Here is a 72,089-nt window from a genome sequence, read left to right as displayed (position 1 = left end):
AGTGCATTTTTATAGCACTGATCGCTGTATACATGACAATGGTCCCAAAATAGTGTCACAAGTGTCCGATCTGTCCGCCATAATGTCGCAGTCATGATAAAAATTGCAGAGAGCCTCCATTACTAGTAAAAAAAAATAATAATAAAAATGCCATAAAACTATCCCCTATTTTGTAGACGCTATAACCTTTGCGCAAACCAATCAATATACGCTAATTGCGATTTTTTTTATACCAAAAATATGTAGACGAATACATATCGGCCTAAACTGAGGAAAAAATTAGTTTTTTTATATATTTTTGGGGGATATTTATTAAGCAAAAAGCAAAAAAAATATTGCTTTTTTTCCCCAAAATTGTCGCACTTTTTTTGTTTATAGCGCAAAAAAATAAAAATGCAGAGGTGATCAAACCACCAAAAGAAAGTTCTATTTATGCGAAAAAAAAGAACGTCAATTTTGTTTGGGTGCAATGTCGTATGACCACGCAATTGTCAGTTAAATCGACGCAGTGCCGAATCGCAAAAAGTGCTCTGGTCAGGAAGGGGGTAAAATCTTCCAGGGCTGAAGCGGTTAATATCACTTTAAATCCATGACATTTTTTTTAACATAAAGTTTACTTAAAATTTCACAAAATAAGCATCTTATATCAATTTACAGATACATACAGACAATGAGCAGATTTGTGCTTACATAACCTTACAGGAGTAGTACATTAGCAGCAAACGTGACAATCATTTATTACATTCCTTGTATCAGATTTTCTAAAAAATACCACAAACATAATCCCTGAAAAATATATAAGGGGAGGGGAAGGGGGGGAGGGGCCCTGTTGATTGTCTTCCGTGCGGTCCTCTCCACCTTCCAGTGTGTAAGACATGTTTTAAGGACATTTGGTGGAAGCAAAACATTCCTAGAGACATTAATGAATATTCTGTAGACCTTACTCAATGGTCAGATGTTTCGCTTCTACCCACGCTGCCCATATTTTATCAAATTTTTTGGGGAAATTCCTTCCCAGGTACGTTAGTTTGTATAGCGGTAGTGCTGCATTTACTAGGGATTGCCATAGTTGTTTAGTGGGTGGTTGGGATTGATTCCATTGCAATAGCATTGCTTTGCTAGCATAGAACAAAGTGTAGAAAACAAATTGTTTCTTTCCCCAGGGGGCCTCTAGGGAATCGCAAATTCCCAGCAAAAGAGGCATCTGGCTGTATGGGACCGTCAATTTCCCAATATTGTTTATGTCGTTGAGAACAGTCGTCCAAAAAACTGCCACTCCAGGACAGGACCAGACCAGGTGAAAGAAATCTGCATCGTCTGATCCACATCTGGGGCAAATCCATGAAATTTAAATCTGGTGCTTCCAATTATGTGCCATTTATAAGAACCTCCTTAGGGAGCATGGAGGTGGAACCTCTCTTATTTAAACCTCAGAGCTTGGGTCTTGTGTTCTCCTTGCTGTTGATGTGTGTGGTGTCATCATACCCAAGATCAACAGAGCTCTTTAAGGCCCTCAGAAAGAGGGCCACCTATATCTATGGGTATGGTCAAAAGATAACCAAATTATTTCAAATCTATCATTTCACTGTAAGGAAAAAAAATCTGCAAATGTTGTAGATTTCAAATGACAGCTATTTTGTCCAGGACTGACTGACAAATTCAGCCCAAGAGTTGACTGTATGGAGCTAAAAGAAGTCCCCAAGAGCCTCAAAAGTTACAGTGATTGCAGGATCAGCAGGTGGTGTCAAAATGCATGCACTTACAATAAAAAAAAGATTGGACTAATGAATCAAAGACTGAGTTGTGTAGCCAGAGTAACAGCAGACATGTTTTTTGCAAACATGTCAAGACAGCATTTTAGAAGAATAATGTCAAATTAACTGTGAAGCTTAGGGAAAGAAATGTTATGGTTTGGGGTTGCTTTGCTGCTTCAGGGTGTGGATAGCTTGCTTTTGTGAAGTCAGTTATGAATTCTGTATAAAATGAAAGTGTGCTAGAACATGAGAACACAAGAACCAGGAATGGATCTTTTAGCATGATAATGAAGGCCCCTTGAACGCCTACAGGGAAAGAGAGCCTTGACTTCTGGAAGCATGGCATCACTGTGGGTGTGAACCTAAAATGGAAGTTAAGTAGCTCCCTTAGAATTAGCTACAAAGACCTGAGGTGACTGGATGGAGCCTGAACTCTAGGAAAAGGCTATGCTGAGGCACATCCAACTGCTCTGAGTAGATTCAGCTGTCACAAGAGTTGTCCTTCCCCAGTGTTCCTGTTTCATCATTGACACAGAACTTTTATCCAGAGGTCAGGCTCACTGTCTCCTTTCTCTTCTTATGGTGAGACTGTCCTCTCAGCTCCTACACCTGCTACCCTTCGCTTGCTGCCAGGCCTCTCTCTTCCAGGGTCATTCCCATAGTTGCCAACATTGTAAAAAAATTTATAGGGACACTTTTTTGTCTGTGGGCGGAGTCTTATTATAATTAGGGGGCGGGCATTCATTTGTAGGTGTGGCGCAACGGAAAAACGGGCGTGGTTTAAGCGTAATATTGGGCGTGGTTTAAAGGGGCGTGACTCAAAGGGTGTGTGGTTAGAGTCTGAGATAATGAGGGATGGAGGGAGAAACAAAGAAAGAGAGAGAGAGAGAAGGAAGGAAAAAAAGAGGAATGGAGGGACAGCAGGCCCAGATCCTACACCACAACAGAAATATGTGTATTCCATAAAGTTTAACAATCAGCAGATAAAGATACTCCAAACACCTGGTGTTAACGCTTCAATCATCCCGGCACCATGGTTGTTATGGTGTCAGGGTGATTGAAGTGCATTATGTCTATTATTACATTGTAATATAAAATGAAATAGTTCAACTCACCATAATGCAGAATCAGTGGGAGCCCTGAGCATGTCACTTGTCACGTCGCCTGCCACCGGATGCCATCAGGGGTCCCCAGTAGAGTCCCTCCTTACATCTCAGGTGTCCCCAGTGGAGTGCCTTCTTACATCTAAGGTGTTACTGTCCCCAGCCAGCGGAGTGCTTCCTTACATCTCAGGTGTCACTGTCCCCAGTGGAGTGCTTCCTTACATCTCAGGTATCGCTGTCCCCAGCCAGCGGAGTGCTTCTTTACATCTCAGGTGTCACTATCCCCAGCCAGCGGAGTGCTTCCTTACATCTCACGTGTCACTGTCCCCAGCGGAGTGCTTCCTTACATCACAGGTATCACTATATATATATATATATATATATATATATATATTTACACAAAGTTGTCACTGAAATTATATATTTGTCACAAGGTTTTGAAAATTTAAAAAGAAAAAGAAAAACACATTTTCCTTTTCTTTCTTAATTTTCAAAAACAAATGAGAGCTGCAAAATACTCCTCTTAGCAAATACCTTGAGGTGTTTACTTTCCAAAATGGGGTCATTTGGGGGGGGGGGGGTTTGCTATCTTGACATTTCAGCAGAGGCATATCTAGGGTATGGCAGCCATGGCAAGTGCCATGGGTGCCATGGGGGGGGGCAGCAAAAAAGCTGCCCCCACACAAAAAATAAAGTCCCACCTGTCCTCTCGCGGCCGCCTCCCACTCTAATCTAGTCCCCGGCGCCACGACCGGCCTGCTGGAGCGCGGTGCCAGCACAGCACTTCATTAGCAAGTGAGGAGGTAAGTGACAGGCGCCCCCCATGACGGCCGACGAGTTGGTCTGGCCAGAGTGACTGCCCGGGTCGTTTACGTAGCCATAGAGTAACTGGCGGAGGCGGAGCCTAATGCTCCGCCTACCCTCCTCTGCTCAGCTGCTTCACCATCGCTTTTCGGGGGTCTCCCAGGTCTGTATGACGTGCTGACGTGTGACATGGTCGGTGACAGTGAGGACTCTGAAGGGGAACAAGGAGGCTGGAGACCAGGAGAAGAGAGAGACATCACTAGAGAGAAGAAAAACAATTGGAACCCCCCCCCCCAGGCAGCAGCAGCAGGTACTAGTACAGCACTTGTCACCATGATCTTGATCATCATGTGCATGTGTACAGTGTACCAGTACCCAGCGCCAACTGCGAAGCAAGCAATCAAATATAGTGCTCAAACCATTTGGATTAAATAAATATGCTTAGCCATAGATATCATAAAGTGTAATAAAGTGATTTGTGCAAGTAGTTGTAGTGCTGTTGCACAAATCACTTTATTACACTTTATTTATGATATCTATGGCTATGCAAGTATGCGTATTTATTTAATCCATATTGAGCACTATATATGATTGACTACTTGCTTCTGCTTGGGCCTGGCACACACACAATCGCACATGATAATGACTTAGACCCCTTTCACACTGAGCCGGCCCGGGCGTCAGCGGTAAAGCGGCGCTATTTTTAGCGCCGCTTTACCGTCGTTTTAGCAGCGCTATTTGGACGCTAGCAGGACAGTTTTAACCCCCCGCTAGCGGGCGAAAAGGGGTTAAATCCACCCGCAAAATGCTGCTGCAGCGGCGCTGCCCCATTGTTTTCAATGGGCAGGAGCGGTGGAGGAGCGGTGTATTCACTGCTCCTCCACCGCTGCAAAGAAGCTGCTGGCAGGACTTTTTGTGATGCCCTGCCAGCGCAGCACCCCAGTGTGAAAGCACTCGGGCTTTCACACTGGGTTTACAGCTGAGGCTTTTTTCAGGCGCTATGCTAGCGCTATTTTTAGCGCTGTAGCGCCTGAAAAATGCCTCCAGTGTGAAAGGGGTCTTAAAGTCACCATGTGCAATTCTACATGTGTGCAAAGCAGACAGGGCCAGCGCTACCACTAGGCAAACTAGGCAGCCTAGGGCACCCGGCCGCTGGTGATCCTACTCCCTCTCTACCTCTGTACAGTGTCAGAGGAGCTGGCGCAGTATTTTTGGGTGCTGGTGAGGCCGCATTTATGGGTGCATCTTTGGGTGCTGGTAAGGCCGCATTTATGGGTGCTGATGTTACTGAATTTTTGGGTGCTGGTGAGGCCGCATTTATGGGTGGAGTCAGGGGTGGAGCCGGGGGGGTGAGACAAAATGAGGTTTCGCCTAGAGTGTCAAAAATCCTCTGTCCTTGTCGCACTGCGTCCCTCTCTGTCCTCATCACACTGTGTCCCTCTCTGTCTGTCCCCAGTGTCCCTCGATTGTGTGTTAGTGTGTTTACCAATGTATTTTATTGAGTGTGAGTGTGCCAGTGGGTTGGTATCATCAGTGATTTTTGTATCAGTGTGTGCCCGCGGGCCATTGTGTGTGTGCCAGTCAGCATGTGTATTTGAGTGTATGGTGTATGGGTCATTGTCAGTAAAAGTGTATGTCTTTGAGTTATTAATTATATGTGTGTGTATATATATATATATATATATATATATATATATATATATATATATATATATATATATATATATATATATATGTGTATGTATATGTGTGTTCTTCTTTAAATTGACTAAAGAAAAAATTGGATAGCCCGGCGACAAAATTGGAGAGCACCAGGCCTGACAGCCCACTTCTATCAATCTTCAGGTGTATCACAAAGCCATGAAACCTTTCTTGATGAAGAAGAAGGAAAGTGGAGCTGAAGGACGGAAGAGACAAAAGTTGGAGGCAGAGGAAGCCAAGAAGTCAAGCATGTTCTTCATGACCTTCTTTGAAAAGCCTGGAACAAGTTGTTTGACACCTTCCATGGAGTCCCCTGCACCTGCTACAAGTTTATTAAAATCTGAAGGGATGATCAAGTACAAATGCATCACAAGCCGAGGAGGAAGTCAAGTCAGATAAATCTGAGTATGAAGAGATTAGAAGTGAGGAGGCCAGAGAGAACTTGAACATGATAGGAGGGGAAGACGATGGTGGCGGTGATGCTCTGTTTATTGATGAGATTGAACCCGGCGATGCTGAACCTGGTGAATTGGATGGTGTTGAAGAGCCTAAAACTGTCTTACCAGAAGTTATTGAACAGCATGACATTGGACTTCTGAAGTTCGACAAGGAATGTGGAAAAGCAATTCCGCCTGGCGCATTGAGAACAAAAATAATAAAGCTGGGTTCAAAGTATTTCCAGAACAGTGAGGGGCCTTTCCTACCAACAAATAACCGCTCAATGAACAAAACTTAGTTAAAGAGGAAATTGGGACATCGTTGTGGTGAGGAAGTGTCTCGCTCTTGGCTAGTCTATTCCCCTTTTAAAAAGTCTGCATTTTGTATCTGTTTTCTTCTCTATTCCCGGTCGGACCATCAATCCTCATTGGAGCAGGAAAGTGGATTCCTCCAATGGAAAGCACCTGAAAAGATTAGTGTTCATGTAAATGCTAAGAATCATCGGGAGTGCTTTACACAGTAAAAAGAAATGGAAAGTAATTTAGCTGAAAACAGAGGAGTTATTGACGTGGAACTTCAGTCACAGATTGAGAAGGAAAAGCAGAAGTGGTGTGATACCTTGAGGAGAATCCTTCATTGCATAAAATTCCTTGCGACTCCTTGCGAACCTGGCTTTACGAGGACATAGGGAGTCACTTCAGCTGCATCATGACTCCAATGTGGGAAATTTCCTTGGCCTACTGAAACTACTGGCCATCTTTGACCCTGTCATGAAAGCACACCTCAGTCATGTGGAAAATCATCCTGGACCTACGTCTTATCTTTCACCAGGTGTTCAGAATGAATTCATTCACATGATGGCATCTACTGTTCGCCAGAATTTACTGAGAAGCATTCGTAAGGCCAAGTACTATGGTCTCATGTTTGACTCAACTCCTGATCAGGCACACCGTGAGCAGATGTCAGAAGTAGTGAGGTACATAGAAGTTGATTTTGAGAGGAAAACTGTCCGTGTTAGAGAGTCCTTCCTTGGATTTATACAGATAAGCCAGAAGGATGCTGAGAGCTTGGTTGAAGACCTCTTGAAACAGATAGAGAAGGATGGAATGGAGCTACAAGATTGTCAGTAACAGTGCTATGACAACGCTGCTGTGATGGCTGGACACAAATGTGGTGTTCATCAAAGAATAAGTGAGAAAAACAACCTGGCAGTGTTTGTGAATTGCAACAATCACTCTCTCAACTTGGTGGGTGTACATGCAGCCAAGCAGGATACAATGATGGTCACGTTTTTTGTCACCATCGAAGCTCTCTATGTGTTCTTCTCTCTCTTCAACACAGCGCTGGGAAAAACTCAAAAGCGCTGTGCCTGTGGTTCTTAAGTCAGAGTCCGAAACAAGGTGGAGTGCAAGGACAGAAGCAGTGAAGCCCATTAACAACTACTTTGTGGAGATAGTTCAAGTTCTCCAGGACATGACAGACAATGAAAACGAGACCAGTGAGACAAGAAGTGATGCAAGACAGCTGTATAACCATAGGTTGAGTTACGATTTTCTGACTTTGCTAAGATTTTGGAACAAAGTGCTCATTCGCATTGACTGTATTCAAAAGAGGCTGCAGGATCCTAGCATGAACTTCCACGATGCTGCCCTGGATTTGAAAGCCCTCCGAGATCATTTTGATGATGACAGAGAAGTGTTAGTCAGTGAGTCACTCGAAGAAGGATTCAGTCTCTGTCAAGACTGTAATATTGAAGTTGAAAGACGTCAGAAACAAAAGAAACAAATGCCTGGTGAGAACTCAAGAGATGCTGTGTTATCAGTCAAGGAGGAGATGGAAAGAGTCATGAAGGGAACACTCGACCGTCTTCACAGAGAAATGGATGAAAGGTTCACCCGTTTGCATGACACTGACACCAAGTTTGGGTTCCTTCTCGATATCGAGGGACTGTGTTGCAGCGCCTACAATAACGACCTAAAAAAGAAGTGTGAACATTTGGGCGAATTCTACAGCTCTGATGTTGATGGACAGCAGCTATATGAAGAAAGTTTGGATTGCAGAATGTTGTTAAGCCAGGCCAACATGAAATTATCAAGACCTAAAGAGATTATCTAATTTATTGCTCAATATGGAGATGAGAGTGTCTTCCCCAATCTTCGCATTGCTATTCAGATAATGCTAACTATTGTAGTTTCCATCGCCAGCTGTGAGAGATCATTTAGCAAGTTAAACTAATACCTTCATATTTGAGAGCTTCCATGGGTTGAGGCAGAATCTATGATCTTGCTCTGCTTAGTGTAGAAAGAGAAGAAACAGAAAAAAACTGACTTTGAGCACATCATAGACCAGTTTGCAACAGTGAAAGCAAGGAAGGTGCAGTTGTAATTTTTATGTAGTGCCAATCCATAATTTGTTAATTGGAAGATTAAAGAGTTTGACTTGTAGTTTTGTTAGCTGTTTTTTTTTGTTAAGGTTATCTGAAAAATGGGTTTCAAATGTTTTGACAGGGGCGCAGTTTCAGTTCTTGCCATAGGCGCCATTTTCACTAGATACGCCTCTGTATTTGAGGTCCTCCAAAACTGTGATAGGTAGTGAGGAGTAAAATCACCAATTTACGCCCTTAGAAAGCCTAAAGGTGGTGATTGGTTTTCAGGGTCCTGTACGCAGCTAGGCTCAGAAAAAGTCTAACACATGTGGTATCCCCGTACTTAGGAGAAGCAGCAGAATGTATTTTGGGGTGTAATTCCACATATACCCATGGCATGTGTGAGCAATAGTGACAACTTTAGTGACAGAAAATTGGGGTCTATTAGACTCTAGATCTCTCCTCTGCCCTCAAAGTATCTGACCACACCAAGATCGATGTGATAAGATGCTTTCCCAATTTTCCAATGGCGCTGTTTATATCCGGCAAAATTGAAGTCATGAAATGCTTGTAGAGATGATTGGAGCCATTCTGCTCTCCGATCAGCTCTATGGTCAGCTGGTGGAACCACCGGCTGCATTCTCGGGTTCCCCGGTGGGACAGGAGAGCCAGAGAAAACCACTTGCTCTCAAAATAAATAAATCCGTGCTGCAGCTGATTGGCGTACCTGAAAAGCAAACAATGGTAACAATAAAACACTAACACAAAAAAACTTTTTTTTCATTGCAATCTGTGCCAAAAAAAGAGTAAAAATATATATGCCGAAGCATGGGGGCAATCCGCTCCTAATGTTAGGGGCAAATCGCCTCTCCACCCATGCCCCCATGCTCCACCCATGCCCCCACCGCCTACAGTGCTGGAGTCATGGCTTTAAGAATCATGAGAGCAAACCCTGTTGCTGTCAGAATAAATAAACCCGTGCTGCAGCTGAATGGCGTACCTGCAAAGCAAATAATCGTTAACAATAAAACAAAGTAACATTACAGTATAACAGTAAGATATACCATACCTGCAAAGAAAATACAATAAAACACAGTAAAAATAAAACATTACAGTTAAGCATAAAATACAGTAACAATAGAGAGAGAACAACAGAGAGGGAAGAAAAATAAAACAACTATTTTTGTTTTTTTTTATTTTTTATTTTTTTTGTTTTTTTTTGTTTTTTTGCACTTTTATTTTAACTGTAAACGTTCCAGATTAGGGTTTCTCAAAATGTGATGGCCATCTCATCTTTCGAGACCCCGTGTTAGTGTGCCCTAGGACTGTGCAGTGCTGTTACCCTACGCTAATACTCCATTAGTGTGTGGTAGTGACAGAAACATTCACCGATGCAGAAACCAGGTTGGTCAGGACAGGAGGAACAATAATAGCGGGTGTCACACCTATATCCGCGTTTTCTGAATACACAACATCTTCTTTGGTGTGCTCTTTGGGCAAGGGTACCACACAAGACTTCTGGAAAGTGCCTCTCATGCAGCCGTCTCACTGCATTTGCATTGGGAAGTTGGGCCACAGCACCGTCTGGAAACAGAAGAGCTGTGATGATCTCTTCCTGGAATCTTAGGAAGGATCCAGTTTGTCCTGAGGCTTTGTTTAGCACATAAACGTTCAACAGAGCCAATTGGAATAAATATACAGACACTTTTTTATACCAGTGTCTGGCATTATGGGCAATTAAGTACGGCGCCATCATCTGGTCATTGAAGTCCACCCCTCCCATGTTAAGGTTGTGTTCGTGGACACAGAGGGCTTAACAACAACACCAGTTACTTTTGGAATTTTGACTGCCGTATCTGCGTGAAGGGAGGACTGAACACATTCTGTGTGTCTCTCCACTTCACTGAGAGCAAATGATTACATCTCAAGCAGGATTAGTTCGCACGGTGCCACATCTGCCAATTCTACAATGAAAAAGGTGACTAAAAAGTGGCACACTTGTATAATAACTGTTCACGTACAAGTGGTACCCCTTTCTGAATAAGGGTGACACCAAGTCCCAAACAAACTTGCCAGTGCTCCCTATGTAGTCTGGGCAGTTTGGCGGCTCCACTGTGCTGTCTTTTCCTTCGTAAACCCTAAAACAATATGTATAACCTGTTGCCCTGTTACAGAGATTATACAACTTGACCCCATATCTGGCAAGCTTGCTGGGGAGATACTGTTTGAAAGAGAAGCGGACAGAAAATGTAATCAGGGACTCATCAACGCAGACATCTTGAACATGAATAAACAAGGCTGCAAATTGTTGAAGTGGTTTACGATGGGCCAAATTTTGTGGAGCCGATCGTATCCAGGGTCACCCCGAGGACCACAGAGTTCATTGTCATTGAAATGCATGAACCGCAAGATCTGCTCGTATCTAGTCCTGGCCATGGAAACAGAGAACACGGGCAAATGATGAATTGGGTCCGTGGACCAATATGACCGCAACCCACTCTTTTTAGTTATGCCCATGAGGAGGGATAGGCCCAGAAAGGTCCTAAATTCGGAAACCATTCTCTGGCAAGGGTCAAATGGGAATTAGCGGCAAAGAATTGACCAGCATACAAATTGCTTTGGTCCAAACCCTGAATTCCGGTTGGCCAGTGAATGCAGGAAGTACAGGTGCTGCAAAAGTGGTGGGCTCCCAATCACAATTGGCATATGCAGTGGGAAGGGCACGATGGGCTCTATGGGCTTGTGCTTAAAGTCTTGGTGGCTGCGGGGCACTACTTGTGCTAGCGCCTGCACCAGCTTGAACTGCACTTATGGGACTTGCCACATCACCAAGTGTTACTGCAATGCTGGTTCGTTTATGACCAGCATGTATTAGGCCGCTGGTGCTTGCCAGTTCACCAGAAGGATGAGCGGCACTAGTACTGGCCCTCTGTTCTCTGCTCCATACGAGAGCCCTGCGGTTCTTGCACCTCAACAACAGAACAACGGGGTCGGTTATGCCTGACCTTAGCAGGGATCACTACTCCGTTGTCAGAGCTATCTGTCAGGGTGCTGCTACTCTATACCGGTTTGTATACTGAGCCTTAATCTGACAGAGAGCTTTCCCCTTTGCTCTCATTTGTCATGCTCAGCAATGTGTAGGCCTCTTCACTAGTGTACCTCTGTTTGGACATTTTGCCCTTTAAATTTACAAGTACAACTAGTGCTACTCAAAGGCAAAAGAGCACCTGGTTGTCAGCTACTGACTCAATTGCTACCAAAAAAATTAACTGTTAGCATTCGCAGGGATCAGACACGGCTAATGCTGCAGTTATGTGTGCTGTGTTTTGTAAGTGACAATAATCTATTGATACTGCACTTGGGTGGGCTGGGCTGGGCAGAGGGGCTAAACGCAGGTGCTAGCAGGTGTCTGGGCTGATCCTGCTAACGCCGTGTTTTTGGGAACACTATACTACTTGGGACGCTAGTATAGATCTGATCAGATCAAAGATAGTGATCCGTTCAAACACTATACTAGTAAGGGAGATGTATGGTGTGTGCGTGGGTGTTAGTGCTACTGGCACAAATATAACGCTGCCTGGGATTGACACTGACCCTAACTGACACTAAAACCTGTACTGGGGGGGATATCAGGGGTTAACCCTTTATTAGGTAATATATGGCTGGTACCCTGACGCTATAAGAAACTGATGGTGACAGTAAATAGCTAACTGGCTAACTAGCGTCACCCGTGACACTAAATACAGTGATCAGAACAGAGATTTGTACACTATATTAGTGACACTGGTGACAGGGGATGAAAGGGTTAACTGGGGGATGATCAGAGGGTTAAACCTTTATTAGAGGGTTAATGGGGAGTACCCTAGACCTACCTGGGCCTACCACTAACTGCCCTAATGCTGATTAGTGTCACAAGTGACACCAGTACAGTGATCAGTGAAAAATCTGAAAACTGCACTTGGCACTGTGACAGGGAGTGAAAGGGTTAACTGGGGGGGCGATCAGGGGGTGACAAGTGTGCCTATGTGTCCTGATGTTAGTGTAGTGTTGGTGCAACTCACGGTTAGATGTCCTCTCTTCTCTCACTTCAACCAAAAAGGGCTCATCACTTCCTCTGCCTGTGTTTACATTAACAGTCAGAGGACAGTCTCTCATTCGCCAGAACCGATCACCAGGTCCAGGCCAGAAATCATTGCCCTGGGCCTGGAGACTGATCGGTTCTGGAACGAATCTGATTGGCGTGGGCGCGCTCTCTAGGCGGCCACGCGCCCGACGTACAATGATGACGATTCGCGCAGGAGAGCCAACCTGCCGCAGTACAACTGCGGTGGCTGGTCCTTAACTGGTTAAATAGACATGTGCAATTCGTTTTGTTCCAAATTAGTTTTTCAGCGAAATACGACAAATTAGTTCATTCGGAAATATTCAAATTAACGAAAACCCGTTTAACAAATTTTTACAAAAACTAAAATTCCAAAATTCGGAAATTTGAAATATCGGAAATTCAGAAATTCGAAATGATAAAATTAAAAAAATCTGAAAATTCGAAATTCAAAAATTTGAAAATTCGAAATTCCAAAATCCAAAAATTTGAAAATCTGAAAATAAGATTGAAAATCTGAAAATTCAAAAGAACGAAAATCCAAAAATAAGAACGAAAATCCGAAAATTGTTAGTGAACGCAATGAATACAAATTTATCTGAAGTTACGATTTATCCAAAATAATGAATGCCGCATCTAAATGAATGGAACGTAACAAATAACATTTTTACTACTATAATTATTTATTATTATTATTATTATTATTTATTATTATTAATTTGTTACATTCCATTCGTTTAGATGCATCATTTGTTATTTTGGATAATTCGTAACTTTGGATAAATTTGTATTCATTACATTCACTAACAGCCAAATTTGAAAGGAAATTCCAATACCTATAATTTAATAGTTAGTTATTATTAATTAGTTATTATTTCGGGTTTTCAAATCTAGGATTGTTTTTATATACTGTTGCTAGGTAAATGCAATACAGTTCTTATAATTACTGTTAATTACTGTTAGCCAGAATACTGCAGGTGTTTAACCATATCTTTCTGAGTAATGTTATTGCCTTATTGATTGTTGGTATAATTCTCCCTCCCTTTAGGCTACTGTATTCTTGGCCTAATAAATTATTTGAAATACCTCAAGGCGTGTCAGTAAGTCCTGGGTGAGCGACGTGTGTCATATTCAGGTGTGCAGAGAAATCACAGAACAATTAAGTGGCTCTTCCGGGGGGTAGCGCTACTCTACCCTAAACCTTTAAGTCATCCTTTATGTTATTGTTTTTTTTTTAACCCAATATAAGGAAATGAAGTGGTAACAAACAGCTACTTGGGTTTAACCACTTAAGGACCGGAAGGATTTGTGCAACTCGTTTAGTTCCGAATTCTTTTGTCGAAAAATTGGTTAGTCATTATTAATTAGTTATTTTTTTGGATTTTCGAAATTTCAGATTTTCGAATTTCCGGATTTTCAAATTTTCGAATTTTCGCTCTTCCAAATTTTTGGATTTTTGTTCTTACTTTTGGATTTTTGAATTTTCTAATTTCTAATTTCAATCATAACGAATGACCCGAAAAACGAAAAAACAAAAACGTATAAAACGAAAACGAACAAAATTTTCGGCAGTGCACATGCCTAGGTTTAACCAATCCCTTTTTGTTTCATATTTATTTTTATTTTCCATCTCAGAAAATTAGAGTTAAAATTAGAGTTTGAATGCATATGAAACCCAAAGATTTACCCTGTCCTCTGGCTCTCTAATTCCCTTAAGCCAATGTTCCCATACCACCCTGCATGTCCTCTACCATGGTCTACCACCAACTCAGCTCTACAGTACTGACGACCAGCAACCCACACCTCAGACAATCTGCTTACTGCGTGATGGGATCTGTAGCCCCTTTTGGGGTCTCTTTTACTATTAGAGCTTTACCAGAAAAACCAGCCGCCGCACAGTGAACTGCTTCTGTACAAGCCCTGTTGCTGTACTGAGTAAGAGCCGGTTCACACTGAGGCAGCATGACTTGCAGCGCGACCGCCTCAGGCGACCTGCACACGACAGCAGCGGCGACTTGCAAAACGACTTCTATATAGAAGTCAATGCAAGTCACCTCAAGTCGCCCCCAAAGTAGTACAGGAACCTTTTTCTAAGTCGGAGCGACTTGCGTCGCTCCTATTAGAACGGTTCCATTGTACAGAATGGGACGCGACTTGTCAGGCGGCTAAGTCGCCTGACAAGTCGTCCCAGTGTGAACCGTCTCTAAGGAACTTGGAGTTTTGGTGTCAGGGTGTGGGTGGCAAGGTAAACTGAAAGTATTTGGTCACCCTTTACTTTGAAACAGAAGCTACTAGAAGATAGCACATGGTAAACTTCTGTTGCCCAGGTATATGCCATTTCAGTTGTTTAGGTAAATTGATCCTGAAAAGAACAAAGGGAGTTTACTAAAACTGAAGAGTGTAAAATCTGGTGCAGCTCTGCACAGAAACCAATCAGCTTCCAGGTTTTTATTGTCTAAGCTTAATTAAACAAGCTAAAGTTAGAAGCTGATTGGCTACCATGCACAACTTGCTCTCTCTAGTTATAGTAAATTAACCCCTACGTGTTTTAATAATGTAATTATCAGAAAGCCTGTTTATAGGATTGATCCAAATAATATACTGAAAATATCACTTTTCTTGGATTTATGTGTTTGTAGATTTTTTTCCCAGAAAAACCATCTGTACAATTAAAAAGCTGACTTGGGGAAAAAAGCTGCTGTTTGGGAACAGTGTTGCCGAGCACCGTTTACTGCTACTGGGGTAATTATGGCTGCCAGGTGAGCTGATCACATGTTGTTTCTTTAAAAAGCTGGCTTGCTACATTCTTGGCAAAATTGTCGAAATTGAATGTGAACAGCAGCAGATTGAAATTGCCTACCTGGAATATTCAAGGGTGCAAGAGGTTACTGGAAACCTGCAAAAATACAGCTGGTTAACCTCTTGTTGACCAGCTGCCATCATTATATTGCAGCAGGATGGCACGGCTGCGCAAATCGCCGTAGGTGTACATTCGCCGCCTAAAGAGCAATAGCGGGCACGCGTGCCCACGGCGCGATGCCAGAGCCAATGCACATCGCTCCACAGAGAGCCAGAACGGGGATCTGTCAATGTAAACAAACAATGTCCCCCCACAGTTAGAAACACCTCCCTAGGGAACACTTAACCCCTTGATCTCCCCCTAGAGTTAACCCCATTCCCTGCCAGTGTCATTTAGACAGTTATCAGTGGCTATTTTTAGCACTGATCGCTGTCTAAATGTCACTGGTCCCAAAAAAGTGTCAAAAATGTCCAATCTGTCCGCCACAATGTCACAGTCTCACTGAAAATCGCAGGTCACTGCCATTACTAGTAAAAAAAAAAAAAATAATAATAAAAATACCATAAATATATCCCCTATTTTGTAAACATTATAACATTATGTGCAAACCAATCAATATACGCTTATTGCGATTTTTTTTTACCAAAAATATGTAGAAGAATACATATTGGTCCAAACTGAGGAAGAAATGTGTTTTTTGAAAAAAAAAAATGGGGATATTTATTATAGCAAAAAGTTAAAAACATTGTTTTTTCTTTTCAAAATTGTCAGTCTTTTTTTGTTTATAGCGCAAAAAATAAAAACCCAGAGGTGATCAAATACCACCAAAAGAAAGCTCTATTTGTGGGACAAAAATGACATACATTTTGTTTATGTACAACATCGCATGACCACGCAATTGTCAGTTAAAGTGACGCAGTGCCGTATCGCAAAAAATGGCCTGGTCAATGAACGAGTAAATCCTTCCGGGGCTGAAGTGGTTAAGAGAAAAATAATTGACATATTTAATGTATTCTCAAACCAGATGCAAAGTTTGTGACTGATATTACTTAATCAGCATATCAATAATGTAATGAAAGGAGGACTGTTTAAAAAAAAAACTGTTAAGATGAAATTTTTTTCATGTTTCTATGGATAAGTTAGCTTGTCAGAAAACACTGCATATTGTACCATGTGTAGGACTTGGCTTGAGTTCTGCCATTTGCAGTTAAGTCCCTAGCTACATTTAGTGTGTGTTTTTGTTAGGCTGTAGCCAGTTTGAGCTGTTATAAGTCTTTTGTGGGCCCTTCAGGTTTTCTTTAAAGAAGTTGATTGGTTCTGCCTGTTTCTGAGAGGAAGCAGTGCAGGTAATAAACTTCCTAGGTTATGAATAATTATCTGACCTATCCAGTGCCTGAGGAGCTGTTTGGATGTATGGCTTGGGGCTATGATAAATATTTGGGAGCACCTTTCCAGAACACGTTCTCTCCACCAAAGCTTCTCCCTGGGTGGAGGGCTATGCCAAAAAATTACTGTTTTGGCCTGGCCTCAGCCCTGGCATGTGCTAAAGGTTTGGAAACCAAGTTAGAGCTGGATTGGATACTACAAGGTAACTGGATTGAAGCAGTGCTCTGCTTGCTAAAAAGTTGGGGAGTTGGGTAAAAGTTGTCACCTGGACATTGTAAGATGAATTCATTACCCCCCAAGTTCAGGTTTCTTTGTCTACTTACCGAACAGAAGCCAGATAAGCAAGAAAGAGAAATAATGTGACCACTCTAAAGCCCTCAACATATGGGCCGAATGCGGGGCGACATAGGCCGGTTCAATAAAAGAAATCAGCCGTCCCCCTGTCAGAACACAACAGCTTAGTGGGGGAGATGGTTGTACCAACGTTGGATTGTTAGTACAGAGGCTCGAACTAGCGCTGATAGTTTTTTTTTGTTCAAATGAGAAACGCAGCGTCAGACGCAGCTTGCGGCACCGCGGTGACATCACGTCCGATGCCCGTTCAATTGCAGTTAGGTTGTGAGAGAACCTATTGATTATTGAACTGGTAATTGATGTTCATCCGTTTGCCCTCCACCTTGGAACCTTGTAAAGATTGATTTTATGATTGGAACCTTGGAAAGATTGATTTTATGATTGGAACTTTGGAAAGATTGATTTTATGATTGGAACTTTGTAAAGATTGATTTTAATGAATTAACCACTTAAGGAACAAGCCTCTTTCTGAGATTTGGTGTTTAAGTTAAAAACAGTTTTTTTTGCTCGAAAATTAACCCCAAACATTATATATATTTTTTTCTAACACCCTAGAGAATAAAATGGCGGTCGTTGCAATACTTTCTGTCATACCGTATTTGCGCAGCGGTCTTACAAGAGCACTTTTTTTGGAAAAAATACACTTTTTTGAGTTAAAAAATAAGACAACAGTAAAGTTAACCCATTTTTTTTACATTGTGAAAGATAATGTTATGCCGAGTAAATTGATACCCAACACGTCAAGCTTCAAAATTGCGCCCACTCGCGGAATGGCGACAAAGATTTACCCTTAAAAATCTCCATAGGCGACGTTTAAAAACTTCTACAGGTTGCATGTTTAGACTTACAGAGGAGGTCTAGGGCTAGAATTATTGTAAATAAACAAAAACACCAAGCACAATAATGTTCTAGCGTGACATATACAATCAAATAAGTGTAAATCAAATGTATGTGAATGCACGTGCAATTAATTAAAAAAAAAATAAAAAATTTGTTGGATTGACAATGATATCAAGCTGCTATCAATTATATAGTGGTCAGAATCCCCTAAAAATTAAAGCATATAACATAGATTGATGCTCTCTGATACAAAGTTCAATCAATGTGAGAAAAGAATTTTTTGTGCTAAAAAACCAATGTGAAAAAAATTGCTACCAAATCGCTAAAAAGAAAAAAAAATCGCATATATATAAAATCGCATATATTTTATATATTTTTTCATATATTTGCGATTTTATATATATGTGATTTTTTTTTTTATTAGCGATTTGGTAGCAATTTTTTTCACATTGGTTTTTTAGCACACAAAAAATTATTTTCTCACATTGATTGAACTTTGTATCAGGCTAGAATTATTGCTCTCGCTCTACCGATCACGGCGATACCTCACCTCTGTGGTTTGAACATCGTTTTCATATGCAGGCTCTGCTCACGTATGCGTTCGCTTCTGCACGCAAGCTCGGTGGGACAGGGTGCATTTAAAACATTTTTTTTTCCTATTTATTTTACCATTTTACTTTATTTTTTTACACTGTTCTTTTTAAAAAAAAAAAAATTGTGCCACTTTTATTCCTATTACAAGGAATGTAAACATCCCTTGTAACAGAAAAAAAGCATGACAGGACCTCTTAAATATGAGATCTGGGGTCAAAAAGACCTCAGATCTCATATTTACACTACAATGCAATAAAAAAAGAAAAAAAAATGTCATTTGAAAAAATAAGTGTCCCTTTAAAGGGGTTGTAAAGGTAAAAATTTTTTCACCTTAATGCATTCTATGCATTAAGGTGAAAAAACTTCTGACAGTACCGCCGCCCCCAGCCCCCCCCTTTTACTTATGCACACAAGAAAAGGCAAAATAGCGCAGGTTACTTGGTTTGTGATATATTCTTGTTGTTTTTCCCCCCGTTTTACTTACCTGACGCCTCGAAAGTCAGCTTCTCGTTCCTGACATCTATTCCTCTGCTCACCCTAGCTGCTGATTGGCTACAGTGGATGGATTTAAGCAGCGCAGCCATTGGCTCGCGCTGCTGTCAATCACATCCAATGACGCGGCGCGCTGGGGGGCGGGGCCGAGTGATACAGTGAGCGGCTATAGCCGCCGGCTGTATCACGGGAGCGAGCCCGCAAGCACTCACCACCATGCGAGGGAGCTCGCATTAAGGTGGGTAATGCTTGCGGGGAGGAGCTGAAACAGCCGCCGAGGGACCCCAGAAGACCAGGTTCGGGGCCACTCTGTGCAGAACGAGCTGCACAGTGAAGGTAAGTATAACATGTTTGTTATTTAAAAAAAAAAAAAAATTTACCTTTACAACCCCTTTAAGAGCTATGGGGACGGGTGGGGGCCATCTTCCCCTCACTTGTCTGCATGCCAAGCCAGGGACAGGACACGATTGCCTCTGCCGCTGCCGATGGCTCCGGTAATCGGCGGAGGGCACCGGAGAGTGGCAGGAGGGTGGCCCTCTCCTGCCGGCCATAAAAGTGATCTTGCAGCGAATCCGCCGCAGAGACCACTTTTATCTTGAGGCGGACCACCCGCTGAAGAAGAGGATACCAGGGTTATGGCAGCTAGCTGTTGCCTTAACAACAGTATTCCTTTTCAAAGTAGCGACGTAAAGCATCGGAGGGCGATCCGTAAGTGGTTAAACAAGACGTATTTTATTATGCGGGCTCTTTCTCCATATGTTAGTGCCTGAAAACACCCCAGGAAGAATCGCACCCAGGAGTTGGCGCTTTCATCACCCTGCTCACCATACTAAGCCTACCTGACCTGCAACTCAGTACTGCTTGGGGGTCCATTGGATCTGGTGAGTTCAACCATAAGGGAAGGGTGTGGATCCCCTATGCACCTGTTTACAGCATCATATGTTTTTTTTTTTTTAGCACAGCAGCACTTTTGAAAGGAACTTGGGAAAGGAACCTATCAACTGAGAACTGCTATATATTTATGTGCATGTCTTTTTTGGACTTTCACTGGTCACATGCTTAATATTGATTTGCATTATTTCTAGCACAGCAGCACCTGTGGAAGGCACATGTGAAAGGAACCTGCCAACTAGAAGCTTATACATATTTACACGTTTTTTAAGCTTTCACTGGCTACATGCTTATATATATATGATTAATTTTGCACTTAATTTTGTATGCACTTTATTGTATTTATTTAGGCTGTCAGCGCTGTGGTATTTATACCCTTTTTTCCATTTTTGACTTATGTCGTGTACAGCAGCGGCAGGCTTGAGCACTAATTAGTATCGTTAGGGGATTGTTTTTTCAAATTTACAGGGGAATAGATTTGTCTGGCTGATCCTATACTGTAGCATTTACTCAGAAGCTGACACTAAAGGGTGTGTTTGCATTTCAGAATATCGGTCCTCTGATTTTGTTCTTTTTGGGTATCCTGCACCCCTAGACGCTCTCTCCTGTTGTGAGTTTAGAAATAAATGGTAAAAAGACCAAACTGGTGGGCATCCAACTTTTTTTTTTTTTTTTGCCCTGTTATATACTGCTTTGTGTGTGACGTCATGCTGCCACATTGCATCCCATGTGGCAGCAGCTGATGTAAGTGAAATAGTGGCTAATATTGTTATCTGTCTAGTGGTTCCTTCTATCTTTGGCCTATATGCTTGTTTGGAGTTACTTTTAATTTGTGGATGAGAAACTAGTTTTAATAAATACTACACTATGGTCCCTCTATTCTGTCAGTTCTGTGAACTTTGTCTATACAGCGGTCAGAGAACACTACTATCCCATTGGAGGAGTGGAGTACTTGGATGTACTGACCGAAGGCTGGAGCTGTATTAAAGGACACCTTACACATATTTGAACAGGTGCTTTTTGCAGCTTATCTTTTGGCAGCAACTATTTCTGGTGAGCTTGTAATTATTCTGGACACACTATATGGTGCATGTTTTTTTGAAGGGGGTGGAAGAATTCATGGACAGAGTTCTTGAAAGACATTTTTCATGTTTACTTCACTATGTTGTATATGTACTAAATTTGGATATAAGGCACTAAAATTGGCTTAAGTCACTTATTGAAGTGCTGCATTTTATTATATTTTATTTTTAGAAATGGAAGTTTATTAACCTTTGATGTCAGCTTTTGAATGTATATTTTTTTCTAGCACTGACTTTATTTTTTCCTATATGCAGTATAATGAAATTCTTCTATTCACTGCAATTTTATTAAGAAAAATTAAGAGTTAAAGAAAAGACCAATATTCTTGCATGCATACAATTTCTATTCTTTTTTTTCTTTTTTTTTTCTCTTATTTTTCATATTTTTCCTAATCCACTGATTTGTCTCTTGTCTGCTTGTCATTTTTTAGTCTTAAAATTGATTAAAAAAAAAAAAATTAAATTGCTAATATATTACCTTGATTTATGTTTGCATAATACAAGTGACAGTATTATTACCATAGAAACTAACAGCACACAATAATACTGATAGACTTTTGTACAAACAGAAAAGTTATAGTATACAGTGCCTTGCAGAAGTATTCACACCCCTTGGCATTTTTCGTGTTTTGTTGCCTCACAATCTGGAATTAACATGGATTGTTTGAGGATTTGCATCATTTAATTTACATAACATACCCACAACTTTGAAGATGTTTTTTTTTTTATTGTGAAGCAAACAACAAATAGGACAAAATAACAGAAAAAGTCAATGTGCATAACTATTTAACCCCTAAAATCAATACTTTGTAGAGCCACCTTTTGTGGCTATCACAGCTCCAAGTCGCTTTGGATAAGTCTCTATGAACTTGCCACATCTTACCACTGGGATGTTTGCCCATTCCTCCTTGCAAAACTGCTCCAGCTCCTTCAAGTTGGATGGTTTGCACTTGTGAACAGCAATCTTTAAGTCTGACCACAGATTTTCTATTGGATTGAGGTCTGGGCTTTGACTATTCCAACACATTTACATGATTGCCCTGAAACCACTCAAGTGTTGCTTTAGCGGTGTGTTTGGGGTCATTGTCCTGCTGGAAGGTGAACCTCCGTCCTAGCCTCAAATCACACACAGAGTGGTACAGGTTTTGCTCAAGAATATCCCTGTATTTAGCACCATCCATCTTTCCCTAAACTCAGACCAGTTTCCCAGTGCTGAAAAACATCCCCACATCATGATGCTGCCACCACCATGTTTCACTGTGGGGATGATGTTCTTTGGGTGATGTGTTGTGTTGGGTTTGTGCCAGACATAGCGTTTTCTTTGATGGCCAAATCCTATCGTGTGTACAGGGCATAACTCTATGGAGCGTATGGCTTATTTTTGTCCTATGTACAGATGCTTAGGTCTCTGCTGCTGCCTCTCTGATTAATGCTCTCCTTGCCCGGTCTGTGAGTTTTGGTCTGCGGCCGTCTCTTGCCAAGCTTGCTGTTGTGCCATGTTTGGTTATGATAGATTTGATGGGGCTCCTAGGGATCATCAAAGATTTGGATATTTTTTTATAACCTAACCCTGACTTGTACTTCTCAACAACATTGTCCCTTACTTGTTTGGAGAGTTCCTTGGTCTTCATGGCAGTTTTTGGTTAGTGGTGCCTCTTGCTTTGGTGTTGCAGCCTCTGGGGCCTTTCACAAAGGTGTGTATATGTAATGACAGATCATGTGACACTTAGATTGCACACAGGTGGACATCATTTCACTAATTATGTGATTTCTGAAGGTAATTGGTTGCACCAGAGCTTTTTATGGGCTTCATAACAAAGGGGGTGAATACATACTCACATGCCAATTATCAGTTTTTTATTTCTGAAAAATAGTTTTATGTATATATTTTTCTAATTTTACTTCACCAACTTAGACTATTGTGTTCTTATCCATCACATATAATTCAGATTAAAAAAACATTGAATTGAAGGCTGTAATGTAACAAAGTAGGTAAAAAGCCAAGAGGCGTGAATACTTTTGCAAGGCACTGTACATAAAGGATTAGGTGTGTTTAGCGGGGATTCCCTTATTAAAAAGTGTGAACAGCAGAGGGAAATATGGTCATTTGACTGATGTGTGAGAAAGCATCTTATAAATATTACACTAACTTGCCTGTCCTAATGTATACTCTGTGTTTTGTTTCCAAACCTGAACTGTAATGACATCCCGCAGTTCACGATACAAGTTGGCTGTCATTACAGTGTCTTTCCAGTGACTAAATATAGAAATATAAATAAGGGCAAAGATTTCAGTTGAAATATTTTTGACACCTCTGCCACTACAGTTTAATAACCAGGAATTCCTCTGCTTTTAATTGTTAACGGAATACTGGAATCTGTGATGGGCTAAGTACTGGACAGAAAGGGGTTAAATTTGTTTAGTTTATGTAGGACAGGGCACCCTCTGCATAAAGTCTTCCCAAAAAGATTAAGGAAAAAAAAAAAAAAAAAAAATATATATATATATATATATATATATATATATATATATATATATATATATATATAAAAATAATGATAGAGAGAGAGGGAGAGAATAATCAAAGTCCAGGAGTCCAGGATTGCTACACTCCCAATATATAAAGAAAGAAGGAACAAAATACATATAAAATGTCTGATTCCAGCAACAGTTTCAGGCAAGGTTGCAGAACACCTTTCATTAGGCAGGAACAAGGAATAATAATTCTACCAAATCACATGTCATATCCTATGTCATACAATATATTGGGAACCATTTACATAATTATAATAATTCAAATACATATGATCAATAACAAATCAAAGCCATACATTTCAAGTAGATGATTAATGTGGTCATAGCCATCTTTAAAAGCGGGTTAAATCCCAATTCCTCCTATATAAAACTTTTTGATTTCAGACAATTAATAAAATGAACAAAGTTTATATAAATTAATGATTATAAATTATATATATATATATATATATATATTTTTTTTTATTTACCACTATCGCTATCAAAGATTTAGAATTTAGCAGAAGTAAAAGTAATTTATCACTGTGTCTGAATATATATATATATATATATATATATATATATATATATATATATATATATATATATATATATATAGATATAGTCATATAGCAATCACTTAATTGCTTCTGAACGGCTGCTAGCTCTTGTCCACCAATAACAAAAGAAAATGTCATTGGACAATTCTGTAGAGAAGTGCTTTTGGCCCTCAAGTGGCTGAGTGAGTGGCAGGACCGCTCCAGGGGTAGGAGGTGAAGGGAGCCATCTGAGAAAGATAACAGGCCCATTGAGTGCTGTGAACTCTCTCCACAAGCAGTCAGCCTATTGAACCGCTGAAACTGCTCTAAAGAGATTTCGCCCAAAGCAGTCTCCCAATCACCAATTAGACAAATATTAATATCAATTAAGCTGTTATACAGCATAGGTTTCATATAATTACCTTAATGGCCTGACGCTTTTTTTTTGTCCACTCTTTTTTTCAGCAGCGATTTCTTAAACAAACTTTGTCTTTTGTGTGAGGGGCCTAAGAAAATTTCCAGCAGGGAGCTGAGCTTTTGTGATGGTTTCTAAAGAGACAGGGGGAATGTTCTATTTAATGACAAACACCTACTTTAAAGCATTTCTTGTTCCTGTGCCTGTTCCCACCACATTGGGTTAGCAGGCTCAAAGCCTATTAAGCGTCAGAGAAAAAAAAAAAATAATAAATAAAATAAACGAGGGTGTTGAGACACATGTGGTGATCTGGAGACACAATAAAATACCCAGACTGGCTTTGCCAGCTCGCAGAGAAAGCCGCGTTTCAATTAAGGTTTCAGTGAGAGGGCATATCCGTTCTTCCCAATAGCACAAAGAACTGCAGAGAGGGGCTGAGTGATAGAGGTGAAAAACATCTAACTTGCAAAACAAGACAAATCTGTCTCATTGAGTTGCTTGTGGATTGAGTACTAATTAAAAAGAGAATTCACAAACCTATCCTGTCTTCTATTGGAGTGTTTGTACAATGCACACTGCCTGCTTTTCATTTCCCCTCTCATTGCCTGTTTGTCAAACATGGACCAGAAATATACCCAGATGCTCCATCATGAAAGCAGCCTGCTAATTGAAGTGCAATTTCAATTTTTTAAACATATTAATTTAAAATAGAGGTATAGAAAATCTTGGTTTACAGACAATTGCAGCTTATTTTTTTCTCTCATACACATGTATGCAAACAAGCTATCTCTATCTATCTATCTATCTATCTATCTATCTATCTATCTATCTATCTATCTATCTATCTATCTATCTATCTATCTATCTATCTATCTATCTAGTACACTAAAAACATATGGACATCCAACAAAGGCATGACTCCTGATTTGACTTTTTAGTTTTTACTTATGTATTATTTTTTAAATATGTATTTAAGTGTAATTGCAGTGCAGGTGCACCTTTAATGCCCTTATGTCCATCGGGCTTCAGTGGTCAGCTTCTACAGCCCTTAAACACCATATACCATTTCTGCTGTGTGGCCTGCTCAGCTCCAAACAGTCTCTCCATGCTAATTGACACTGCTGTATTTAAATCCCCCCATTTATAAGTGCTAGGGTTTGTTCAGGGGTGCCTTGGCAAAATGCCTAAACATTGCCCCAAAATTGTATATAAGCAGGTGGCTGGAAGGTTGTAATGGTGCACAATGAAAACCATCCCACCTGCCAACAACCAATTACATCATTGTTTAATAAGGAAAACATCAGGCACCTGCACAGCATCCTTGTTAGCCCTTCCCCTGCCCCTCTCCATCAGCACTGGAGTCACATTAGGTGAGTAAGGGGGAGAAACTGAGGGAGAAGAGAAACATTGGAATACTAGTCAGTAGCAGTGTGCAAAAGTGTATTTGTTTTGGAAGAATAAATCACCTCTAACATTGGGTGTACTACATGTGTGGATGTTGCTGTGTTATGTTAAACCAGCCTTTCTCAACTTCTTCAACACAGAGGAACCCTTGAAATAACTTTCCAGTCTCAGTGAACCCTCACTAAAAACTACTATATCTACACCTCATAATACATCAGTGTGAAGGTCAGTGGGAAGAATGCTCCTTACACTTGTGGTCATTGAGAAGAATTACCCTCTTAAAGATAGATCAATGGTGTCAGTGGGAACTTATCTGAGAGTCAGAAATTGCTTAAGGAACCCCTAGCCACATCTGGAGGAACCCTAGAAATCCACAGAACCCTGGTTGAGAAACCCTGTGTTTAAACTATCAGTTTAGTTTTTACATTTTAGAATGGGGTGCCTTGAGAATGTACAGAATTTTAAAGGGTGAAGAAAGGTTGAGAAACGCTGCTTTACACTATGCACACAGCTATGAAATTGAATTTCACTTTTTTTTCCACAAGAACTCAAATGAAATAAAAACAATGAAGTTGAGGCCCCTTTGTAGAGGCAGATCCAGACCATCTACAGGTCATCAGGCAGGCAATTAAGACTTGATGGATGCTAGATCCTTCAGTAAACCAGGGGTACGATGCAATTGGTTGTTCACTTCAAAAGGGGGAATGCAGAATGAGTTGGTGTCTATGGTGCCATACAGACATTATGGTGTCTATGGTACAGTACAGACAATTAAACCACATCAGCTTATCTGTGCTTACTGCAATTCTTACTAACATCAGTTGTAGGTGGTGGAAAGCAGGAGATGGAGAGAGTTGGAAATCTACATACAGAAATCTCAATCTAAACTTTCCAAGAGACATATGAAGCCCTTTTGCTGGGATTACCAGTTTTTGGTGAGAAAATATTGGGGGTTGAGGTTTTCAATTTTGATCTTAGGTTTGTGAAAATTATCACCTCAATGCTTTTAGGTTCTTCATAATACTATTCTCATCTTTACAATATTACACTTGGATGGAAGGTTTGCTTGAGGATTAGATTTAGGGGTATTGTTAAGGCAGAGTAGAACTCCAGTGAAAACATTTTTGTTATTTCTGTATGGCTTGAGAAAGAATACAAAAACTCTGTCAGGTTTTTATATCTATCTAGTGAGATCTCCTTACACTTTCTGTATCATTTGGAGCTTCAAGCAAGTAAGACAGATGGCAATAAAAACCTTCCAGAAGTTCCAGCCCTTCCGGACTCTATTCAAACTGAAAAGAAAAAACTCTGGAGTGCTACTTTATATAGTTGCATAGTTAGTCAGGTTGAAAAAAGACACAAGTCCATCTAGTTCAACCAAAAAAGAAAAATATATATATATACATACAATCCCATATACACAATCCTATATCCACAGTTGATCCAGAGGAAGGCAAAAAACCCCAGCAAAGCATGATCCAATTTGCTACAGTAGGGGAAAAAATTCCTTCCTGATCCCCCAAGAGGCAATTGGATATTCCCGGATCAACTTTACCTATAAATGTTAGTACCCAGATATATTATGTACACCTAGGAATAAACTCAGGCCTTTTTTTTAAAGCAATCTACTGAGCTGGCCAGAACCACGCCTGGAGAGAGTCTATTCCACATTTTCACAGCTCTTACTGTAAAGAAACCTTTCTGTATTTGGAGATTAAATAACTTTACATTTATCGACATTAAACCTCAAGTGCCCAATTAAACCGTACATTGAGGTCAGCTTGTAAGTTGGAGACGTTATTCCACTGCATAGCTTGGTGTCATCTGCAAAGACTGAAATTGTACTTTTAATGTTTGTTATTCAAAAAACAAAAAGAAAGGTTTACAATCACTTTAACCTTACACATTAGCCGTGTGTGGGGCTGGGGAACTGTGTCAAACACTTTTGCAAAATCCAAGTATACCACGTCCACAGTCATCCCTCTGTCCAAGGTTTTAATTTAAATTAGCTAGTTATATGAAATACAGAGTACGAATATTATGTAGTCTCAACATGCACCTGTGAAACATGGACATTTGACACAATAATTGCACCAAATACAAAAAATAGTAAAAAAAAAAAAAAGAAGTATTTTTTAAAACATAGTTGTATATTTCTTGTTACTACCATGATCTACCAAGAAAAACAACCCAAAATAAATTCTCCTGCTCCCAATGATTGCAGCAGTACCACATATGTGTATGTTATTTGTTTTGTTTTTATCCTACCTAAAACACACTGACACTAACTGACACAAAATAAATTGTCCTGCTCCCAATGATTGCAGAGGTACCACATATGTGTATGTTATTTGTTTTGTTTTTATCCTACCTAAAACACACTGACACTAACTGACACTGATACTAATTTAACCACTTCAGCCCCGGAAGAATTTACCCCCTTCCTAACCAGTGCGTTTTTTGCGATTCGGCACTGCATCGCTTTAACTGACAATTGCGTGGTCGTGCTCCCAAACAAAATTGACGTCCTTTTTTTTCCCACAAATAGAGCTTTCTTTTGGTGGTATTTGATCACCTCTGCGGTTTTTATTTTTTGCGCTATAAACAAAAAAAAGCGACAATTTTGAAAAAGAAAACGCATTATTTTTTACTTTTTGCTATAATAAATATCCCAAAAAAATAGTAAAATTTTTTTTCCCTCAGTTTAGGCTGATGCGTATTCCTCTACATATCTTTGGTAAAAAAAATTGCAATAAGTGTTTATTGATTGGTTTGCGCAAAAGTTATAGCGTTTACAAAATAGGGGATAGTTTTATGGCATTTTTATTATTCATTTTTTTTTACTAGTAATGGCAGCGATCAGTGATTTTTATCGTGACTGCGACATTATGGCAGACACTTCGGACATTTTTGACACATTTTTGGGACCATTGTCATTTATACAGCAATCAGTGCTATACAAATGCACTGATTCTTGTGAAAATGACACTGGCAGGGAAGGGGTTAACTACTAGGGGGCTAGGGAGGGGTTAAGTGTGTCCTAGGGATGTGTTACTAACTGTGGGTGGGGGCGTGGCTACATGTGACACATCACTGATCTCTGCTCGCAATCACAGGGAGCAGAGATCAGTGACACTGTTACTAGGCAGAATGGGGAGATGCTTGTTTACATTAGTATCTCCCCGTTCGTCCTCTCCGTGAGGCGATCACGGGTATCCGTGACCCGACTCACGGAGCTTCCGGCCGGTGCATGCGCCACTGACGACGCGCACGCAATGGCATGGTGGCAAATACAAAGGGGCGTACGGGTACACCCATTTGCCCAGCCGTGCCATTCTGCTGACGTACATCGGCGTGCGCCAGTCGGGAACCGGTTAAAACATTTTTTTTTAATCCTACCCAAAATATACCAACCCTAACCTTGACCCTGACCTTAACCTTTGACCCTTACTTGACCCAAACACTAACCCTGCCACTGACCTAGATCAAATCTTGATCTAGGTATTTATTCTTTATTTTATTTTTTATTATTATTAATATTATTTTTTAAACACAGTTGTTTATTTATCTCTCTCGGCAAACCGAGAGAGAAATACAATGTATCTGTCCTCTCCATTCACAGAGAGAGAAATACAGTGGCGGGCTTCACAGTAACTGGTCACTGTAAAAGCCAGTCAGAGGCTATCACAACGGTCAGATGACTAGGAACCAGAAGTTCCCCATGCTGATCATTAGTACAGAACCAAGAAAGATAGGCATATATGCGGCGCCACGGAAAAAAGCCCAGTCCAGTGAGGCCACATATACAGTATCTCACAAAAGTGAGTACACCCCTCACATTTTTGTAAATATTTTATTATATCTTTTCATGTGACAACACTGAAGAAATTACACTTTGCTACAATGTAAAGTAGTGAGTGTACAGCTTGTATAATAGTGTAAATTTGCTGTCCCCTCAAAATAACGCAACACACAGCCATTAATGTCTAAACCGCTGGCAACAAAAGTGAGTACACCCCTAAGTGAAAATGTCCAAATTGGGCCCAAAGTGTCAATATTTTGTGTGGTCAGCATTATTTTTGGAGTTCCCCAGAGCTTCCCAGGTTGCCACTGGAGTCCTCTTCCACTCCTCCATGGTGACATCACGGAGCTGGTGGATGTTAGAGACCTTGCGTTTCTCCACCTTCCGTTTGAGTATGCCCCACAGATGCTCAATAGGGTTTAGGTCTGGAGACATGCTTGGCCAGTCCATCACCTTTACCCTTAGCTTCTTCAGCAAGGCAGTGGTCATCTTGGAGGTGTGTTTGGAGTTGTTATCATGTTGGAATACTGCCCTGCAGCCCAGTCTCTGTAGGAAGAGGATCATGCTCTGCTTCAGTATGTCACTGTACATGTTGGCATTCATGGTTCCCTCAATTAACTGTAGCTCCCTAGTGCCGGAAGCACTCATGCAGCCCCAGACCATGACACTCACACCACCATGCTTGACTGTAGACACACTTGTCTTTGTATTCCTCATCTGGTTGCCGCCACACATGCTTGACACCATTTGAACCAAATAAGTTTATCCTGGTCTCATCAGACCACAGGACATGGTTCCAGTAATCCATGTCCTTAGTCTGCTTGTCTTCAGCAAACCGCTTGCGGGCTTTCTTTGTGCATCATCTTTAGAAGAGGCTTCCTTCTGGGACGACAGCCATGCAGACCAATTTGATGCAGTGTTCGGCGTATGGTCTGAGCACTGACAGGCTGACCCCCCACCCCTTCAACCTCTGCAGCAATGCTGGCAGCACTCATATGTCTATAAGACAACCTATGGATATGAGGCTGAGTATGTGCACTCAACTTCTTGGTTGACCATGGCGAGGTCTGTTCTGAGTGGAACCTGTCCTGTTTAACCGCTGTATGGTCTTGGCCACTGTGCTGCAGCTCAGTTTCAGGGTCTTGCCAATCTTCTTATTGGCTAGGCCATCTTTATGTAGAGCAACAATTCTTTTTTTCAGATCCTTAGAGAGTTCTTTGCCATGAGGTGCCATGTTGAACATCCAGTGACCAGTATGAGAGAGTTAGAGCGATAACACCAAATTTAACACACCTGCTCCCCATTCACACCTTGGACCTGCTAACACTAATGAGCCACATGACATCGGGGAGGGAAAATTGCTAATTGGGCCCAATTTGGACATTTTCACTTAGGGGTGTACTCACTTTTGTTGCCTGCGGTTTAGACAATAATGGCTGTGTGTTGAGTTTTTTTTGAGGAGACAGCAAATTTACACTATAATGCCAATTACACACAATCGTACATTCCGACAACGAAATCCTGGGATTTATTTCCGACGGATGTTGGCTCAAACTTGTCTTGCATACACACGGTCGCACAAATGTTGTCAGAAATTTCGATCGTCAAGAACGCACTGACGTACAACACGTAGGACGACACTATAAAGAGGAAGTTCAATAGCCAGTGCGTCACCCTTTGGGCTCCTTCTGCTAATCTCGTGTTAGTAGAAGTTTGGTGAGAGACGATTCGCGCTTTTCAGCCTCGTGCTTTTCAGATCGTTACTTCTCTTCAGTTTGTGCTTGTGGGTTCATATCTGGTTTGCAGTGCAGGTAGTCAGTTCGCATTTGGTTTTCAGTGCGTATTTTTATATTACATATTTAATTTCCAGTGCGTTCCTGCCCAGTCGTTTCTGATTTTCAGCTCGCTCTTCTCAGGCCTTTCTGATTTTCAGTGCGTTCTGTTAGTTCGTTCTGACCAGCCGACTGTTTTGAAACCATGTTGCAGGTACGTACTCATCGTAGAGTTCGTGCTGTGCAGGGGCTTGGTGTTGGGGTTCTTACTTTGATCCAAGCCCAGTCCATGAACAGGGCGGGGAGGAGTTCATGGACGAAGAATTGGTTGCTCTAGCGTGACCAATTCTCTCATATGCCTTTGTTGCAGGAGATCCATGAGAATATTCCTGATGATTTCAGGGATTATCTCCGGATGACGGACCCCATTTTTCATCATCTGTTGGCTTTGTTGTCCCCTTATATTATGAAGCAGGACAACTGCATGCGGCAAGTCATCACTCCTGCACAGAGGCTAGTCACCACATTGCGGTACTTGGCGACGGGGAGAAGTCTGCAGGACATCAAGTTCTCGACAGGCATCTCCCCCCAGGCTCTGGTGATCATTATTCCAGAGACTTGATCTGCCATCATTCAGGTCCTGCAGAAGGACTATATTATGGTAAGATTTCTCCTTTAACATCACATTATATGTATTTAATGTTTGCTAATGTATTGTATTTCTTTCATCATTCCCTAATTACCATGATTGTAATATGCTGTGAATGTCCTCTTTGTCCTCATGCATGCTGGAAGTTTTTAAAGTTCCTTTTTTGTCCTTCATGCATATTTGCCTTCACTAACCTCCACAGCATGCTATCCTTTGCCCATACACACCTAGCCTAGTCACTTAACAATGTATTTTGTCAGCTCCATTGTACTACTTTACTCTAAACACCCCCTAAAATGTGTACAAATGTTATTTGTGTCCTTAAATTCAGGCAGAGTGCCAGAGGCTTTTTTTGGGGTCCCAAACTCACTCTCCCTCCCCCCAACCGCTAAGTCAACCGATACCAATCCTCTATCTGCTGACTTTGCCAAACCCATACACACTATACCTACCTCTTTTGTGGTCAGATTAATGGATGAGTTCACCAAAGCATGTAGTGAAAGGGCCTGCCTGAATACTTTCAAATGGTACTGTTTAAAGTTTTGTTCTCCTATTATCTTGATAGGTAAATGAGGAATGTAAAAATGTGCTTCAATTTGTACAGTGTGTATTCATATTTTTGGATTATGACACTTCTTACCTGTCCAGTGGGCTGCCAATAGTGTAAAGTAAGGAGGGGCTGGCCAAAGTAACATACATTATTTATGCATTCAGCTCTCAATGAAGTGGAGAGGGTTACCTGTCCAAAACATCCCCCCCCCCAAATGTATTTACAATGGGCCATCAGAGGGGGTAAGGAATCTGATAAGTGGACCTTAGATTTTTTTCTTTAAATACTCCTTCAAATAAATGTTATACTGATGTTGGCCAAGAATGTTTGTGTCTAATCTGCTTGCAATGTTATGTGCAAAAGTACTAATTTTTTTTTCTTGTTTCACTCCACAGTTTCCTTCAATGCCACAGGAATGGTAGACTGTGGTTTCCCAATTTGCCCAGCGGTGGGACTTTCCCAACTGCAGAGGGGCAATAGTTGGGAAACACATCCACATAGTCCCACCCCCCAACTCGGGGTCATACTATTACAACTATAAGGGGTTTAATAGTATTGTGATGTTGGTGGTGGTGTCAGCGACATATGAGTTTCTCATGGGGTAGAATGGCCGGATGTCAGATGGTGGAGTCATCACCCAAACCGAGTTCTACGGATGGCTCCAGAGTGGTGGCTTGGGATTGCCACCTCCGGAAGACAACATGGCTGGTCTGCCGTTCATCTTTGTCGCTGATGAAGCATTTGGGCTGGGTGATCACCTGATGCGGACGTTCCTGATGAGGACTCTCACTCCGGACGAGAGGGTTTTTAACTACTGGCTGGCCAGAGCGAGAAGAGTGGTGGAGAATGCTTTCGGGATAATGGCCAGCCGGTTCCGCCTATTCCTTACGCCAATCCACATGGCGGAATATAAACTTAACCATATAATCCTTGCATGCTGCATTCTCCACCACTTTTTAAGGAGAAATTCTATAAACTATGTGGCCTCAGTTGGGCCTGAGGCCTGATTTGAAGACCAAACCCTGACGGTGCTTAAAGGTGGCAGTCCTGACTTGCCCCCCAACGCGCTTGCGAGGTCCGTCTAAAATATATGGAGTAATTTGCGGGTAGGGGGGCCATTAATATACCAGAAAATGTTTAAGAAACATTTTTAAAAAAATTTTTTATTTTAAACTGAAATAATATTTCCTTTGATTTACTGCTTGTGTTTCTTTTAGCTGTCTCCTAGGTTATCCAATGGGCTTTTCTTTTTGGCCATTTTCTTCAATAGTGCAAACATCATTTCTTTGATACATGAGGTGACAATCTCTTCTTCAGCTAACTATTATGTTGTGGGTCTAATACACACACACCTTGTTTTTTTTGTTAATATATGTAATGCATTACTGATAAAAATATTCATCATTTTCAGCACCATTATTAATTTTTTGGAGTGACGAAAATGGCGGGATTGTTGCAAATTATAAAGCACTGTGGGTGTTATTTACTAAAGGAAAATGCACTTTGCACTATAAGTGCACTGAAACTACACTGAAAGTGCACTTGTAGTGCGAAGTGGATTTGCCTTTAGTAAATAACCCCATTGTCACTGTAAACACCAACTTACTCAAAAAACTGCTATTGAACATTGAAAGAAGAAGCCACACATTGTTGAGTAGAAAAATGTTTACTCTGTGCACATTCACATGTGCGTTAGAAAAGGGTTTTTTAACAAACCAACATATTTTTTGATTAATTTTTTTTTTTTTTTTTTACAGTAGAAATATCCTTTTTTTGTGGTAAACAGGCATGTTTAAAACCATAAAACAATACACAACTCGGGAACTTACAAAATTCAACTTTGATAAATCGAAGGCAATGTCAGACATTAGTATGTCCAAACTGTGTTGATCTTGCCTTCATCAGATGGGGTGATGTCACCCCTGTGAAAGCCAAATTTTGAAGATGCACACAAATTGAGAGTCAAAATGGGGATTTCCCTCCTGATCCCATGCCTAAGGTCAACATGTGCTAGCTCCCATCATGGGGGATCAATGGACGTGTTTCAGGGGTGCGACCCCTTCCTCTCATCTACTTTATTTGCGAGGAAGGGATTGCACCCACAAACCGCGTACATTGATATCCCGTGATGGCAGATAGCACATGTTGACACACTGTGTGCATCTTCAAAATTTGGCTTTCTAAATTGAAAAAAAAAAGTTAGAAAAATATAAACAATTTGCAAAATTTTGTTGTGTTTTAGATTCTGCCTAAAACATCGATGATGTTTTTGAGTCTTTTTTCAACATCATTGATCTTCTGTAAATCCCTATTGCACACCATGATCTCCCCGATGAGGATCTGTGCACTGGCACTTGTGAAATGTGTTTCTTCTTCCACAACATCCACATCACCTAAAAAACACACACCATGTATTATAAATATGCAGGCATCCATCTATTACCTGAAGCTGTGGTCTCAGACACTCACCTGTTGTGGACACTATTTCGCCCAATTCATAAACCTCTCCTTTAGGGATGAGCTTCGTGTTCGAGTCGAACCCATGTTCGACTCGAACATCGGCTGTTCGATCGTTCGCCGAATTGCGAACGTTATGGGCCGTTCGCGCTAAATTCGTGTGGCGCGTCACGGCCCATAATTCACTGCGGCATCGCAGTGCATTGCTGGCTGATGATTGGCCAAGCATGCACTATGACCCGCATGCTTGGCCAATCACAGCGCCGTCAGTAGAGAGAGCTGTAATTGGCCAAAGCCAGGGTGGCTTTGGCCAATTATGGCTCAGGGGATTTAGTACACACCCCACACTATATAAGGCCGCCTGCACGGCGGCCCTGTGTAGTGTGTGTTCCGGTGTGCTGAGAGATAGAGAGAGAGAGAGACAGTGTCATTTGATTTGAGTTAGATAGATTAGGCAGAACAGTCAGTCAGTTAGCTGCACTTACAGTGTATTGTGTATATATATGCATCCCAGGTGTTGCATATATATATATACACTGTATTCAGTTTAGCTAGATCCGTTCCTGTTATCTTCTATCTAGACTATTTACATTTAATGCAGTGCGTCCTGCTCACAGTGTTCAGCTAGATCCGTTCCTGCTATTTACATTTAGTGCAGTGCGTCCTGCTCACAGTGTTCAGCTAGATCCGTTCCTGTTATCTTCTAGACTATTTACATTTAGTGCAGTGCGTCCTGCTCACAGTGTTCAGCTAGATCCGTTCCTGCAATTTACATTTAGTGCAGTGCGTCCTGCTCACAGTGTTCAGCTAGATCCGTTCCTGCTATTTACATTTAGTGCAGTGCGTCCTGCTCACAGTGTTCAGCTAGATCCGTTCCTGCTATTTACATTTAGTGCAGTGCGTCCTGCTCACAGTGTTCAGCTAGATCCGTTCCTGCTATTTACATTTAGTGCAGTGCATCCTGCTCACAGTGTTCAGCTAGATCCGTTCCTGCTATTTACATTTAGTGCAGTGCGTCCTGCTCACAGTGTTCAGCTAGATCCGTTCCTGCTATTTACATTTAGTGCAGTGCGTCCTGCTCACAGTGTTCAGCTAGATCCGTTCCTGCTATTTACATTTAGTGCAGTGCGTCCTGCTCACAGTGTTCAGCTAGATCCGTTCCTGCTATTTACATTTAGTGCAGTGCGTCCTGCGCACAGTGTTCAGCTAGAGCCGTTCCTGCTATTTACATTTAGTGCAGTGCGTCCTGCTCACAGTGTTCAGCTAGATCCGTTCCTGTTATCTTCTAGACTATTTACATTTAGTGCAGTGCGTCCTGCTCACAGTGTTCAGCTAGATCCATTCCTGCTATTTACATTTAGTGCAGTGCGTCCTGCTCACAGTGTTCAGCTAGATCCGTTCCTGTTATCTTCTAGACTATTTACATTTAGTGCAGTGCGTCCTGCTCACAGTGTTCAGCTAGATCCGTTCCTGTTATCTTCTAGACTATTTACATTTAGTGCAGTGCGTCCTGCTCACAGTGTTCAGCTAGATCCGTTCCTGCTATTTACATTTAGTGCAGTGCGTCCTGCTCACAGTGTTCAGCTAGATCCGTTCCTGTTATCTTCTAGACTATTTACATTTAGTGCAGTGCGTCCTGCTCACAGTGTTCAGCTAGATCCGTTCCTGTTATCTTCTAGACTATTTACATTTAGTGCAGTGCGTCCTGCTCACAGTGTTCAGCTAGATCCGTTCCTGTTATCTTCTAGACTATTTACATTTAGTGCAGTGCGTCCTGCTCACAGTGTTCAGCTAGATCCGTTCCTGTTAAATTCCTACTGACAGGCAGGCTTGTCTGGTTACAGTATATAAAGCTACCTGAAGAAAATTACAGGTGTTCTATTTGATCCTATTAGTACCACGGTCAGGCAGCTAGACTATTTACATTTAGTACAGTGCGTCCTGCTCACAGTGTTCAGCTAGATCCGTTCCTGTTATCTTCCTACTGACAGGCAGGCTTGTCTGGTTACAGTATATAAAGCTACCTGAAGAAAATTACAGGTGTTCTATTTGATCCTATTAGTACCACGGTCAGGCAGCTAGACTATTTACATTTAGTACAGTGCGTCCTGCTCACAGTGTACAGCTAGATCCGTTCCTGTTATCTTCCTACTGACAGGCAGGCTTGTCTGGTTACAGTATATAAAGCTACCTGAAGAAAATTACAGGTGTTCTATTTGATCCTATTAGTACCACGGTCAGGCAGCTAGACTATTTACATTTAGTACAGTGCGTCCTGCTCACAGTGTTCAGCTAGATCCGTTCCTGTTATCTTCCTACTGACAGGCAGGCTTGTCTGGTTACAGTATATAAAGCTACCTGAAGAAAATTACAGGTGTTCTATTTGATCCTATTAGTACCACGGTCAGGCAGCTAGACTATTTACATTTAGTACAGTGCGTCCTGCTCACAGTGTACAGCTAGATCCGTTCCTGTTATCTTCCTACTGACAGGCAGGCTTGTCTGGTTACAGTATATAAAGCTACCTGAAGAAAATTACAGGTGTTCTATTTGATCCTATTAGTACCACGGTCAGGCAGCTAGACTATTTACATTTAGTACAGTGCGTCCTGCTCACAGTGTTCAGCTAGATCCGTTCCTGTTATCTTCCTACTGACAGGCAGGCTTGTCTGGTTACAGTATATAAAGCTACTTGAAGAAAATACAGGTGTTCTATCCCAGCTTAGTGCAGCTACAGGCCATTAGTATGTCTGGAAGGCCAAGAAGGAGAGGCAGACAGTCACAAGCCAATAAGAGAGGGCAAGCAGGCTCTGTGTCTAGTGCTGGTCGTGGAGACGGTGCATCCTCATCAGCACGTGGCCATGGGACACGCTTGGCCTTTTTTTCGGCAGCTGGCCGTGTTGAGCCGCAACATGCGGAAGACTTGGTCGAGTGGATGACCAAGCCGTCCTCATCCTCCTCATCCTCTCTCACCCATGCCCAGGGTGCTTTGTCTGGCAAAGCAGCGGCCTCTTCCCTCAGCTCAATGTCATCAGTGACTCCTTCCCTAGCTCCACCATGTCCTCATGAGGATTCCCTCGAACTGTTTGACCACAGTGTTGGGTACATGCTCCAGGAGGATGCCCAGCGTTTGGAAGGCTCTGATGACGATACTGAGCTCGATGAAGGCAGTAACATGAGCGCGGACAGAGGGGGTGCCCAAGAAGGACAGCAATCTGGCAGTCATGCTCCCCCTGCTGCAGCATACTGCCAGGTTTGCTCCAGTGATGAGGAGGGAGGGGATGATGAGGTCACTGACTCAACGTGGGTGCCTGATAGGAGAGAGGAGGAGGAGGAGGAGGAGGAGGAGGCGGCAGCACATCACCAACGAGGCAGGATGCCCTCCAGGGGCCAGCCTAAGGGCAGCACATTGACTGCATCACACCCCAAAGCTCCACATGTGCAGGGCGCTGCAGTCTCTGCGCGTTATTCAAAAAGTTCTTTGGTGTGGGCCTTTTTTGAGACGAGTGCATCAGATCGCACCGCTGCTATTTGCAACATATGTCTCAAGCGTATCTCGCGTGGCCAAAACATCTCCCGCTTGGGTACCACATGCTTGACCAGACATATGTTGACCTGCCATGCAGTTCGTTGGCAAGCGTATCTAAAAGACCCACACCAAAGAACAAAGAGGATCTCTCCTTGCTCCTCATCAGCTGAGATTTCCAACCCCACTAGACCTTCAGTCCTCTCTGAGACCTGCAGTGAGAGGAATGAAGGTGTAGAATTAGGTGTGTCACAGCCAAGTACTTGTGGGCAATCTGCTTTTGGTACACCGACGTCAGATTGTACCAGGCAAATTTCCCTGCCCCAGCTGCTGCACCGCCGAAAGAAGTTTGCTCCCAGCCATCCACATGCCCAGCGGTTGAATGCTAGCTTGGCAAAATTGCTAGCACTTCAACTGCTGCCTTTTCAGTTGGTAGACTCTGCCCCCTTCCGTGAGTTTGTGGAATGTGCGGTTCCTCAGTGGCAGGTACCCAAACGCCACTTTTTCTCACGGAAGGCGATTCCGGCTCTCTACCGGCATGTGGAAGGCAATGTCCATGCCTCGCTGGACAGGGCGGTCAGCGGTAAGGTGCATATTACCGCTGACTCATGGTCCAGCAGGCATGGACAGGGACGTTACCTAAGTTTCACGGCGCATTGGGTGAGTCTGCTGGCAGCTGGGAAGGATGCAGGACAAGGTGCAGTAGTGTTGGAGGTTGTTCCGCCACCACGCCTCCAAAATGCTGATTGTGACACACCTCTCTCCTCCACCCCCTCCTCTTCTTCTTCCTCCATGGCCTCTTCCTCGGAACCAGCGGTGCTCCGTAGGCGTTCAAGGGGCTACGCAAGTACGCAGGCCAAAAGATGCCATGCGGTGCTTGAGCTGGTGTGCTTGGGGGACAGGAGCCACACTGGGGCAGAGGTTCTGTCAGCTCTGCAGGGGCAGGTTCAGAGGTGGTTGACGCCACGCCAACTTAAGGCAGGAATGGTGGTTTGCGACAATGGCACCAACCTCCTCTCTGCCCTCCGACAGGGACAAATGACCCATGTGCCCTGTTTGGCTCACGTCCTTAACTTGGTGGTGCAGCGGTTCTTGGGCAGGTACCCGGGCTTACAGGATGTCCTGAGGCAGGCCAGGAAAGTCTGTGTGCATTTCCGCCGGTCATATAATGCCAGTGCTCGGCTGACGGACCTCCAAAAGGAGTTTAACCTGCCCAAGAACCGCCTAATCTGTGACATGCCCACCAGGTGGAACTCAACGTTGGCCATGCTGCAGCGGCTGCACACGCAGCAGAGGGCCATCAATGAGTACCTGTGCGACTATGGCACCAGGACAGGGTCAGGGGAGCTTGGTTTTTTTTCCCCACGCCAGTGGGCCATGATCAGGGATGCATGCACTGTCCTGTCACCATTCGAGGAGGCCACGAGGATGGTGAGCAGTGACAGTGCATGCATCAGTGACACTGTCCCCCTTGTCCACCTGTTGGAGCACACGCTGCGTGGAATAATGGACAGGGCACTTGAGGCAGAACAGAGGCAGGAAGAGGAGGACTTCCTTAGCTCTCAAGGCCCCCTTTATCCAGACAGTGTTCCTGCGTGCCCGCCGATCACACAGGAAGAGGACGAGGAGGAAGAGGAGGAGGAGGAAGATTGTGTCAGTATGGAGGTGGAGCCTGGCACTCAGCATCAGCAGCAGTCTTTAAGGGATCAGTCCCAAGAAACACATGGACTTGTACGTGGCTGGGGGGAGGTGGCTGCGGACCATGTCGTTCTTAGTGACCCAGAGGACTCCGGACCGAATGCCTCAGCAAACCTACGCTACATGGCCTCCCTGATCCTGCAAAGCCTGCGTAAGGATCCTCGTATTCGTGGTATCAAGGAGAAGGACCAATACTGGCTGGCAACCCTCCTTGATCCACGTTACAAGGGTAAGGTTGCGGACCTTATCTTGCCATCGCAGAGGGAGCAGAGGATGAAACATCTTCGGGAGGCCTTGCAGAAAGGTCTGTGCAACGCGTTCCCAGAGACTGGGAGGTTACAAACTCCTGTTTCTGGACAACGTGTTGCTGAGGCTTCGGTCAGTCAAAGAAGGAGCGGTGGAGAAGGTGGCCGTCTGACCGATGCGTTCAGACAATTTTTTGGTCCGCAGCCCCAAGGTATGATCGGTTCCAGCAACCATCGCCAGTGTCTGTTTTACATGGTGCAGGAATACCTAGGGGCAAGATCAGACTTGGACACCTTTCCCACCGAAAATCCTCTGGGTTACTGGGTCTTGAGGATGGATCACTGGCCAGAGCTTGCACAGTATGCAATTGAGCTACTGGCCTGTCCTGCATCCAGCGTTCTTTCGGAACGCACATTCAGTGCTGCTGGAGGCGTGGTAACCGATCACAGGGTGCGTCTGTCCACCGACTCGGTCGATCGGCTGACCTTCATAAAAATGAATGAGTCTTGGATCACCACCAGCTACCAAGCACCTGATGCTGATGTAACCGAATAATTTTTTTTGAAATCTCAGATCCCTTCAAAGACTGCCTATGCTGATGCTGAGTGACTATCCCTGAGTAATTATCCTCTTCCTCCTCAATCATCACGCTGATAGCTTGTAAGAACATTTTTGGTTCTGGGCGCCACCACCAGTGCCTAAGGCACAATTTTTCAGCCCCTGTTTAACAGGGGCGTGTAATTACAATTTTTGATGTAATACTTTGCAGCAGGGCTCGTTCCTGCATTCCAACTAGAGTGTCTGTGAGGGGTTGCAGTGTTGTGGCACCAGCACCAGTGCCTAGGGCCCAATTTTTCTGCCCCTGTCTAACAGGGGCGTGTAATTACAATTTTTGATGCAATACTTTGCAGCAGGGCTCGTTCCTGCGTTCCAACTAGAGTGTCTGTGAGGGGTTGCAGTGTTGTGGCACCAGCACCAGTGCCTAAGGCCCAATTTTTCTGCCCCTGTCTAACAGGGGCGTGTAATTACAATTTTTGATGCAATACTTTGCAGCAGGGCTCGTTCCTGCGTTCCAACTAGAGTGTCTGTGAGGGGTTGCAGTGTTGTGGCACCAGCACCAGTGCCTAAGGCCCAATTTTTCTGCCCCTGTCTAACAGGGGCGTGTAATTACAATTTTTGATGCAATACTTTGCAGCAGGGCTCGTTCCTGCGTTCCAACTAGAGTGTCTGTGAGGGGTTGCAGTGTTGTGGCACCAGCACCAGTGCCTAAGGCCCAATTTTTCTGCCCCTGTCTAACAGGGGCGTGTAATTACAATTTTTGATGCAATACTTTGCAGCAGGGCTCGTTCCTGCGTTCCAACTAGAGTGTCTGTGAGGGGTTGCAGTGTTGTGGCACCAGCACCAGTGCCTAAGGCCCAATTTTTCTGCCCCTGTCTAACAGGGGCGTGTAATTACAATTTTTGAAGCAATAATTTGCAGCAGGGCTCGTTCCTGCGTTCCAACTAGAGTGTCTGTGAGGGGTTGCAGTGTTGTGGCACCAGCACCAGTGCCTAAGGCCTAATTTTTCAGCTCCTGTTCAACAGGGGCATGTAATTACAATTCTTGATCTAATATTTCACAGCAGGGCCCTGTGAGGGCTTACAGTGTTGTGGCCACAGCAACACCTAAGGCCCAAATTTCTGCTGAGTATATAGGGCAGGACCCTACTTTCAAACATCTAACTTACAAACGACTCCTACTTGCAAACGGAAGGAGACAACAGGAAGTGAGATGAAATCTACCCCTAGGAAGGGAAATTCTCTCCTGTAAGAGTTAATATGGGAAAACAATTTCTCCTTTCCACTGATGCTTTCCAATCCTTGTTCCACAAAAAAACCCAAATTTTCAAAAAACATTTTTCATTGGGACAAAAAAGTGAGGTGAAATCTTCTGAAGAGGAGGAAAGACAGCAAAACAAATGTCACAGGGGTGATAACCCTTCCCTATGTTTTCCAAAAAGCTTAGAAAAGATTTTTTGGCTGGAGCTAAACACGTTAAAAATGTTCAAAATTACAAACAGATTCTACTTAACAACAAACCTACAAACCAACAAAATGGGTCAAAAATGACAAAAATCACACTCCCGACCCTTTTAGCCCGAAATGGCTCCAAAATGAGAAAAATCACACTCCCGACCCTTTTAGCCCGAAATGGCTCCAAAATGAGAAAAATCGCACTCCTGTCTTGTTTGCACCGCCTGTATACTGCTGTTCAGAGTATATAGGGCCTGGTGGCCCCACACCTTTCCTTATTTTAATTTGGGTGCGGGGTTCCCCTTAATATCCATACAAGACCCAAAGGGCCTGGTAATGGACTGGGGGGTACCCATGCCGTTTGTCTCACTGATTTTCATCCATATTGCCATGACCCGACATGACATTAAACCCGCAAGCAGTTTTAAATGAGATTTTTTCCTTTAAAAATGACATTTGGTGCAGGGACTGTTCTAAACATGGGAAACACGCGTCACTTTACAGGCATACTATAGACACCCCCCAGGTACGATATTTAAAGGAATATTTCACTTTTTTTTTTTTTACTTTAAGCATCATTAAAATCACTGCTCCTGAAAAAACGGACGTTTTTAAAAGTTTTTTTTGCATTGATACATGTCCCCTGGGGTAGGACCTGGGTCCCCAAACCCTTTTTAGGACAATACCATGCAAATTAGCCTTTAAAATGAGCACTTTTGATTTCGAACGTTCGAGTCCCATAGACGTCAATGGGGTTCTAACGTTCGTGCGAACTTTCGGTCCGTTCGCGGGTTCTGGTGCGAACCGAACCGGGGGGTGTTCGGCTCATCCCTACTCTCCTTCCTCCACATCCTCTGGTTGTGGTGTGGAGATTTCCCCTTCTTTGGGAGGTTGTGGGTCCCTTAGCACACTTAGCACATAGATATTTGAGGGCAGAAATAGAAATATAAAACATTGTTTGGAAGTGTCATCCAATTGTCTGTTTTGGCAGAGTTCCAAGCTGAAGTAATGATTTTTTCCCTTTTTTAAAGCTGGAATACTTACCTTTTTTGGTAGTTTCACGCATGGAGACACCCCTAGTATCCACTGCAGCACCTGTGTGGGACACCCTAAAAAGTTTGTTCTGGTGTCCCACACTAGTGCTCCTGCGTCCAGATGTGTAAACAGCTGCTCAGTGTCCTCTCCTTACACTGAATCAAGTTTGCATTTCATTCTAGTTACAAACCTATCTAGACAACGAACTTCTTTTAAGACAAATAGGCATGAACAAATGTAGTTAACCTGCATCTGCCAAAAACATTGTATTAGTGGGCGAACGAACAATGTTTACTACGAACGATTACTGTGCCCACGAACCTGAAAGTTGCCATTTTAAACTTTACAACATTAAAGAAAAGCACATGGAGCAGCATGCAAGTAATAATAATAGTAACACACAACAACTACTTACTTTTTTGAAGAACTCTCTTGATCCTTCTGGACTGATCCTGCTCCCTCAATTTGAGATCTGACCATCGTTTCCCCAAAATTCTTCTGCAGACCTTTCACAATTTTTATCCATGATCTTGGCCTTTCTCAAATTTGGGTTTGGGTAAGGTCCATGCTTCCCATCATAGTCGGCCCTCTTCAATATGTCCACCATCTCCACCATCTCTACAAAGGACATATCTGAGGCCTTTAATCTCCTCCGGGATTGGGACGTTCGTGGCTCCGGGCTTTTGTCGTTGCTGCTGTCTTCATGCACTTGTTCTTTCTCTGCCATGTGCTCTCCCACTGTGCCGAAAGAGAAGGGGCGGGGGAATATGCTAGAAAGAAGGTCAGGGGCGGGCAGAGTTTAATGCATGCACAGTGTATATAAAGCAGAACACACGTGCGTCGTGCGTACGATCTGTGAGCAGAGGAAGGAGTAACGGAAGCACCGACCGTTCTAACGAAGGTACAATTTTAACTTGGTGCATCAGTTGCCTATACTGCTTATAGATCGAGGCCTATATTGGGACAAGATTAGGAGAGTTTAGCCTGACATTAGGGTTTTTTCTTGTGTTGTGTCTTGCAAAAAAAAAAATGGATCGCTTAGACGATCATGACTTTATCCCCCTATTCATCGATAAGTACAGGGAGCTGCCCTGTCTGTGGCAGGTAAAACACACCTTTTATAATAATAAAAGAAAGAGGAAGGCAGCGCTGGATCAGTTGCTTGAATTTGTGAAGATCCCCACGGCAACCATCCCCTATTTGAAGGTCAAAATTGGTTGCATGAGGAGCACTTATATTAGGGAGCACAAGAAGGTCCAGGATTCCCAGAGATCAGGAGCTGCAGCAGATGACATTTATGTCCCCAGGCTGTGGTACTATGACAGACTGCATTTTCTGTCAGACCAGAGTGAACCCAGGCCATCACTCTCTACTCTTCCTTCAACGCTTCCTTCCACTCTTCCTTCCACCCCAGATGAGGCTTCCGACGTCCAACCTGGGCCTTCCAGCCAGGAAGAAGTGGAGGAGCCCAGCTTGAGCCAGGTATAGCATTGTTCAACAAATTTCTTGTCCAAAAATGAATGATGTTAAGTAGATGTTATTATTGATCACTAATTTCTTATTTAACAAAGTGTTTTACATATCAATAGACAGTAGTGGACAAAAATGATTGGGACAAGAATGAAAAATGCTGGGGTCAGAATGATAGTCTTTTCTTTTTATTAACAGTCAATTTGCAGTCATGAGCTGAAAATTGTGTGTGATTGATGAACAATAAAGTAAAACTATGTCCCATTTTCATACACAGCAAAGCCCCAGCCAGGAGGAGGCTGTGGAAAGTCTCAGCCAGGAGGAGGCTGTGTAAAGTGGCAGCCAGGAGGTAGCCAGGCCCAGTAGCCTGACTGAATCCCGGGTCCCTCCCATCCGCCTTCCAAAAAAAAGGCCCAGGAAGGGGAGGAACCTGGAGGAGGCAGCACTTGGGTTAATTTTGCAGGGTACTGCGGCCCTTAGAACCCCCCCAATCTTCAAGAGGACTATGCCTGCAAAATGCAGGAAATCGAGGAGGGCCAACGCCTTTTCTGTGAGGAAGTGATCTCACAAGCCTTAATAAAGGGTTGAGGGGCAGACTCACAAGTAAAAGCTATGTTTGTGAGTTTGACTATTGTCCTCCCCCTCCTCCTCCACCTCCTGCTACAACTCCAACACCAGAGCCACAACCTGGAAGGAAGCGTGTAAAGAAGACAAGAGAGAGATGGCTTGGGTTCAGTCTGGCCTGGCAAAAGACGTAGGCTGTTGTAAGACCACAGCCTGGGGACATATATGTCATCTGCTGCTGTTCCTGATCTCTTTTGGAGTCCTGGACTGGATTGTGCTCCCTAATAAATGGACTCCTCAGGCTACCAATTTTGCCTGTAAAATAGTTGATGTGTGCCCTGGGGTACAAAGGCTTTTCAATTTCACCAGTTTATCCAGCGTTGCCTTCCTCTTTATTTTGTTATGACCCGTAATAAATGTCTATTTTTTTTCACAAATACTTGGCTATGTGTTTTACTTCAAAAAGGACAGTTTGTTTATGAGTAGGCAGGTGCATTTCAAAAATACAATGTCAAATTAACAAGGGACACCAACACCAAACAACCTCCTTGAGGTTAAAAAATACAAGATAACAATGGTGTTGTGGTAACTTGACACGCAAAACAACAAAAAATATTACGGAGATTACTAGAAAAAAAAAAAAAAGGAGATCTTGATAAAAAAAATGATCAAAAAAAGATCCTTATAAAAATAAAATTGAAACATTACTATGGAGATCTGACGAAAAAAAAAATATTATTCAGGAGATCACGAGAAATAATAAAGAAATCAGTTTGTCGGAACTGTGTGAATATCAGCAGCAAAAAACGTTATTATTCTAGCATTATAAAGAAGAAGAGAATGCGCTGCATTAAAAGATTATTAAATTTGCAGCGTGACGAATGTGCTATCTCCATTACGAACGCTAGTTTTACCAGACCGAGCATGCGTGGAATTTTGTGCGTCAGAATTGTCTACACATGATGGGAATTTCTGACAACAAGCTTCCATCGAACATTTGTTGTCGGAAAATTCAATCGTGTGTACGCGGCATTACACAAGCTGTACACTCACTACTTTGTAGCAAAGTGTCATTTCTTCAGTGTTGTCACATGAAAAGATATAATAAAATATTTACAAAAATGTGAGGTGTGTGCTCACTTTTGTGAGATACTGTATGTGTACTGTCGGGGTTAAGAAATGTAAAGCCTGCAAATTACCACCAAGATTCTGCCCTGTGGATGAATCTCCAAGGGCTACCACTAAATGGGCTATATGTGATTTTTGCTTAGTTTCTTCCTTTTTAATATTGAAGCAAAGGGACACATTTTTTGGTTTTTATGGTATGGAAAATGGCAAAACATTTTTTAAAGGGAATAGGTGTATGCTCCAATAGCACAATCACAGGGTGGTATGGGGATGTCGAATAGTGGGAAATTTGTGAGAAAGAAGGAAAAGCAGGTTGCTGCTATACTGGAGAAGTTTGCTTGTGGACATGTAAAAAGGGAAGTACAATATTTTTTTGACATTGTTATAACTCTAAGAATGGTATTTCTCCCATGAAACTGATAGACCAAGCTCAACCTGATACACCTGAATTGATATCTGAGGGGATAAGTGACTTTCAGAATATAGCAAGTATATTTACCCCCTCATGTACTGCTGAACAAAGGCATGGCGAGAAGGGGCCTACTTTGAGAGACGTTTTATTTGCAGTGCAAGAATATGGCTCCTCAATCACACTGTTAAAAATGCAGATTGGACACAATTAGGGAAGAAATATCTTTTTTTTTTAGATATGACTTAAAAAAATTGGGAAATAATATCAGTTTTAAAAGGAACAATAAGCGACATGGAGGATGTGGTTTACCTCCTACTACTAAAACAAATGGCAAATTCTAATACCAAAAACATGGATGTTAATATTGAAAACTGATTGCATTGGAACAAAATTAGAATTGTTGGAGTCACAAAAGAAACTAAAGGGGGTACTGTAATGGAGTATATTGAGAAGTGGCTTCCATCTATGTTTAGAAAAGATGCACTTTCCATATTTGAAGTAGAGAGGGCTCCCACCTCCCTCCACCTGGGGGAATGCCAAGCTTAATGTTATCCAGATTTAATTGGGTATAGAAAATAATCACCCCCTTTAAAATAATCACATTGTGTTGCTTTGCAGCCTGAAATGAAGACATACACTGTTTTTGTTTTATCCAGCTGTATTTACTCAATGCAACTTATAACATCCAAGGGAAAGATATAACACCAACACGTCAGAAAAAAATAAATAAATCAAAAACAGAATTACTGAGTTGGAAAAAGAACCATTCCCTTGTGTCAGTATTTTGTTAAACCACCTTTTGCTTTCATTTTGTTTTTTTGAAAATTCTTTTTAGTAATTTTCAACATAGTGTCATATAAAATGAGAGTAATATCCGTGTTTGGTAAAAACAGCAAAACAAACAGCTAAGCACTATAACCCAGATATCAGGCACAAAAAAGAATGTTGATGAGATTTTACTTCTGTTTGGAATTCCATTTTATTATTTTTATTGCCTGACTCGTACGTGGGTCTCTTTGTTTCACATGCAGCATTGCATTTCTCTTTATTAAAGTAACCTTACAAGGCCTTATTGCACTATTGAAGTTTTTCCTTTTTTTGCATATTTGTATTTTTTGCAATCAGGCCTTGGTTTCATTTGTATTGGATCTGAACACTGCTTGGTACCTGTGAGGATTTCCAGAGAGGGACATCGAGTTATCCCTCTATAAGGTCCCAGATTGCAGAGGGATGCACCAGGACATCAGGTCATCGTTTCACAGGACCTCAGATCCAACAGGCACCTTATGACCCACCTGAATAAGGGTGGTCGCTGGCTCTCTTCTAAGCCTCTTAGCTCTCTGTGGTGACGAGTTTTACGTGGTCAAGTTTATATTTTACACTTCACCTAATTTCACCTATTGGATCCATGCTTCATCAGGATCTCTTCTTATGAACTTTTATCACCAATGAACTTTTTGCATGTGTGTTTAATTTGCACTTTATTCTTGCTTGCAATTTAGCCATTTTTTTTCCATATTATATTATATTTACACGAATATTGTTTTTTAATTATCACATGTTCACATGTGCACATCTGCCACTTTTTTACTTTGTCTATATTTGCATTTGATGTTTTCTAGAGCTGCACTTTTTATTATATACAACATAGTGTCATGTTTGTACTATGTTGAAAATTAAAAAATAGTTTTTTTTTTTTAAATGTCAAAAGAAAAAACTAAAAAAAGGCCCAGAAACCAGAAAAGGGTCATATATCAAAACCAGAAAAGGGTCATATATAGAGTAGGGACAGTTCAGATAGCGTCAGTGTAGTGACGGTTTAACACCCTCTATTTGATTGCGTTACTGCCAGTTTAACAGCATTTACTTCTGTGTGAGTTACTGCAAGTTTAATGCCACATAGTTCTGTGCGTCACTGTAAGTTTGGTGCATTATATTGCAGTATATTATAGTGAATCCGTGGAGTGTGTCTGTGTAGTGTGAGTACTCAAATTAAAGTGCACCAAACACCTCTTTACATTGATTAAAGTGCATCTACGTACAGATTTCCACTTCTTCTTTACATTTGCTTATATGCACCGCCCCCTCCCTTCTAATAATGTCTGGGAGGACAACAAGGAGAGGCAGACGTTCCCATGCCACTGTAAGGGGGCCAGCAACAGATGTGACCACAGGCAAAGGTGGACGTGGTGGTCAGTCCTCAGGCAGGGCATCATTTCCTCTGTTTAGTGAGTTTGCTTGTGCTATCCAGCCACAGCATGCAAAGGAGGCGATGGACTGGCTTACTAAACCTTCCTCGAAATGGAAAGATTTCCCCATGGGGTTTTATTGCCTGTAATAATTCATTCAGAGAAGTTTTTCTTATCTTTTGAAATGTTTGTCTTATCTCAAAAAAGATAAGAGAAGAAAGATAAGAAAAACTTCTCTAGATGAACTTTTGCTGGCAATAAAACCCCATGGGGAAATCTTTCCATTTCATACATATTCGGGGTGTGCAGCGCCTTTAATCTCATTAATAGCATTGCTGTTCCTTACTAAACCTTCCTCATCCTCCTCATCCTCTGTCACGCAAGCAGAGACAAGTGTGCAGTCCCCTGCAGTTGCCAGAGTGGATAAACCTGCCTCCTTGACCACATCTATTCCTGCCATAGCCCCAACATCAGCCATGGAGGAGTCAGCTGAGTTATTTGACCAGTGTCAGCCACTTGCTCCTTGATGATGCCCAGCCATTACTGGATTCAGATGTTGGTTCTGAGGTTGAGGATGACAGGAACATGAGCCTAGAGAGAGGGGGGAACACAGACAAATTGGCATTCGTGCTCCTTAGCCACAGCGTATTGCTAAGTTGTCTCCAGTGGTAGTGGTGATGTAATTTTTTACAGCAAGGCCAATTCTTATGCCGCGTACACACGGTCGGACTTTTCGTCTACAAAAGTCCGACAGCCTGTCCGACAGACTTCCGACGTACCTTCGGCGGACTTGCGGCAGACTTTCTTACGAACGGACTTGCACACACACGACCACACAAAAGTACGACAGCCTAGTACGCGGTGACGTACACCAAGTCCGACGAGACTATAAAACGGAAGTTCAATAGCCCGTACGACACCCTTTGGGCTCCTTCTGCTAATCTCGTGTTTATCTCGTGTTAGTAGAAGTTTGGTGAGAGACGATTCGCGCTTGTGAGACTCGTATTTTTCAGTTCGTTTTAACTGTTGTTCAGTCTGTGCTTGTGAGGTTTGTATCTGCTTTTCAGTGCGTTTGGTCAGTTGGCATTGAGAAATCTTTGTTTTATTGGCCGCTCGTTCCTGATTTTCAGGTCGTTCTTCACAGGCCTTGCTGTTCTTCAGTGCGTTCTGTTTAGTGCGTTCTGACCAGCCGACCGTTTTGAAGCCATGTTACCTGTACGTACTCGTCGTAGAGCTCGTGCATTGTATGTGCTTGGTGCTGTAGTTTATTCTTCAGCCCAAGACCAGTCCATGAACAGGGCGAGGAGGAGTTCATGGACCAAGAATTGGTTGCTTCAGCGTGACCAGTTCTGTCACATGCCTTTGCTCCGTGAGATCCGTGAGAATAATCCTGAGGATTTCAGGAACTTTCTCCGGATGACGGACCCCGTTTTTGACCGTTTGTTGGCTTTGCTGACCCCCTATATCAGCAGGCAGGATACCTGCATGAGGCAAGCCATCACTCCGGAGCAGAGGCTGGTCGCTACCTTGCGGTATTTGGCCACAGGGAGAAGCCTGCAGGACCTTAAGTTCTCGACAGGCATCTCCCCCCAGGCTCTGGGGATCATTATCCCAGAGACCTGTTCTGCCATCATACAGGTCCTGCAGAAGGACTATATTAAGGTAAGATATTTTTCTTTTATTAGCATCACATGTTCTTTTATGTAATCTTTGATAATGTGATGTATTTCTTGCTTCAAACACTACTTACCATCATTGCAATATAGTGTGAATGTCCCCTTTTTATCCTCACACATGCTGGAATTTTTTACTGTTATTTTTTGTCATGCATGTATATTTTCCTTCAATAACCTTCCCAGCATGAAGTGATGGGAACATATCCACCTAGTCTACTCATTTGGAATGTATTTTGTTTGAGTGTATTTAGTGTGCTGCTAATGAGCAATTATCTAGATTTCACAACCCCCCCACCCCCCCCCCCACCACCTAAACTCACTCCAAATAGTGTGCTGCTAATGAGCAATTATCTAGATTTCACAACCCCCCCCCCCCCCACACCACCTAAACTCACTCCAAATAGTGTGCTGCTAATGAGCAATTATCTAGATTTCACAACCCCCCCACCCCCACCCTCGTTAAAATTTGCTGGAATGTTCTGTGGTGTTGATTTGTCTAAAGCAAATATATGTTGCACTTTGCAAAATGCATGTGCACTCTACAAGTGCATTTGTTCCAGTGCTTTAGTAAATGAGCAGAAGCTCTGCTGATTTCCATCATCAAATCATATGCAAGCCTCAAAGTGTTTTCATTAATTGCCCTTGCATGTGATTGTGTACTCCTTGCAACATGAATGCCTTTTTACATTACCTCATTTACTGTAAGCTGGTTAGCAACTGCACCTGCAGAGTGCGACAACTGCAGTCTTGTAGCCTTTTTAGTCCCTAAATTCCTGCGTGTCCTAAAAGTAATTTTTTTTAGGGATTTCACAACCCCCTAAAATGTAATCAATGTTCCATCAGAGGGGGTGAGCAATCTGATAAGTGTGCCTTTCCATATTAGTTATTCCAGAACAATTAAATTATTGAATGTTATACTGATGCTGGGGAATAATGTTTTTAATTGTCTAATTTTCTTGCAATGTTAGCTTCCAAATTAATTGATTTTGGTTTTCTTGTTTGATTTCCCAGTTTCCTTCAACGCCACAGGAATGGCAGACTGTGGCATCCCATTTTGCCAGCCGTTGGGACTTTCCCAATTGTGGAGGGGCTATAGATGGGAAACATGTCCACATTGTGCCACCACCCCATTCGGGGTCATATTATTTTAATTATAAGGGGTTCCACAGTATTGTTTTAATGGCGGTGGTGTCGGCACACTATGATTTTTTATATGTGGACGTGGGGAAGAATGGCCGGATGTCGGATGGAGGAGTATTTGCCCAGACGGAGTTCTGCCAGCGTCTCCAGAGTGGTGGCCTGGGATTGCCACCTGATGAGGATAACGTGGAAGGACTCCCCTTTGTCTTCATTGCCGATGAAGCCTTCGCTCTCAGCAAGCACCTCATGAGGCCATTCCCCCAAAGAACCCTCACCCCGGAGAGGAGGGTTTTTAATTACCGGCTGGCCAGAGCTAGAAGAGTGGTTGAGAATGCGTTTGGAATTCTGGCCAGCCGGTTCCGCCTGTTTCAAACAGCCATTAATTTGGCGGAATACAAACTTAATTTTATCATTTTATCGTGCTGCATTCTGCACAACTTTTTAAATAAGCATTCTCCAAATTATATAGGCACAGTTGGGCCTGAGGCCGGACAAATAGAAGCCAACCTTACAGGCCTGGATACTGTCCGTACTGGCTTGGCCCCCCAAAGTGCCCGTCAAGTTAGACAGCAATATGTTAATTATTTTATGGGTAGGGGGGCCATTGCAATGGGCCAGGATATATAATTTTTGACAATAAAAAAATTATTGATGAAATCTTGCATTATATTTATTGCTTGCCTTTCTTTTGGGCTGTCTCCTAGGTTATGGTCGAGCAGTTGTAGTGCCAACTGTATTGTAATTTTAAATGTCTAAATAAGCTCCATTGCCACTGTAAACAACTTTTTTACAATTATAACTAAAATGATACTGAGCCTTGAAATAACAAACCACACATTTATTTAATTCCTATAAGGAGATGTTTTTATTAATGGTTGTTATGCATTCAGTTCTGCATTTAGTATAAAATGTTCATAGACAAAAATAGAATGATATCTTAATAATGTAGCAAAATATAATTATATCTAAATATTTATACCTAATCCACAAAAAAATATTTTTGGCTTTTTGATTTTCACAAACAGGCTTATTTTTTTGTTTTGGGAAAATCAAGTTTTGTTTTGTTTTTGTTTTTTTTTAAAGCAATTTTTTGGTTTATGTTTTTTTTTTTATCAAGTTATTTTTGTTTTTATTATTTTTTTTTAATAAAGTTTGTATATTAATTTTTTTTGGTTTTTTAAAATCAAGTTTTTTAATTTTTTTGGTTTTTTAAAATCAAGTTTTTTAATTTTTTTGGTTTTTTAAAATCAAGTTTTGGAATTTTTTTTGTTTTTTAAAATCAATTTTTGTAATTTTTTTGGTTTTTTAAAATCAAGTTTTTTAATTTTTTTGGTTTTTTAAAATCAAGTTTTTTAATTTTTTTGGTTTTTTAAAATCAAGTTTTTTAATTTTTTTGGTTTTTTAAAATCAAGTTTTTTAATTTTTTTGGGTTTTTAAAATCAAGTTTTGGAATTTTTTTTGTTTTTTAAAATCAATTTTTGTAATTTTTTTGGTTTTTTAAAATCAAGTTTTTTAATTTTTTTGGTTTTTTAAAATCAAGTTTTTTATTTTTTTTTTTTGTGTTTTTTTGAAAATCAAGTTTTATTTTTTTGTGGATTTTTGAGGTATTTACGAGAAACAGCCCTCCTTTTTTACATTAGGTTAAACAGCCATTTATGTTCTGCCAAAAAAAAAAAAAGAGAAGGCCCAGAATGGGGTCAGCAAAACAGGAAATGAAGGACATGATTGATGTTTTGGGGTTTAAAAAAGGGCATTTAGATTCGACCCAAAACATCAATCATGTCCTTCATTTCCTGCTGCATACGATCCAGCCGATTCCGCATTTGATCGATCTCCCCATTCCAGGCCATTATTTGAGCAATTAGCCGTTGGGCACTGTCTGTGGTGAAATAGTCACTTGGACCTAAAGTGGAATGAAAAAAAAAATATGTTTAGAAATATGCACACATAAGTTTACCTTACCATAAAGCTGGTGTCTCAAACACTGACCTGGTGGGGTGCCCATGTCGCATACTTCATGAACATCCTCGGGGGTGGCGCTGTTGCTTGACTCAAGCACAACCAGATCACCTAAAATAGAGTAGAAAAATTACATAAAATAAAAGGCAGCCATGCATAGATTACCGTAAGCTGGTGTGTCAGACACTCACCTGGTGGGGTGCCCATGTCGCCCACCTCTCCTTCCTCCACATCCTCAATGGGACTTGGGCTTATTTCCCAATCATGTTTTGCTTGGGGTGGACTGTCTTCTGGTTGTTGGCTGAGTGATTTTTCCCCTATGTGAAACAAAAAATTATTAATCTAATTAGCACACAGATATTTTAGTACATAGTAATTTTCCAACATTTGTAATGAAGTGGTTTGTGTAGAGTTCCTATTTTACCTCAATATTTAAAATTAGAAAGACATATCGGATAGATAGATATCAATATCTCAAAATATAGTTAATAATCTTTTGATCTCTCTCTATATCTGGAACAAAATCTCTAAATATCTAACTAAATGTAAAGCCACAAAATTAAGATAACTTCAAATCTTCAAAAAGAATGTTTTACATTTCTATATCTATCTATCTACCTATCTCTATATTTCTCTCTCTCTCTATATATTTCTCTCTCTCTCTCTCTCTCTCTCTATATCTCTATATCTATATCTATCTCTCAATATATATATATATATATATATCTCTCTCTCTCTCTCTCTATAGTTATATATATATATATATATATATATATATATATATATATATATATATATATATATATATATATATATAGTTATATATATATATATAGTTATATATATAGTTATATATATATGTATATATATATATATGTGTATATATATGTATATATATATATATATATGTATATATATATATGTATGTGTATATGTATATATATACACTACCGTTCAAAAGTTTGGGGTCACCCAAACAATTTTGTGTTTTCCATGAAAAGTCACACTTATTCACCACCATACGTTGTGAAATGAATAGAAAATAGAGTCAAGACATTGACAAGGTTAGAAATAATGATTTGTATTTGAAATAACATTGTTTTTACATCAAACTTTGCTTTCATCAAAGAATCCTCCTTTTGCAGCAATTACAGCATTGCACACCTTTGGCATCCGTCCACAACACTTTTTTCCAGTCTTCCTCTGTCCAATGTCTGTGTTCTTTTGCCCATCTTAATCTTTTTCTTTTATTGGCCAGTCTCAGATATGGCTTTTTCTTTGCCACTCTGCCCTGAAGCCCAAAATCCCGCAGCCGCCTCTTCACTGTAGATGTTGACACTGGTGTTTTGCGGGTACTATTTAATGAAGATGCCAGTTGGGGACCTGTGAGGCGTCTGTTTCTCAAACTAGAGACTCTAATGTGCTTATCTTCTTGCTTAGTTGTGCAACGCGGCCTCCCACTTCTTTTTCTACTCTGGTTAGAGCCTGTTTGTGCTGTCCTCTGAAGGGAGTAGTACACACCGTTGTAGGAAATCTTCAATTTCTTTGCAATTTCTCGCATGGAATAGCCTTCATTTCTAAGAACAAGAATAGACTGTCGAGTTTCAGATGAAAGTTCTCTTTTTCTGGCCATTTTGAGCGTTTAATTGACCCCACAAATGTGATGCTCCAGAAACTCAATCTGCTCACAGGAAGGTCAGTTTTGTAGCTTCTGGAAGGAGCTAGACTGTTTTTAGATGTGTGAACATGATTGCACAAGGGTTTGCTAATCATCAATTAGCCTTCTGAGCCAATGAGCAAACACATTGTACCATTAGAACACTGGAGTGATAGTTGCTGGAAATGGGCCTCTATACACCTATGTAGATATTGCACCAAAAACTAGACATTTGCAGTTAGAATAGTCATTTACCACATTAGCAATGTATAGAGTATATTTGTTTAAAGTTAGGACTAGTTTAAAGTTAGCTTCATTTAAAAGTACAGTGCTTTTCCTTCAAAAATAAGGACATTTCAATGTGACCCCAAACTTTTGAACGGTAGTGTATATGTATATATATATGTATATGTATATATATATGTATATATATATATGTATGTATATATATGTGTATATGTATATATAGATATATATCTATAGATATGTAACGAGGTTTCTTAAAAGATCGTTTAAAACGATGAACAAAAAATCGGATAGGAAGGAAAAGCACATGGAGCAGTATACAAGGTAATAAACACAAGAGAAAAACACGACAAGTACTTACTTTTTTTAAGAACTTTCCGGATACGTCGGTATTGATCCGGCTCCCTGAGTTTCAGGTCAGACCATCTTTTTCGCAGTTGATCTTTGGAGCGCTGGACCCCAAAAGATGCCTGCAAAGTCTCCACGACCTTCGCCATTATTTTGGCCTTGCGCAAATTTGGCCGTGCGTACGGCCCATAATTGCCATCATAGTCGTCTTTGTGAAGAATGGCCACCATCTCCACCATCTCTTTAAAACTCATATTAGAGGCCTTAAATCTAGGCCTCATAGATTTCGCTGACGTTCCAGCCTCCGGGCTGTCTCCACTACCTGAGGTCGTCAACATTTCAGGTGTCTCCGCCATTCTTTAACTCCACTACGCGCCGTAACAAAAAATGGGCGGAGAACATGAGTTAAAATCGAACGTCAGGGGCGGGCGACGCAGGCGGAGTTTCACACATGCGTAGTGTATAAAGAGGGGCCTTGCGCACGTGTCGTACGTACGTTCTGTGCGTCGAATTAGGGGGCGGAGAACATGAGTTAATTTCGAACGTCAGGGGCGGGCGACGCAGGCGGAGTTTCACACATGCGTAGTGTATGAAGAGGGCCCTTGCGCACGTGTCGTACGTACGTTCTGTGCGTCGAATTAGGGGGCGGAGAACATGAGTTAATTTCGAACGTCAGGGGCGGGCGACGCAGGCGGAGTTTCACACATGCGTAGTGTATGAAGAGGGCCCTTGCGCACGTGTCGTACGAACGTTCTGTGCGTAGGTGATAGTGGACCAGGACGTTACAAAACGAAGGTAATTTTAAATATATTTTTTTTGGGTTTTATGGTCATGACTTTGTAGCAAGCGGCCTATATGGCTTGATAGATTGATGAGGCCTACATAGGGAGAAGATGATGAGGGGTTAGCCGAAACCTATAATAAAAGTGTTTTTTGTCTTGTGACTTCATCTTTTCCAGATATAATGAATCCCCTATTTAAGGATCCAGAGTTCCTTACATCTTTTATTTCCAAATATCGAGAGATGAGGAATTTGTGGGAGGTGAAACACCCTCAGTATTATGCTAAGCATGTGAGGAAGTCAACGCTGGAGAGACTTCTGGCCTTTGTCCAGGCGACCATCCCGGAAGCAACAATGGAGACATTGCTCAAGAAAATTGGGGGCTTGAGGAACATGTATAAGAGGGAGCATAAGAAGATCCAGGAATCAAGGAGATCAGGAGCATCAGCAGATGATGTTTATGTACCCAGGCTGTGGTACTATAATCAACTACGTTTTCTGGATGACCAGAATGAAGCCAGGCCATCACTTTCAACCCTTCCCTCCACCCTTCCCTCCACCCCAGCAGAGGCTGATGAGGAGCAAGCTGGGTCTTCCATCCTGGATGAACCAGATATGACCATCTGGAGTCAGGTAAATTATTTTAACAAATATTTACTGTACTAATATTAATGATGTTAACTGGATGTTATAATTGTCTAAAATAATTTGGCACTCAAAATTGGGTATACATATCAATTGACAGTAGTGGCTAAATATGTTTGGCACCTGCTTGAAATAATTAGGGTGTCTGATTAGACTCTTTTATTAAAGAGAAGTATTCACATTGAATTTGCTATTCATGAGAAGCAAACTGTGTGTCATTGATGAACCCCAAAAAATATACTCAAACTATTGTCCTTTTTTTATACACAGGATGAGTCCATCCAGGAGGAATGTGGGGAAAGTGGCAGGCAGGAGGAGACCGGGCCCATGGACAGCCTGGAGGAGGCCGGATTCACCATCATCCTGGAGGAGGCTGGGCCCAGTGTCAGGCAGGAGGTGGCTGCTCCCAGTGAGGTGGCTGCTCCCAGTGAGGTGGCTGGGCCAAGTGAGGTGGCTGGGCCAAGTGAGGTGGCTGGGCCCAGTAGGAGCCTGACCGAATCCCAAGTGCCTCCCCTCCACCTTCCCAAAAAAAGGGCCAGGAAGGGGATGGTCACACAGGACGCATCCCTGCGCCTCATGCAAGAGGCCACCCGTTTTTTAAGGAGCCCCCCCGAAGCGGAAGAATCCTATGGCTGCTACTTAGCCAGCAGGCTTCTTCAGATGAATAGGGAGCAGCGCCTCATTTGTGAGCGCCTATTTGGGGAAACAATCCATAAGGGGCTGCAGGGCACGCTAACACAAAACACCCAACTACATGAGGCAGCCCCCCCTCCTCCTCCTCCTCCTCCTCCTCCTCCTCCTCCTGCCACAACTGAAACACCAGAGCCACAGCCTCAAAAGAAGGCTACAGGGAAGGCTGCAGGGCAGCGTGGAGGAAAGGCTGCAGGGAAGAGAAGAAAATGATGACCTGGGTTCAGTCTGGTCTGACAGAAGACGCAGGCTGTTGTAGGACCACAGTCTGGGGACATCTAGATCATCTGCTGGTGCTGTTGATCTCTGGGATTCTTGGACCAGATTGTGCTCCCTCTTATATGGACTCCGCAAGATCCCAATTTTCTGGTACACCGACTTTTTACAGCGTTGACTTCCTCTTTATTTTATTTTGACCATGAATAAATGGATCATTTTTTGAGTTTAGCAAAAGACTTTATGTTTTTTCTTTGAAATCATTGATTTTACACACAATGTTAAATTAACAAGGGACAACAATCTCATTGAGTTTGAAAAAAAAACACACCAAAAATACATTACTAATGTTAATAATGTTCAAGTGGTAAGTCTTGAAAATCCAAAAATTTACGTAACCAAAAACGGTGCTTTGGGTTAACTTTATCTAAAAACTAAAAAATAATCACTATAAAAAAAAAAAACAGAATAATGGGTTCTTTGTGGTAACTTTACAAACCTAAAAAAAAAAAAGGGGAAAAAGTATTATTAGTATGGAAACATTGTTTTTAAAATGCATACTATATCATTCATGAGATCAAAGAGAAAAAGAATCCAGAAATCAGTTTGGGAGAACTCTGATTATGAACAGCAAAACACCTTCGTTCTTTATAGAGCCTTCGTAAAGAAGAAATAAAATGCGCTGCATTCAACGATCACAGATTTTGCAGCGTGATGAATGTGCTACCTACAATACGAACACTAGTTTTACTAGACCGAGTGCTTCCGTTTAGTTTTTGCTTATGAGCATGCGTCGTTTTTTTGTCCGTCGGACTAGCATACAGACGAGCGGACTTCGGGGTCCGTCGTAGTTACGACGTAAAGATTTGAAGCATGCTTCAAATCTAAAGTCCGTCGGATTTGAGGCTAAAAAAGTCCGTTGAAAGTCCGGAGAAGCCCACACACGATCGGATTACCAGCCAGCTTTAGTCCGTCAGCGTCCGTTGGACTTTTGTAGACGAAAAGTCCGACCGTGTGTACGCGGCATTACTTTCATCTAGAGTACCTCTATAGGGTTACGGTGGGAAGGCGCCACCGACACCCAAAGACCAATTTTTCTGCACCTGTTTGAGAGGTGCATATCATTGCAATTTTTTACGGTAAGGCCAAATCTTGCTTTCATCAAAATTACCTCTAGAGGGTTACGGTGGGAAGGCGCCACGACACATAAAAGACCAATTTTTAGGAAACCTGTTACTTATATCCAAAGTCAAAGTGATACCAAAACGTATCCAAAAAAATCTCTAATCTTGTTCCCAGTGCACTACAATGTGGCCTCATTATACACACTGGCTCCCTAGCTGTTGCTGAGCAAAATAAAGGCAGCTTGCGGTGAAAATGTCATTTTTTTGCCTTTATATAAATGCAATTATTCTATAATGGGGGAATTGGCGCTGTCAACCACATGTGCAATGGATATTGATCATAAATATAAAAAATAAATAAATGAAAAGTAAGAGCTATGTATAAGTGAAATTATCATACAACAATACGCTATACATTAGAGTGCAATGTGCTATACCATATGTAACCTAACATATATCAATAAATAATAATGATAATCCACAAACAATCTGAACAGTGGTAAAAAACAACAAGCGGCAAAAAATCATTTAAAACCAATCTGAGCCACTATGATAAAATGTCCAGCAGTGGTGTGCAAAGTGTCCAATTAGTGTGCGACGTGATGATGAAAAAAACAGTGTCCTAAAAAACCAAATATGGTCTGTAAAGACTGTGATGTGTCAATCCAATAAAATGACAAGATTCTTGATATGGCAAGTGCTCCCCATCTTCCACTGCACCCCCAATCGTGCCCTCACTCACCAGAGTGCCCAACCCCTGCAGGGGTAACAGGCGTGTAGGTAAAGATCCAGCACTGATGATCCTTGGTGACAGTCCTCAGCCTGGTTACCGTCCTTTCCTTCTCTGATGCCGCGATAGCCTCTTATTAGTCCCCAAGCATCCATATGTTAGAAGAAAGAAGTAAGCCTCATAGTGTGAATCCGAAAAATATATTTATTAAAAAACACTTAAAAAAGGAGCTGACAGTGCTCCACTGGCCGGCTCAAAAGCCGATAGCCGTAAAAGGCAGCGTGGTGTGGCGTGCGTTCCACCGTCTGCCGGAAGTACAGCGTAAAGCACAACAAAAGGAATCGACGTATGCGTATCACGCGGCCACGCCTTACACGTTTCGTCATCAAGACGTCATCTGAGGCGCCTTTCGGGCAGGCAGACGGTGGAACGCACGCCACACTACGCTGCCTTTTATGGCTATCGGCTTTTGAGCCGGCCAGTGGAGCACTGTCAGCTCCTTTTTTAAGTGTTTTTTAATAAATATATTTTTCGGATTCACACTATGAGGCTTACTTCTTTCTTCTAACATATGGATGCTTAACGTTGGGGACTAATAAAAGGATATCGCGGCATCGGAGAAGGGAAGGACGGTAACCGGGCTGAGGACTGTCACCAAGGATCATCAGTGCTGGATCTTTACCTACACGCCTGTTACCCCTGCAGGGGTTGGGCACTCTGGTGAGTGAGGGCACGATTGGGGGTGCAGTGGAAGACGGGGAGCACTTGCCATATTAAGAATCTTGTCATTTTATTGGATTGACACATCACATCTTTACAGACCATATTTGTTTTTTTAGGACTCTGTTTTTTTCATCATCGCATCGCACACTAATTGGACACTTTGCACACCACTGCTGGACACTTTATCGTAGTGGCTCAGATTGGTTTTAAATGATTTTTTGCCGCTTGTTGTTTTTTACCACTGTTCAGATTGTTTGTGGATTATCATTATTATTTATTGATATATGTTAGGTTACACATGGTATAGCACTTTGCACTCTAATGTATAGCATATTGTTGTATGATAATTTCACTTATACATAGCTCTTACTTTTCATTTATTTATTTTTTATATTTATGATCAATATCCATTGCACATGATGTTGAAGAGCGCCAATTCCCCCATTATAGAATTTTGTTTGTTTTGAATTTCACTTAGGTGATATTCTGTGTCAGGGGGGGGGGGGCTGCAGTTCTTTTTCTCCTCCTAAGCGCGGAACCATTGTTTTTTTATTTCTTATTATAAATGCAATTATTGCTGCAGCCGATTCTAGACATGGCACAGATCTGCCACTTTACAGGTAGACTAAGGGGACCCTCCCAGGCACTATATTGGAAGGCATATTTATTATTTATGCTTTCACTTTAAAAATCAAAAATCACTGCTCATTTAAAAATGACGTTTTTCACAAACTTTTTTTTTATTGATACATGTCCCCCAGGGCAGGACCCGGACCCCTATAACCATTGTATGCCCAATTACTTGAATATAAGCCTTCAAAATGGGCACTTTTGATTTTTGACATTCGGGTCCCATTGACTTTAATGAGGTTTGTTATTCGGGTCCGAACTTTTGCGGTAATCGAAAGTTCTGGTGTGAACCGAACAGGGGTCCATTCGGTCCATCCCTAATAGGGACCACTACATTTAGTATTATGGTATAAATAAACAATTTACCTGCATTCTCAAAGAGAGACAGCTTTCACTCTGTTACAGTAGATGCATCATTCACCCAGCCTCCACGCACTTTGTCAAATTTTGCTGACACCCCTTTACTGGCATATGTGGCTTTATAAAGAGGCATGGCATTGTTTATCAGAGCCTTCCAGGTTGTAATGGTCAGAGCAGTAGATTTTTTCCAAAAAAAATAATGCTTTTCTTGGCATAATAGAATAATAGGGTTGAAGGAAAAAAAATGTGCTCGATTTTCCCATAAACACAGTCAGTGTTGTTGAGGGAATCTCTCCCATTACGCTTATGTATTCTGACAGTGGAAGGTTCCCCTCCATCAGAATACAATCCTCAGAAAAAAAACCTACAGGCTGGTTGTACTGAAGTTGATCGATAAATCAACTTCAGTACAACCAGCCTGCCCATAGATGACCATCTATGGCAAGCTTAAACAGAATGCAATCTTTACCTCTTTTCTTTTGTTCGCAAAAAGACTCATATTATGCCAGACATGGTGAATTCTGGGTACACATTTTTATTATTCTTAATTTTCACTTGGTGTTAGTATACTCATAATCAAGCTTGTACAATTCACTTCTATTCAGAAAGTGGTGGATTCCAAAGGTGTATAGATATATTTGAATATGGTTCACTGGTTGGAACCAAGTGCATATTGGTAATATTTACATTTTTAGCCTAGCTAAGCTAGGCTAGCTAGATTTAGCAGTTAGCTTACCAATATTATACCATTAATTCATAAGAGAGAATATATAGTAAAGGGAATTTCTGATTACTCTCTATTGGTAATATAAAATTAATAATAATATAAATGTGTCTTCTTTTGGAGATTAAATCCTTATTGGTTAAGATTGTACCCAGATCTTCTGTTCATTCTGACTTTAATAATTTTTTGGGGTAGAACAGCTTTAGAGCTTCTCACTTTTTTGTGTGGATGCCCTGAAAGCATACTTTTAAGGTTTTCTTGTAAAAAAAAAAAAATGTCAGCCATCAAAGCAAATAGCATGGAATGGGAAAGGAATCTGAGTGCAAGTAAATAGAGTGGAGAAGAAATACATGATTAACTTTTCCAATATATCCATAAAGAATTGTGAGGCAGTACATAATCTCAGAATCACTGAGATTCAAAGCAGCATTACTTTAAAGAGGAAGATAAAGGCTGGCATTTATTAGCAACTATAATACAGACTCTGCACCCATCTCCATACAGGCAGTCCCCGGGTTAAAAAAACAGACAGGGTCTGTATTTTTGTTCTTAGGTTGAATTTGTTTCAACTTTGTCGGAACAAGTACATTTTTTAAGTGTAGCTTTAGCCAAAAAAAAAAAAAAAAAAAAATATATATATATATATATATTTATATATATTTGAAAGCATAGGTAAGCCCCGAAAGAATTTACCCCCTTCCTGACCAGAGCACTTTTTGCGATTCGGCACTGCGTCACTTTAGCAGACAATTGCGCGGTCATGCAAAATTGTACACAAACAAAATTGACGTCCTTTTTTCCCACAAATAGAGCTTTCTTTTGGTAGTATTTGATCATCTCTGCCGTTTTTATTTTTTGCCCTATAAACAAAAAAATAGCGACAATTTTGAAGAAAACACAATGTTTTGTACTTTTTGCTATAATAAATATCCCCATTTTTTTTTTTAAAAGCAAATTTTTTCTCCGTTTAGGCTGATATGTATTCTTATACATATTTTTGGTAATAAAAATCGCAATAAGTATATATTGTTTGGTTTGCGCAAAAGTTATAGCGGCTACAAAATAGTGGATAGATTTATAGCATTTTTATTATTTTTTTCTTTTACTAGTAATGGCGGAGATCTGCGATTTTTATCGGGACTGCAACATTATGGCAGACACATCGGACAATTTTGACACATTTGTGGGACCATTGGCATTAATGCAGCAATCAATGCTGTAAAAATGCATTGATTGCTGTAAAAATGTCACTGGCAGTGAAGGGGTTAACACTAGGGGGCGATCAAGGGGTTAATGTGTTCCCTCGTGTGTGTTCTAACTGAAGGGGTGAGGTGGACTGACTAGGGGAGGTGACTAGGATACTCTGTATGAACAGACGATCTGTCACTTCTCCCCTCAGAGAACCGGGATCTCTGTGTTTACACACAGAGATCCTGGTTCTCGGAGCATTACGAGCAATTACGGGAGCCCGGCAGTCATTGAGGCCGCCGGGCACTCGCGAGGGCGAGCTGCGGGCGCACACCCCTAGCGGCCGCCTTGAGGAGTGACGTAACATGATGGCGATTCAACTGCCCGTGCCATTTTGCCACCGTATAACTGCAGCGACTGGTTGGCAAGTGGTTAATACCCCTGTAATGTTTGTTTTGCTTGTCTGTGCCCCTGTTCAGAAGATTTCACCTCACTTTCTGTCCCTATGATAATTGGATTTTGAAATTTTTTGGGTTGTTGTGGAAACAAAGATTGGTGATAAAGCTTCAGGGGAGACACCTTTTTTCCATGGTAACTCTTACAGGAGTCATTTGTAAGTCGGATGTTTGTAACCCAGGGACCGTCTGTATATATGAGCAATAGAAAATTAAAAGAGCATAGTAGTCTAAATAAATAGTCTAATATAGTGGATACATTCTACTGATTTTACAATAATTTACATGCCACCAAATAGACATATTTAGTAGGACTAAGGCAATTATTTAGAGCATTAACATTACTAGTTCTGAGGTAGGGGGATATGGATTACTTTGATTTCTCTTTTACCTTGGAGAAGCTGAAATGAGCATTGGAGACACTACCTAATAAGACCCCCGGAGGTGGTCTTCCAGTAGAAGTATAGAAGACTTAATATTAGAAGAAATTATTTTGCCATCGCTATTAGATACTGCAAATGCTTCTTTTGTGCTTAATCTACAACCAGCCTTTATGTATGAAGTGATACTGGTGTCTGTATTGAAACCACAAGTAAGGATGTGATGCATCCAGATTTGTACTACCCAATATCCTTGTGTACAGTAGATGTTAAAGAGCTGAAATGTTATCAAAACGCTTGATTGCAATAATACAATACATGATAAACTCTGATTAAACAGGCTTTATGCCTAATAAATCTGTAGCCCTTAATAATCAACGTTTCTATTTAAATATACAAATGCCTTTAGATCAAATAGTAGCTAGAGCAATATTATCTCTAGATGCAACTAAATCTTTTTCTAAATGTAGTATACATTCTGTAGTCGATGATGGAAAAATATCAAATTTGGTCCAGATTTATTAAGTTCAAAATTTATATCAGGATTCATGTATAATAATTAGAATAATCGTATGTCTCCTAAATTTAAAATGAGGGACACTCATCAAGTCTGCCCTTTATCACCATTTCTATTTGCTATTAGTCATTGAATCACTGGCAGCAATAATGAGACATTTATTGCACATCAATGGCTTTAAACAATGTTTTTTAGAGGAAAAAATTGTGTTATGTGGATAATTTCTCCTATTTACAAGACGCTTACTAGAAAATTTTATAATTGTAATTTCTAATTTTCAGCATTTTTCAGGATTAATAATTAATTACAGTAAGTCTATATTTTTGTATAACAATGACCTGAAACCGCTTTTCCCAGCGAGATGGTAACATTTTTAAATATTTAGTGTGATAATTACTATCAACCCAGATTTCTTACGTTATTAAATGTGTATCTATTTATTGTGAAATTATGGGCACAGTGTAACTTCTAACTTATATAAGTATACTTCCTTTCATCTTAAGTCTAACAGATCTAGACTTAATAAGATGATTTTGCTGTTTCATACACTGAGTTTATAACTTGTTGGTGATGGGTCTTTAGAGATCTTAGGGAAAACCCCTAGATTATGTATAAAAACATTGCAGAATGCAACATTAGCAACCGACTGATGAAGGAGGTATAGCTACCCCTAAGTTTGATAAATATATGTGTAGGAGAGTTAGATGTGTTAAAGCCGTTACAAAAGGGAGCTTTCCTGGAATGTGCTCTAATTTTACGAATTAAAAAAAAGTGGATATTGGTTAGGAAATATTAGGGATAAATTAGTTTACTTCTTTCACACCTGTTTTGGGACAACTATAAGTAAGAGGACTTGGCAAAGTCGCAAACATTTGCCCTTTGGAAACAATGGGACTTTTTGTGATTTGTGCATTTACCGTATATAAAAATTATTCCCTAAAATAATTTCGACAGCTACAGAGAGAGTTCTCTAAACCTAAATACAGCTTTTCTCAGTATTTTCAACTGCATCATTGCTACCAGGAGAAGATAACACTTATGAGACATTATAAGATTCCGGTAATAGACGATGTGGTGTTATCTGAGTGTAAGAAGAGTGTTATCTCCTCTGTTTGCAATGTATTAATCTATAAATACTTGATGAAATAGCTTGTGGAATATGGAGAGCAATGGGCTCTAGACATAGGCAATGTTAAAGAGGATGAATAGTCATGAAAGGTAAGTTCCCTCTATTATATTATCAGCCTCTCATAGAGTATCTCATCTCTTTACAGTCTGTAGGACATATAGAACGTCCCTGCCACTTTATAGAGCAGGCTTTCGGAGTAGTTCTTGTATTGATGGAACAGGCACCCCAGAAGATCTTGACTGGAGATGTCATATATTGGTTCAAAATTGAAAATATGTTGTTCAATATATTATTTATTGATTTATTATTAAGTTATTTCTGAAACAATTATTGTGTGTAATCCACATATGTGCAATTTTTTGGGCAATTTTTCTAGTTCCAGAAAATCAGTTAATCTAAGATTGAGGCTTAGTAGAACACTGTGTATAACTAGAACTTTAATTGCACAAAAGTGGATTTCACCACATCAATCGACAGTGGGAGAATGGATATTGGCAGTTAATTTGAACCCAAAATCAGAGCAGGAGACTTTTTAGCATAGGAAATCTTTAAACAAATTTTAAAAGATTTGGATAAAATGGCTTCAGATATCTAGTTTAGTGCTGAAGTATGAAATATGTTACAAACTCCAGAATGTTCAAGTAAGATCTTGTAAAAAAAAAAAAATCCTTTTGAGGAATGGGATCAATTATAATGTTTATTCATTTACATATGTAATGTGGGATTTAGTTTGATAAGTTTGTATAGGTGTGTAAAAAATAAAAATGTTTTCAATAAATAAAATATGGTTGAAACATTCTAATTGCTAGCTCATTGTACAGTCAACCGCTTTACTGTTTTTTGTTCTTTTTTTCTTATTATTGGGGGCTTTTTTGGCTTTGTTTTTTTTTTGTGGTTGATCTGGGGTCAGTAGTCACTTGCAGTTGCTGTCCAATCCATAGCAAATTTCACTTTTTTTTTGCAAGTCCTTACTTACTAGAGTGAACAATTTATTACAGTTACTGATGGCAACTTTGATATATTTCTACATTTTAATAATTTCCCCTCTTTTTTCAAAATTGTAGCTTTATTGTTTTTTTTTTGTTTTTTTAAACAAAAGAAAGAATATAAAATTGTTACAGAGCCTTCATAAAAGTAAGAAGACAAAATGTTTTTGTATAGGATAAATGATAAGAAACAGGAGACTCAGGAAGGTACCAAAATGGCATATATAGTGACTAGGAGGGGAGAAAGGGGACATAATCAAGGATATTATGATATTAATATAATTTTATGATGTAACACTTGGCATAGGGGTCCCATATTCCGATCGATCCCAAAGTTCCCAAATTTTATCAAATTGGGAGATAGCATCATGTACAGAGGCTGTTAGATATTACATCCTCCGAATCTCAGCCACCAGGTGAAGGAACCTGGACCACGGAGGGGGTGTATTAGGCAACCAGCACAATGGAATAAGCCTGTTGGCAGCTAACAAAATATAGGAAATTAGTCGGTTAGCTTTTTTGGTTATGCCTGAAAAAGGGAGACCCATAAAATTACTTTAGTACATTTAGTGATTGGCTTTTCCTCACTCGCGTCTGACAGACACGAGTAGAGGAGAGCCGATTGGCTGCTCTCCTGACAGGGGGGTCTGTGCTGATGGTTTATCAGCACAGCCCCCCCTCGGATCCTACCCAGGACCACCAGGGAAGCCGCCCAGGACCACCAGGATGGCCACCACACTGGACCACCAGGTATGCCCCCTAGACCCCCAGGGAAATACCAATATGTGCCCAGGCAGCTGCCAATCTGTGCCCAGGCAGCTGCCAATCAGTGCCCACTCCAATGCCTACCACTGCCAGTGCCACCAGGGATGCCTATCAGTGCCACGTATCAGAGCCCATCAGTGCCCAGCAGTGCCGCCTATCAGTGCCCATCAGTGCCCAGCAGTGCCCAGCAGTGCCACCTATGACTGCTGCCTATCAGTGCCACCCTATCAGTGCCCATCAGTGCCCAGCAATGCCACCTTTCAGTGCCCATCAGTGTCGCCTATCAGTGCCCATCAGTGCCAACCAGTTCCACCCAGTGCCACCCATGAGTGCCCATCAGTGCCGTCTATCAATACCCATTAGTGCTGAATATCAGTGCCACCCATCAGTGCCGCCTACCAGTGCCCATCAGTGCCACATATCAGTGCCCATCGTCAGTGCCCATCAGTGCCCGCTCATTGGTGCCACCTCATTGGTGCCGCCGTATCAGTGCCTGTCAGTGCCGCCTTATCAGTGCCCATCAGTGAAAGTGAAAACTTACTTATTTTCAAAATTTTTTAACAGAAACAAAAGCAAAACTTTTATTTTTTTCAAAATTTTCGGTCTTTTTTTATTTGTTTAGCATAGGTGATCAAATACCACCAAAAGAAAGCTCTATTTGTGGGAACAAATGATAAAAATTTACTTTGGGTATAGTGTAGCATGACCGCGCAATTGTCATTCAAACTTACGTCAGCACTGAAAGCTGAAAATTGGTCTGGGCAGTAAGGTGTATAAGTGCCCTGTATTGAAGTGGTTAAGCAGCGGGCCGGAAAGAGTCATCATTTGTCAGCAGGCTTCCTTCCCCACTGACAAATGAACATAAAGATAAAGAATGCTGGCAATTGCCCAACAATAGAAAAATGTTTAAAAAAAATGGCGTAGGGTCCCCCCACCACACCACAATTGTAAAAAATACCGGAGCGGGGTCCCCCCCAAAATCCATACCAGACCATTATTCGAGCATGCAGCCTGGCAGGTCAGGAAATGGGGGGGGGGGCGGTCCGGTCACATGACATCAGAAGGGGCGATGCCACTGGGGGACATAACTGGATGGCCCCGCCCCTTGCCTATATAGGAACTGTCAAAGCCGAAGAGAAGGCAGTTGGCTGGTAGCCTCTTAGGAGGTGAAGCTTGTTTTACCATTTTACTATTTTTTGGGACGGCGGGGGTTGTTATGAATGATGGATGTACATCGAGGAACACTATATTTTTTTCATTTAATAAAGGACTTGTCAAAAATAGTTTCTTACTTTTTGACACTTTTTTTGGTGAATGGGTACGGGTATGATGTACCCGATACACATTCACATGGGGGGGAACTGGGGGCCCCCCAGATTCCTATAAGACCCCGAAAACCACAGCCCAGGGTTGTCGGGAAGAGACCATTGTCTCCATCAACATGCTCCCCCGCCCCAAAGCACCCACCCCCTCATGTTGAGGGCATGTGGCCTGGTATGGTTCAGGAGGGGGGGTGCTCATTCATCCACCCCTTTCCTGACCTGCCAGGCTGCATGCTCGGGTAAGGGTCTGGTATGGATCTCTGGGGGGACCCCATGCCGTTTCTTTTTTTTTAAATTTTGGCGTGGGGTTCCCCTTAACCTCCCTGGAGGTATGATTATGTCAGATTTTTGCATCTCAAAGTGGTGCATTGTTTCATCAAATATATGTCAAAGAAAAAATTCTAAAACATTAGCAGCGCTAGTGCAAAAATAGCAAATATTTAAAAATATCAATGAAATTGCTTAAGAGTCCACTTAAACAAAGTATCAAATGGTGATCCACTCAGTGAAAGTCCATTAAGAAAAGGCAGGTGAGTATAAACTAGACGATCGTGGAAGAAAATATTAGCAGCGATTCCAAGTCTCCATCACCACACCACTTGTGCCACAGCCCTGTAGGTAATCCACTTACCAGACCCTGCTGGTTAACACGCTTATCAATCAAAGGGATAATCGCTGTTCACTGGACACTTTTCATCTGTGTTTTGCTCATTGCAAGCAATAGATAAAAAAATTCCACGTAGTGTAATCCAGTACAATAATTGTTAATTTTAAATTATCTCCCAAAAATAAAACACTCGCAATGTTTGCATAATATAAGGGCATGTAACATCAATACTATGTCAGTCGTGCATTCCCCTCTAACCTCTCACCACTCCCGCGGTGTTCCCGGGAAGGACAGACGAGGATAAGCCGACTCTGTAAATAGCTGCGAAGCAACACCCTGCACCCCCCCTCATGTTGAGGGCATGTGGCCTGGTATGGTTCAGGAGGGGGGGGCGCTCATTCGTCCACCCCTTTCCTGACCTGCCAGGCTGCATGCTCGGGTAAGGGTCTGGTATGGATCTCTGGGGGGACCCCATGCCATTTCTTTTTTTTAAATTTTGGCGTGGGGTTCCCCTTAACCTCCCTGGAGGTATGATTATGTCAGATTTTTGCATCTCAAAGCGGTACATTGTTTCACATGTAAATTTGGCATTTTATATTGTAGGCCTGTAACTCTTAGGAATAACACACTTAAATCTGACCAAATAAGAGTCGAGTAGACATCCCGGGTATGATAAAGTTTGAAACATGAAATCATAAATTATAATACAAAAATAACTATAAATAATTATAACAAATAATAATATAATAATAATAAAATATATTCAATAATGGAATCAAATCAAAAACACAGAAATTTGCCCAGTTGCAGAATTGTCGCTGTCATTACTTTCAGTGTTTGATGACGAATTTCCCCACAAATCACTATCGCTCAATTCTGTAAATGATTCTAATTTACTATCTCTGTTTTCTAGCTGGTCTAAAACTGCTTTTGACGTAAAGGGACCTTTTTGGTTGCTATGGACATTCTCAAGTTTCCAGGCAGAAAGAACAGTATATATAATATAAAACTGCATGCAGGACACTGGACAAAGCATTAGGGGCAAAAGGGATGTGAAATGATTTGATACAGTAATGTAATCTGTAAGATTACAGTGTACTGTATGTTTTTTTCACTTTTTTAATTTGGCGCCGGGCTCTGTTGACGCTTGCAGGGAATGAAGCCCGGCACGCAGTACATCGGGTGGAGGATGCGGCGGAGGATACAGCGGGAGGACATTGTAGGATCCTGGGGACAAGGTAAGTAACTTTCCCCGGATACTGCAATGCAATTCCGAGTGTGGCTCGGGGTTACCTCTTTTGGTAATGAAAATTCACACCGAGCCACACTTGGGATTACCGCCAGGGAGGTTAAAGGGCCTGGTATGGACTGGGGGGGACCCTAAACCATTTTTAAAACATTTTTCTATTGCCGACATTCTTTATCTTTATATTTATCTGTCAGTGGGGAGGCCCACTGACAAATGATGACTCATGGCTGTTAAGGACACGGGTGGCCGGCTTTCCAGCCTTGCTGCTTAACAACCAGCTATTCACACAGAATTAGAATCCGTCAAACGTTTTTTCGACCAAACCGAATTCTAATCGTTCTGAAAAGTTGGAATTCGTTAGAAAATTAATAAATGAAACAAATTTTTATGAAAATGAAACAAAATTTAACGAAAACTAAACTAAACGAATTTCAAAACCAAACTAAACGAATGCCATAAAACTAAATTAGTAACATAACAAATCTATCCGAAACTAAATGCATTTTTCCATTCAGCACATGTCTACTGCAGACTCTGGTGTAAAGGGGGACCCTGATGTGATACTTACCTAAGAGTTTAAAGAGCTCCCCTTTACATTAGACTCCACAGAGTTCCCCTTTACATCTGAGTCTGATATAAAGGGGAACACTGCAGACCATACATAATGTAAAGGGGAATTAGAGCCCTCCTCTCCTTACACAAGAGTCCACAGAGTTTCCCCTTGCATCAGAGTCTGCAGGATTCCCCCTTACAG

Source organism: Aquarana catesbeiana, linkage group LG13 (genome assembly GCF_042186555.1).
Source record: "Aquarana catesbeiana isolate 2022-GZ linkage group LG13, ASM4218655v1, whole genome shotgun sequence".
In the NCBI taxonomy this organism is placed as follows: Eukaryota; Metazoa; Chordata; class Amphibia; order Anura; family Ranidae; genus Aquarana; species Aquarana catesbeiana.
The sequence above is the reverse complement of the archived record's forward strand: the minus strand, read 5'-3'. Positions refer to the sequence as shown.